General features: G+C 48.1%; 3 protein-coding genes and 1 long non-coding RNA gene across 6 annotated transcripts in view; 3 read left to right on the top strand and 1 right to left on the bottom strand.

The window, feature by feature from the left end:
• nkx2.9 (NK2 transcription factor related, locus 9 (Drosophila)) overlaps positions 1-4,770 on the top strand; it is a 4,896-nt gene extending 126 nt beyond the window's left edge. The window contains exons 1-5 of one of the 3 annotated variants that reach the window (XM_078940915.1): positions 1-376; positions 1,358-1,487; positions 1,842-1,951; positions 3,741-3,865; positions 3,964-4,770. The exon at positions 1-376 is cut by the window's left edge and continues 126 nt beyond it. In XM_078940915.1, coding sequence (XP_078797041.1) covers positions 1,947-1,951; positions 3,741-3,865; positions 3,964-4,532 — 699 coding nt within the window. In that variant the 5' untranslated portion in view covers positions 1-376; positions 1,358-1,487; positions 1,842-1,946 and the 3' untranslated portion in view covers positions 4,533-4,770. The other 2 variants (XM_078940914.1, XM_004082098.5) reach the window with 2 other exon arrangements.
• A 5,882-nt stretch (positions 4,771-10,652) lies between these two features.
• Positions 10,653-12,745, top strand: nkx2.1 (NK2 homeobox 1). Its single transcript, XM_004082054.5, has 2 exons — positions 10,653-11,307; positions 11,616-12,745. The coding sequence occupies exons 1-2, from the start codon at positions 10,941-10,943 to the stop codon at positions 12,287-12,289; spliced, it is 1,041 nt and encodes a 346-aa protein (XP_004082102.1). The 5' UTR covers positions 10,653-10,940; the 3' UTR covers positions 12,290-12,745.
• A 4,239-nt stretch (positions 12,746-16,984) lies between these two features.
• LOC144989148 (uncharacterized) lies at positions 16,985-23,816 on the bottom strand. Its single transcript, XR_013653299.1, has 2 exons — positions 23,680-23,816; positions 16,985-20,511 (listed from the first exon to the last, which is right to left on the bottom strand). It is a non-coding gene; the product is annotated as an uncharacterized LOC144989148 (long non-coding RNA).
• A 10,419-nt stretch (positions 23,817-34,235) lies between these two features.
• mbip (MAP3K12 binding inhibitory protein 1) lies at positions 34,236-42,208 on the top strand. The gene is made up of 9 exons (XM_023951687.2): positions 34,236-34,394; positions 35,238-35,354; positions 35,534-35,695; positions 36,203-36,299; positions 36,644-36,709; positions 36,853-37,014; positions 38,920-39,017; positions 41,085-41,123; positions 41,204-42,208. The coding sequence occupies exons 1-9, from the start codon at positions 34,275-34,277 to the stop codon at positions 41,309-41,311; spliced, it is 969 nt and encodes a 322-aa protein (XP_023807455.1). The 5' UTR covers positions 34,236-34,274; the 3' UTR covers positions 41,312-42,208.
• The last annotated feature ends 28,208 nt before the right edge of the window (positions 42,209-70,416 follow it).

Here is a 70,416-nt window from a genome sequence, read left to right as displayed (position 1 = left end):
GTGGCCACATGCGGATGGTTTTCTTTAGTTTTGTTAAGCCACAGAGCGAGAGAGCGCACTTTGACCGTACTTTAAGGGTCTTATTCTTATGTTTTTGTATTTACATTTTTTGGACAACCTTTTTGGGAGGTAAACATCTGAAAACTGTGGAGGTTCATTTCAGAAGGACGCGTCGACTATATTGTATCTTTCAGAAACAGACGGAGCGTGACGTCACCGTCTGTCTGTCTGTTCTCCTCAGAGTTTGTCTGTAAAGTTCTCCATGGTCTTCCTTTACAGATCTTTGAACTCTTCTGTGGCCTGCTGTCCCGGATCTGCCTCCAGGTTACCATGGAAACCCTGAAGTGGATGCTTGTTTCTGCAGAGCTGCGCTGATGTCAGACCAGAACTAGATCTCAGTTTAAGACGTTTTAAGAAGAAATTTGATTTGATTTGTTCAATTTTGATCTGCCTTTCATGAGTTTTATTGTCTTTTATAATTTAATGCTATTTTATGTTGTTTATCTGCATTTCCTGGACTTTTTTCTCTTTATTCTCTTTTAATTCAGTCAATTTTATTTTACCTCTAAAGCCCCAAATCACAGCATCCGTCATTTTAATGAGCTTCATAACTGAAGGAAACATCAAATCAGAAGGAGGAAGTCTGAGAATTCAACAGGAAAATCTGAACCAAACCGGTCCTTCCTGCCCTTAGACCCCCCCCCCCCCCCCCCCAACAAAAAAAAAAGATTCTGGAGAAAAAGCAGAAACCTCAGGGGTGTCCACATGAAGGAGGGATCCTCCCCCAGGACGGACAGACGATGTTCATTTCATCTCTGTTTCTTCCTGAAGCTCATCTCTATTTTCTTTTCAACTCGGTTTCTGAGTTTTTAACTCTGAGGTTTTTCAATTTCTCACTTTTTTCTGTTTTTTTTTTTTTTTAATTCAGGAAAAACCCAAACTGGGCTAAAGTGAAACCGCGATGATCCAAAAACGAGCATTGCTCCAAATAGGATCCAAAGAATGAATAATCCAACAACTGCGTGTAAAAAACACTTTTTGACGAACAAGTGATAAATGTTTTTTTATTTTAATCAAGTTCTATTCTATTCTATTCTATTCTTCCTGAACACATGAACCCCCCAGAAAAAAACACGAAAACTGCCCTTTTAATCCTTTTTCATCACATGGCTGTGTTTGGTTGTTCTGGGCACGGCCGGGGGGGGGGGGGGGGGGGGGGGGGCTGTGAGACTTTATTTGCGCACCCCCCCCCCCCCATGACAAACTCTGTTCCTGTTGTTTCATATTTCGTGCTTGTTTTGGTTTTCATGCTGATTTTCTCAGAAATCCTCAAATGTTGATCTTCTTCTTCACTCAGATTCACAGACCGAACGGAGCGGACCGGAAGTTAACGTGAAAGCTTCCAGAACCTTTCAGAACCTTTCAGAACCGTCTACCTTCCATTCATTCCTTCCATCAGAGCATCAAACATGTACAACTTCTTCCAGGTAAAACATTTAAGGCTCTAATTTTGATTCTATTTTACGTTGAAACAAACTTTTCTGTCTTATTTGAAGTTTAGTTCATGCAGGAAAACTTTTTTCGATTTTGGAATCAATTAAAAACGCGATTAACTTTGGTTATAAAATGAAATAATGTCGAGAAATTGTTTATTTTACATTTGAATTCTGTTTGTGTTTGAAAACATGAATATATAAGAATGGTGTTTATTTAGAGTTTTAGTTTTGTTAAAAAGAAGCACAACCTTTTTTATGGAGGGGGGGGAATATTAATCTTTATTTAGTGAGTTATTTGTTTGTTTGTTTATTTATTTATTTGTTTATTTCCCACATAAATGACAGACGTTGCTGAGTGGAGCCAGAGTCTGTTTCCTCCCCCCCTGGGACGGAAGGTGAACTGAAGGGAAACACCTGAGGCGGGAGCGCGCACCTGAGGCGGGAGCCCGCATGAGGTACAGCATGCCTCTCGTCTCTCCGCTCCGCTGTGCGCTCGGGTCCTGCCGGGAAAGGCTTTGGGATGATCTGAACAGCAGAGTAAATATTTGCCGGTGGGGGGGGGGCCGCAAAGGACCCTCAGCCGTGGAGGACCCTCCTCTCTGCGGGTGTTAAACAGATTAAGGAGCCGCCGGGTCTTTGTGGAAGGAGAAATTCCCGCTTTCTGGACGCCTTTCGGTGTGTTTTGCTCTCCAGTGGAGTGGGCTCTGCAAACGCGCACTTCAGCAGACCAGCATGTGGTCACGGAGCGTGGAGTGGTCACGGAGCGTGGAGTGGACACCGGCTGTTTCTGGACGTCCCGCAGACACTTTCTGGCTGATTTGGGAAGATTAAGGCGGCAAAAGGAGAAAATGACAAAGTGCAGATTTCTGGCACCGATTTGGAGTTTGCAGCGTCCTGAACCGCGTCAGTCAACTGTCTGAAGATGCCCCACGTCCCGCTGAGCTCCATTCAAAACCATGACAACACGGAACAAGCCGGGATTTATTCTGCGGGGTTAGAGCACATTGTGCCGCTGCGTCAATCATTCATTATTGCGGCACTGAACAAATGCTAAATCTTGACTGGAACAAAGGCTTCCAATGGGTCTTGGACGCAGGGCTACATTTTGCCCCCTTTGTTCCTCTTCTCTGGCTGGTATGTATTTGCCCCCCCCCCCCCCAAACCCTCCTGTCCGACCACCCAGGGCGAAAGCGCAGCTCTCCTCCGCGCGAACAGAGATCGATCAGTTTGAACGTGTTTGGAGGCTGCATTGATCCCACGAGCTGGAAGGTTTGGATTTTCCAAAACGATGTGTGATGAATGCTCGTGACCCGCGCTGCGGGACGGTGATTGATTTAATCAGAAATGATCCATCAATGTCAGGATTCAGGATTAATAACAATCATCAAAAGGTGCAGAAAATGATCGATTTGTTTCCTGTAACCAAACAGAAACATGTTGATGTTAAACAAAACCCTTAGTTTTTAGTTTTTCATTCAAAAACTTGAAAAATGACTTTTGTTTTTAGGTTTCTTTGTTTTCTATTGAAATACTTCTGTAATGTCAAACATTAAAGGCAGGCTGGGCTTCCTGCGCCAGCATTACGCGTTCCCAGCGCGCGCATCCATGAAGCCCTGAGGAGCAGGTGTGATGGTGGAACCTTCATTCGAAAGGAAACGCACGAAGATATAAAGGAAAAACCTTCCAGAAAAGTGTCAACATTGACGGTTTCTCCTCGGGCTTCGTGCGTAAAACGTCCTGGGCGGCGCGCGTTAACGGCGCATCATTAGTTAAACAAACTCGCAGGCATCAGGCTAATTGCTCACTTTGTCTGCAAATATTGGACACGTTGTGTGGACAAGAGGGGGCTGAGGAGGGGGGTTAGGGGAAGGGGGGGTCTGTTGTCAGATACCACCCAAGACGCGATTCAGCTCCAACAATCACCATTATCTGTGTCCCGTTTGACGATACGGAGCGCATCTGTAATGACGACGAGTGTTTCCTCCAATCATTGTGGGGGGGTCACACCTAACCATCATTGGGTGACTGCTCTCCAGCTATTCAGGTGCTGGGGGGGGGGGGGGAGCGAAGTCTTTATAAGCGCGCGCCGTGTTATCTGTTTAAACACTGCGCGTAAAGTGGATCCTCCGCCACTTTGGTTTGTGGTCTCTACATAGATTTACTTTGGGAATTGGATTCTTTCTGGCCCCCCCCTAAAAAAACCGACATGGCAGCCCCCCTCACCAAGTTCAGCTTTTCCGTCAGGAGCATCCTGGACCTGCCTGAGCGGCACGCGGACGCAGCGCCGCCGCGGTCGTCTTCGGTCTTCATGTGCGCCTCCAGCCCGCCTTACGCCGCCTGGACGGACGGAGAACCGGGTCTTTGTTTATGTGAGTTACCCTTTGATGCGCCGACACCATCTCTCTATGATCTTTATGGGAAACGGAGGAAGACGCCCGGATTCTGACCCGGTTCTTTCTGTTTTCAGCTTCAGATGAGGGCAGCCCAGACGCCTCTCCAGACTCAACCAAGCCGGACGACTCCGCTCTGGACTCGGAACCGCAGAGGACCCAGAAGAGCAAGAAGCGCCGCGTTCTGTTCTCCAAAGCTCAAACCCTGGAGCTGGAGCGGCGCTTCCGCCAGCAGCGGTACCTGTCCGGGCCGGAGCGGGAGCAGCTGGCCCGGATGCTCAGCCTGACGCCGACGCAGGTGAAGATCTGGTTCCAGAACCACCGCTACAAGATGAAAAGGGGTCGGGTAGAGGGGGCGCTGCAGGACGCGGACGCAGCGCAGCCCCCCGTCCTGCGCAGGGTCGTTGTTCCGATTCTGGTCCGGGAGGGGAAGCCGTTCCATCCCTGCTTCTTGGACACGGACTCCGTCTGCTCCTCTTCCTCCTCTCCCTCCGCGCAGCCGCTTCCCTTCTCCGTGGCCTTCCCGTCGCTCCCGCGGTCCTCCCCCCTTGTTCTTCCTCCGCGGTTCCAGCAGCACTTCCCGGCCCCCGGGTTCGCTTGGAGGGACTTCTGGAGCGAGTCGGTTCCGTTCGGTCATTTGAAGTAAAGACCTCGGCTCGCGTGGACTCAGATGATTTCTAAATGAACCAAGACATTTTCACTTTAGCAAAACTTTTATATTTTTGCACATTTTTGGTTAAATGTTTCTGTTTTCACTCGAGTTTTTTCATTTTCTTTAGTAAAATTGATTTTCAGTGTTTCTAAACTGCAGCATATAGAAAAGATAAAGCTTGTTTGTAAGGAGATATTTCAATGTGAACAATAAAATGTTTTTTTTTTCTAAATCTGTGCAGTTCTGTTCATGTTTTTATTCTGTTAATACTAAAAGTGTTTTTGAGGATTTTATTTTAAGTTGCAGAAACTGAAATGTGTTTCAGATCCAATAAGAGACTTTTATGATGTTAAATGAATTCATTGTGCGGCTAAAAGCTGAGCAAACATGTCTGTGAGGGAAGGCCTGACTGTGTTCAGCATAAGAAAAGCTGTTGCCTCTTTCAGCTCCTCCTGCAGCCTATCTGCGGCTCCTGCAGCCTGTCTGGGGCTCCTGCAGCCTGTCTGCGGCTCCTGCAGCCTGTCTGCGGCTCCTGCAGCCTGTCTGCAGCTCCTGCAGCCTGTCTGCAGCTCCTGCAGTCTGTCTGCGGCTCCTGCAGCCTGTCTGTGGCTCCTGCAGTCTGTCTGCGGCTCCTGCAGTCTGTCTGCAGCTCCTGCAGCCTGTCTGCAGCTCCTGCAGTCTGTCTGCGGCTCCTGCAGCCTGTCTGCGGCTCCTGCAGCCTGTCTGCAGCTCCTGCAGCCTGTCTGCAGCTCCTGCAGTCTGTCTGCGGCTCCTGCAGCCTGTCTGTGGCTCCTGCAGCCTGTCTGTGGCTCCTGCAGTCTGTCTGCGGCTCCTGCAGCCTGCTCCTGCAGCCTGTCTGCGGCTCCTGCAGCCTGTCTGCGGTTCCTGCAGCCTGTCTGCAGCTCCTGCAGCCTGTCTGCAGCTCCTGCAGTCTGTCTGCGGCTCCTGCAGTCTGTCTGCGGCTCCTGCAGTCTGTCTGCGGCTCCTGCAGCCTGTCTGTGGCTCCTGCAGTCTGTCTGCGGTTCCTGCAGTCTGTCTGCAGCTCCTGCAGCCTGTCTGTGGCTCCTGCAGTCTGTCTGCGGCTCCTGCAGCCTGCTCCTGCAGCCTGTCTGCGGCTCCTGCAGCCTGTCTGCGGTTCCTGCAGCCTGTCTGCAGCTCCTGCAGCCTGTCTGCAGCTCCTGCAGTCTGTCTGCGGCTCCTGCAGTCTGTCTGCGGCTCCTGCAGCCTGTCTGTGGCTCCTGCAGTCTGTCTGCGGCTCCTGCAGCCTGTCTGTGGCTCTTGCAGTCTGTCTGCGGCTCCTGCAGCCTGTCTGCAGCTCCTGCAGTCTGTCTGCGGCTCCTGCAGTCTGTCTGCGGCTCCTGCAGCCTGTCTGTGGCTCCTGCAGCCTGTCTGTGGCTCCTGCAGTCTGTCTGCGGCTCCTGCAGCCTGCTCCTGCAGCCTGTCTGCGGCTCCTGCAGCCTGTCAGCTCCTCCTCGAGTCTGTCTGCAGCTCCTGCTGTTTTGACTGCAGCTCCTGCAGTCTGTCTGCGGCTCCTGCAGCCTGTCTGTGGCTCCTGCAGTCTGTTTGCAGCTCCTGCAGTCTGTCTGCAGCTCCTGCAGCCTGTCTGTGGCTCCTGCAGTCTGTCTGCAGCTCCTGCAGCCTGTCTGTGGCTCCTGCAGTCTGTCTGCAGCTCCTGCAGTCTGTCTGCGGCTCCTGCAGCCTGTCTGCGGCTCCTGCAGCCGGCTCCTGCAGCCTGTCTGCGGCTCCTGCAGCCGGCTCCTGCAGCCTGTCTACGGCTCCTGCAGCCTGTCTGCGGTTCCTGCAGCCTGTCTGCAGCTCCTGCAGCCTGTCTGCAGCTCCTGCAGTCTGTCTGTGGCTCCTGCAGCCTGTCTGCAGCTCCTGCAGTCTGTCTGCGGCTCCTGCAGTCTGTCTGCGGCTCCTGCAGCCTGTCTGCAGCTCCTGCAGTCTGTCTGCAGCTCCTGCAGTCTGTCTGCGGCTCCTGCAGTCTGTCTGTGGCTCCTGCAGCCTGTCTGTGGCTCCTGCAGTCTGTCTGCAGCTCCTGCAGCCTGTCTGTGGCTCCTGCAGCCTGTCTGCAGCTCCTGCAGTCTGTCTGCGGCTCCTGCAGTCTGTCTGTGGCCCCTGCAGCCTGTCTGTGGCTCCTGCAGTCTGTCTGCAGCTCCTGCAGCCTGTCTGCAGCTCCTGCAGCCTGTCTGCAGCTCCTGCAGTCTGTCTGCGGCTCCTGCAGTCTGTCTGTGGCTCCTGCAGCCTGTCTGTGGCTCCTGCAGTCTGTCTGCAGCTCCTGCAGCCTGTCTGTGGCTCCTGCAGCCTGTCTGCGACTCCTGCAGCCTGTCAGCTCCTCCTGGAGTCTGTATGCAGCTCCTGCAGCCTGTCTGCGGTTCCTGCAGTCTGTCTGCAGCTCCTGCAGTCTGTCTGCAGCTCCTGCAGCCTGTCTGCGGCTCCTGCAGTCTGTCTGTGGCTCCTGCAGTTTGTCTGCGGCTCCTGCAGTCTGTCTGCAGCTCCTGCAGCCTGTCTGCGGCTCCTGCAGTCTGTCTGCGGCTCCTGCAGCCTGTCTGTGGCTCCTGCAGCCTGTCTGTGGCTCCTGCAGCCTGTCTGCAGCTACTGCAGTCTGTCTGCGGCTCCTGCAGCCTGTCTGCAGCTTGTTCTTCTGCAGGTGCTGCGTCTTTCGCTGCAGCCATGGCCTGTTGCACTAGACCGTCATAAAAACAATTTTCATTTGGATCTGGGGGCCCCGCCTGGCACCAACGGCCCCTAACCCGATAAATGTGCCTCAGTGTTTAAGTTGCTGTCAGTAGCTGGGGTGGGGTGGGGTGGGGGGTCTTTGCTTTCACGCCCCCTGTAATGTTGTTTGCTCGTCCTGTGACCCTGCAGCCCATCGTCCCTGTCACCTGGCCCTTTGTCACCCTCTCTGGGGCCACCTTATATCACATATGGAGGGGTCTGGCTGAACCGCTCATCTCTCCTTAAACAGGCTTTTTGTGTGTGTGCCCCCCCCCCCCTGAAAGCAACCATTGTAGCTCCCCCAAAAGGAACTGAGACCACATCTTTAGTGTTTCACTTCTGCCATGTTTAATCAGCCCCTGCGACAAATTTACGAGCTTTCACGACACAATGGGGGTTCAGAGCATCTTGGGGGTGTGGGGGCCACAAAGACGCTTTTGGAGGTTGCCATTGGTTTTTTAAGATGGTCAGAGGAATTGTCTGAAAAGGATGGGCTTGTGTCGGGCCGACCAGGCCCACAGTTTCACTGATGGGCCTGACTTCGCCCCCCCAGTATGCTTCATGGGGCGGCGGCGGGGGGGGGGGGGGGGGGGGGGGTCATTTAAAAACAAAATTATTCCCCAGTTTTTGTCCAGTCACAGAAATCCCTGAACCTGAAGTGTTATTATGAACTGCAATGCATTGTGGGAAACAACTGTATCTTAGTAAAGCATCATGCAAATGTTGAGACATAAATAGAACTAATCTGATCCTCATCGTCTTCTGGATTTCTAAATCTTCTCCTGTTTTCTGGATTGGAGCCGTTCTTTGTCTTCCAGGAAAACTCCCGTCTGGCCTCCAGCTCGTTCCAGATGAAGAAACGGAGAGAAGAGGAGGAACCTCTGCATGTTGTGAGGAAGAAGGGAAGTCGCTGCAAACCAAAAGTTTACTTTGACAATTAAAGCTGAAAGTTTCTCTTCCTGGACGTTTTTCTCTGACTTGCAGGCGACTCCTTGCAGATGCTTCAGGTCACGACCTCCTGAGTGACAGACCATCAGACGGTCAGAAATCCATCAGCTGATCAGGAAAACATGACGTCTCTTGAAATCAGCGGCCTGGTTTCTTATTCTCCTTTGATTTTCCTGCATCAGTAACTTTGGTTGACTTTGTTTGAAAAACTTTAGAGACAAAAAAGTCAACTGTCTGAATTTCTGTCTGAATTTCTGATCATTAATGTTGGAATCAGGATTTTCTTCTTTGCATCAAACTAGAACAGACAGAAACACGAGTTTAAACAGAAAAAAAACCTGGTGAAGAAGATTTATGGAAGCTGGATGGAAACGAAGATGAGCACCTTTCGGGGGGGGGGCTCATTACGTCCAGAGTTAAATAAACAAAAAATATACATAGCTCGCATGCCAAGGGTGTGCCCCCCCCCCCCCCCCCCCCCGGTTAACTTTATTTGAAGTTACAGCTGCCGTCTGGAGACGTTGGAGTTACCTGATTTTTCCGCTAGATGGCAGCATTGCACCTGGATCCGCGTAGAAACGGTCGGACTCACCTGTTTGGACTGGAAAGGCCACCAGAGCGCGCGCTGACCTGCTGCTGGACTGATTCCCGCCGCCGTGCCACGGCGTGATGACGTCATCGCGCATGGTACGTAGAACGTAAGGGGTTGGGGGGGGGTGCTTTTGGGTCAAGGAGCTTCGTGTTTTTGAATCAGATGTCCTAATCACACAACCTGTCCTGGGGGGTCAGAGAGAGAAATGTGCCCCCCGCCCCTCCTAGGCTCGTGCGTGATGCATGCTGGGAGAAAAGATTAAGATAAATTCCAAATTTTTAGATAAAAGTGGAATCAAAGAAATGAATCCAAACATCTGTAGTGACTCTCATTTGAAAAAGCTTTATTGGCAGAAAATCAGCATTTTAAGGACAATCAGCGGAAAATGTCTTCCCCCACCCCCACCCCCACCCCCCACTTTATATCAAACAACGCCCGGTTGATAAACACGCGCCTCGCGCGGCCTCGGTCACACGGGCGCCCACGGCCCCTTCAGTCTTCTGAGGAATTAGCCGCAGCATTTCAACTAATTGCTGCTAATTGGCTGTAATAGCCTCGCTGCAGAATGGGGGGGGGGGTTCCCATTTAGTTAAATGTCTTACGAAGTTCTTCAATTAAGGGAGCGCGCGACAGGCTGCGCGTGGCCGCAGAATTCTGCGGTTGTTGCGGCCTAAGTTCTGCCGCGCCGCAGCTGCGGCTGCTGTGCTGTGCGGGGTAAAAACCCGCAGCTGAAGCTGTGCGGTTAGAACGCAGACCGCAGATCTGAGGGTTTGCGGGGGCAGCACCCGCAGCGGCGCGTGTCCACCGGCGGGAACGGATCCCAAACGGTTTCGGGAGTTCTGAGGTCTGAACATTTAAAAAGAAATAATTTTCTTATCCAGACAATTTGTTGGAATAATATTGAAAGGAACATTTGTATTTTTGTCATTCTATAATAGGGAGCTCAAACTAAATTGATGTAAACAGAATAATTTACCTGCCGGGATTAAAACAAAATTCTGAATTAAAATAAAATCAGGTTTCTTTAAAGCTCATGGAGAAAGTGTGGCGCCTTCATCTCTCACGTGAAAATAATACAAATCCTTTCTATTTTGGGAGGTGGAAGCACATTCTGCCTGTAAAATTGGAGCCATCAAGAGCTCCATTCCTGTTCCGCTGCTTCAGCTCAAATGGCTCCTGTGCGTAAAATCTTCCCCATGCCTGGGTTAAACTGTAATGGCTCCTTGAGCATTAAGGCAAGATGCTGCTGAGGGCTACCTGGCGTTGTGCTGCAGGAGAGCAGCTACTTGAACACCACCAACTTCATATGAGAGCCTCTCCTGCTCCAGACTTGATTTCTCCCCCTTTCCTTTTCTAGCAGGTCTCTCACCCGCGAGCGTGCATCCGACATTAGGTGACACGCTGCTGCGCCCAATGATCTCAAAAGGAGGGGAGGAAAAAGTGAGAGGGGGGGGGGTTCATTTACGCATCCACTTAACGCGCGGATGTGTATTTATTTACTTATCAGTATCAGTCATTTTCCTCCCCGCGAGCGCACTTTTGCATGTCTGAGTACGAGCAGGCAGCAACAAACAATCCTGCAATCACGGAGGCCTCTCGTGGCCATTAAAAGTCAGTGGTTCTGCTGAGGAGTGCTCCTCCGACCCTCGAGTCCACACAGGCCTCCTTTCATCAAGAGGCCCTCGTAAACATCACTACAGTTAATAAAGTGCATTGTGGTCACTGCAGCCCCGAGCTGCGGCCGCGGCAGCAACAAGTCAGAAAGTTGGCGCGCGGCTCCGGCCGCGCTCACGCACGCACGCACGCACGCGGCGTATGTTGTTGTCGGTGGGAGGGAGCGCCTGTCTTCTAAGTGAAATTACGCGCAGCCAAAGGAGGTTAGAGCTGTTTGGTATTGTTGCAGAGGCCCCGCCTCTGACGGGAGCCCGAAACCTGGCTGCCAGCTAAAACAAACCCGAGCCAGCGCCGAGCTCCCACTCAATCCAATTAAGGCGGACTTGAGGCGCTCTCCTACGTCTTCATCGAGCAGAGTCGACGTTGAGACAACAGGAACCAGAGGGGCTTTGGCCAAGAAAAAAAAAGGAGAGGAGAGAGAAGGAGAGATTGCCTTGCCTTCTAATTTCTCCCTCTCCAGCCACAGAACAATGTCGATGAGCCCCAAGCAGACGACTCCTTTTTCTGTTTCCGATATCTTGAGTCCCCTTGAGGAGAGCTATAAGAAAGTAAGTATGGACAACAACAACCTGGGGGCGCCTCTCACTTCTTACCGGCAGCCGCAGGTCTCCCAGGCCGCTATGCAGCAGCACCACATGGGCCACAACGGGACCGTGTCGGCGGCTTACCACATGACCGCGGCGGGGGTCTCCCAGCTGTCGCACACCGCCATGGGGGGCTACTGTAACGGCAACCTGGGCAACATGGGCGAGCTGCCCTCCTACCAGGACGGCATGAGGGGCAGCGCCGCGGCCACCGGCTGGTACGGAGCCAACCCGGACCCGCGCTTCTCCACCAGTGAGTATCGAGCGCGCGCGCCAAATCTGGGATTTACGCAGAGATTGGAGCCTCGTTTCAGAGCAACTAAAGCGCGCGAGGGTTTCATGAAATGATGTCAACATCTGGATAAAACATGGAATTAAAACAGGACTTTTTTTTATCTAAAATTTCTAAATCATGATTTTTAAATTAAAGAAAATGACACATTACTGTTGCTCGTTTCGCGTTTGAGTCCAAAACTTTTAAAACATTTTTATTCATCAACAAAGAAATTTAGTTTTTGCTTCTTCCTGCGTAAAATCTGACCGCGCTTCTCATCTTCTCAGTTTCCCGCTTCATGGGCTCGTCGTCGGGCATGAACATGGGCAGCATGGGGAGCCTCGGGTCCCTGGCAGATGTGGGGAAAGGCATGAGCTCCCTGTCCAGCACCCCGAGGCGGAAGCGGCGCGTGCTGTTCTCCCAGGCGCAGGTGTACGAGCTGGAACGGCGCTTCAAGCAGCAGAAGTACCTGTCTGCGCCGGAGAGGGAACACCTGGCAAGCATGATCCACCTCACCCCGACCCAGGTGAAAATCTGGTTCCAGAACCACCGCTACAAGATGAAGAGGCAGGCGAAGGACAAGGCGTCGCAGCAGCACCTGCAGCAGGACGGCGGCTCCTGCCAGCAGCAGCAGCAGCAGCAGCAGTCCCCGCGGAGGGTGGCCGTGCCGGTGCTGGTGAAGGACGGGAAGCCGTGCCAGGGCAGCGGCCACACGCCCACGTCCTCCGCGCAGACGCACCACCAGCAAGGAGGCAACGTCATGATCATGTCCAGCGGCGCGTCCGGCCTCGGGCACCAGAGCCAGCAGGTGGGAAGCACGGGTCACTCCCCGGACTTGGCGTCGTCCAGTCCGCCGTCCATGCAGAGCCAGGTGGCCGGCCTCTCCCACCTCAACTCCCCCGGCGCGGAGTACGGCTCGGCCCTGCAGTGTTCCGCGCTGCTGTACGGCAGGACGTGGTGACAGGAGGCGCCGGCTGCGACCCCCGAACACGCAAAGTTTTTCTCTTTTTAAAGATTATTGTAAAAATGTCAACAGAAAAGCCGCCATTTTTCAAAGACCACGCGTGGAAAAAGTTTTCCCAGAAACTGCGGATGTGAAAATGTTGGGAATTATTTATGTAAATTATATTCAGAGAAAAAGAGGAAAAAGCCGGGCGCATGAACACGAGTGGACTGCTGCACCCCCCTCCCCACGGACACGAACCCACGACACGACTCTGATTTATCCTAGAAATTCATGTAAGAGTAGAGTAGCGTGTATATTTCTGTCCGAGGTTTGGATTTTAGATCTTTGTTGTACAGATGTTTTGGAGGTTTTTGCTCGTTTGTTGTCGTTTCTGGTATTTGTACGTTTTTTTCTTTGTAACTTAAAAAGAAATTTGAAAAATAGTCCTATAAATAAATTATGGAAAAAACAGGTAAAGTTTCTGACACATGTTAATGAGGGCGCTTTAAATCATGAAGCGATACACAAATATTTATCCTCATTACTTAAAAAGTATTTTTACGTCATAAATCCAGCCGTCGGCGGATCAAAGCGGCTCTTATTGTGAAAGTGCCTCTTATCTGCGCGTTTTCACTCCGTGACAGATCGCCCCGCTTATCGCGGAGGCCGCGGCGCGCAAACATTTGCGCCCCGCAGGTAAACTCGCCCTTTTTGACTTCCTTTCGCGCGCGCGCGCGTCCTCTCCGCGTGAGTCACTCAGGTGAGGTTTGTCAGCATCAGTCGGAGCACAAAGGCGCCTTATCGGGGAAAATCTGAAAGCAAACAAATTCCTCTCCAGTGACGGCGCAGCTGATCAATAATCAATCCACAAATTTGTGTTGGAACAACAAAAACACACAAACAGTTGCTGCACATTTTCGTATTTTCTGATGCGCCTTTTGAAATTGACCGCAATAAAGACCCGTAATCTCTGTCTTTTCTGCGGGTTATTACCGCGCAGCCTATAATAACCATTAGACTCTATTCTCCCGCGCGGCGCGGCCGTATCTTCGACGGTAAACAACGTGGTTGCTAAGCGACGGAGGAAATAGAAGAATAAATGGTCTGTTTAGGATTCTCGGCTTCATCATTTCTGAGTCTGAAAAACAACGAAGGCAGTTTGACCCGAACGTGATTGAACTGAGCGGGAACGGACGGCATCCGGGAGGAGCCAAAACTCTGCTTTGGATTATTTCTGATTTTTCTGAGCGGCTGGTTCTGACGGAAACGTTCCGGGTCATGTGATCCGTGGGCTCTGAGGCCTGCGGATCCACCGAATCTGGAAAGTTCTGGAAGGAAGTGGTTTTCTGGAGAAATGTTTTATCTTTTCTGTTGAAGGAATAAGACGTCCCGGCGGCCTCCGAGGCCTCCGAGACCCCCCCCCCCCCCCCCCCCCCCCGGCATCGGATCTCCCATTAGGTGTTTAGCCGCGCGGGTTTTGTTGGCGCGGACATTTGCATGTCTTTGGCGCAGTGTGTGGTCTTTGTGTGCAGCTTGTAGCTGTTGAGGATGACTTGTTGGGAGCGTGCGCGCTCTCATCGCGCTCCTTTGTTGAACTCCCCAAGTCCTCCTAGCTTTATGGTGGGCTGTCTCCATGAACCCCAAGCAATTAGTCTCTAATCTCAAGGCAATCACACTGGAGTTAGTGACCAGCGGCGGGAGTTTGCGGCTCCTCCGCGAGCGCAGCTGCTGCAGACGGAACTTTCATTTCGGCGCAGCTCTGATAAATGTCGATTGATTTGCTGCGAGATGTGAGAAACAAGTTTATGTCTGGCTTTGGATACACATTTGTTTTTTTTAAAAAGTATCCAATTATGTGGTAAAAGCTTTTATTACTATTATTTACAGTGTAAACAAAGGTGCAAATAACGGAAAACATGTAAAGACTTGCTTTGATTGACAGCATCACACATGGTCCGAAATGTTTCTGCGTCATTTTGCAGCCTTTTGTGCGGACGCGCGGAGCTGTCCGCGGTGCTGAACAGCAGCATAAAGACCGAACCTCTTCACCTGAACGTTGTTTTCCTCATAATAACTTCGCCTCGAACGGGACGCACTTTCATCTGAAACATTTCTGCGGGTCCGAGCTTCCCGCGCGCGTCTCAAAAAGCACAATTACGCGGCAACTGCAATCACCTCCTTTGGTAAATGTTATTGTGAGCCGGCAGCGAAAATCTTTAATTGTCCCACATTTATCTGGTTTTTCAAGTCATTGTGCAAAGAGCGCAAACGAGGGTCATTTGTGAGCTGGAATACTTTGCATGCAAAGCGGAGACGATGCTGTAATACTTGACCTTTCAGCATAATTGTTGCAGGCATGAAATGCGGCATTCAGGGCTCCCTGAGTGCGTCTTTTCCCTCCCCCTTTACATCTTGGGTGTTCATTTGGTTTTGTTTCTTTAGGGAGAACATTTTGCCAGAGCTAGCAGCAATTTAACTTCATTTTAATAACTATAAAAGGCACAATTACTGTGAGGTGTTTACGATTTTTTTCCGTATTGCTTTTGCAGCTTTTGCTTTTTTTTTCAAACCCCGGAAATGTTCAAAGCTGACATGAACTGAAGGTTGAAGACTTCCCAGACCTGAACAATATTTTAAAATGTCAATTATTAGAATAAATATTCATCTGGAAATGTTTTTTCGCTCATTTTTGGCTGAATTTCCCCCCGAATTCAAAACATTTTCCTGATTTTAAAACCAGAAATCTCAACCTTTAAATGAGAAAAAGAATTAAACATTTCTGAAAATCATTAAAAAAACAGATTTGATGTGGACGTTTTTTTTAAATGTATTCATTTCAAAAAAAGTTCATTTATTTATTGAGAAAAATAAAGAGGGTTTAATAGTTTATTATCTGGAAACCACAGATATGAATATGTAAGAAAAAAACAGTATAAATTTGAGAAAGAATAAATAAAGATATAAAAATATTAAATTATAAAAAACGCCTTATTATTAACCCTTATTTAAATACAATTTTTAGAGACAAAAAAATTCAAATGGATTCTAGAAAAAGTCAAAATTATAAACTCATCCTCACTTTACTAAACTGAATTTTATCCTAATAATACAAAAGGTTTTCCTCAGATTCTTTTAGACGAAGAGTTTTTTTAAAGCCTCATCATCTGCGTAGAACTTTATATTCATGATGACTTTGGAGAGAAAAAATCTACATTTTAGAATTTGATTTTTCTTCAATTAGCATTAAAATGTTAAATTTAATAAAGTCAAATTAAAAGAAAAAGAAGTGTTTCAGTTTACTATAACAACGTGATGTTTGTGCAGACAAAAAGAAATTCCCCCTAAAACCAAACAGAAACAGAAAAGTTCAAAGGAAACGCAGCTGCAACAATAATGACGACATTTTTAGACTCGCTGTTTGTGAAATTTAAATCCACAGAAGCTTGTTTAGTTAAGACTGAAGCTTTAAGAAGCATCTGTGCACATTTAGAGATGAACTTCAGCAGATCTGCAACAAAAAAAAGAACAAACGACTGGATGTTCTGGAAATGCAACACATTCAGCAAATATTCATTCAGGAAAATGTAAAACAGGAAGTAATGCACAAAAAACCCAAAGAAAGTGGATTATTTAATAAAAGAGGTACAAATATGATCTATTGTCACTTTAAATAAGAAAGTCACAATCAAACATACAGAAAAACAGCATTTTATTAAACATTTAGTTTCTACATATTTTTCTATGAAGCAACTGTCATCAAGTTTTTATTTAACAAAATGATCCGACATTCTAAACAGAGAGACCACTACTATTTTATTGTGATTTATTTATTTTCATAAATATTTACACATAGAAGAGGCAGATTTAAATCTCTTTCAGATTAAAATAAAAGCGTTGATTGCAGTTTCTTCCTTTTACCACTAGATTTATTTTTTCTGTTTCCCCCTGAGTCTTCAATGACTCACCTTCGTCACCACGTGACTCACCTTCGTCACCACGTGACTCACCTTCGTCACCACGTGACCTGATCAAAGAGGAATCTTCGGACAAGTCCCGATTTGTTAAACACGTTTCTGCCATTTTTTTACATTAATTTGATTATGGAATAGTTGTAGATTTTTAAAAAACATTCTATAAGACATTTAATCTTTCATCATCTTTACATATTTGATTTAGAAATTAATTAATAAATAAATTAAATATTTAATTTAGAAACTTAGACAGATTTTCATTGTAAACAGATTCATTCACTTTGACTGTTTGAAGCAGAATTTTCACAAATTCTAACAAAACATTTGCTCTCATTTTCTTTTATGAATTCATAAGAAACGGATCAGATGAAAGAATCTGATCGTTAGGGAGACACGAATGAGATCCAGGAATATTCTCAGATTTACATTTGTGTGTTTGTGTTGACATCTTTCATTTGCTTCTGTCTGACGTAAAAATATCAAAACTTTATTTTATGAAGTGAAACATTTCAACAAAACTGAAAACTGCTTTAGAAACTGAGAGCTGCAACAGCTAAAGCAGGTTTGTGTGTGTGTGTCTGTCTGTGTGTGTGTGTGTCTGTCTGTGTGTGTGTGTGTGTGTGCTCACTTGTGTTTGCATTACAAGTCTAATTAATACGTTTGTTTACATTCATTTTTGTGACTTTAATTTTATTTTTAGACATTATTTCTTTTTTACTTAAAGATAAAAAAATTCAGATTTTGTCATTTTTTTAAAGGTATTTTTGTTGTTGGTGTGTAGTACTATGTGAAGTACTTGTTACCCGTTGGTGTAGTTTCTGAATTTATTTCAGTTTAGAAAATGTGGGAAACCTGTGGGCGGAGCCAACAGCTGCTCAGAGACCATCACGCCTGACAAGCGGCAGAAGTTTGACAGTTTTGCTGTTGAACTTTTCACACGTGAAACATTTTTACTTCGTGTTAGAAAAGAGAAACTTTGTGAAATACATTTACCACCTTAAATACACTTCAGAGAAAGGTTCTGCATCAGCATCGGGTCACCAGACTGAACCTCAGTCCAGACTGACCAGAACTCTCCAGAACCTTCATGCAGAGATGGATCTGCTGCTCTGATGGAGGACATTCAGCCCCACACCATCACACTGCCACCTCCATGCCCGACTCTGAAAGTCTGAGTCCAGATGTTCTTGTGTCTGATCAGAACATCAGTCCAGATGTTCCTGTTCCTCAGCAGCGTCTCTCATGGATCCATGTTTGTCCTAAAGTCTATTTCTGACTGTTGGGTCGTGACCTTTGACCTGAACTGAGTCCAGTGAGCTCTGGCCGTCTGGACGAGTCCTCCTCCAGTTCTTGGACCCTCTTTGGTTCTTGTGAAGGTTCTCCTCTGTCCAGTGTTCTCCTTGAGAGGATGATGATCTTTCAGACTCAAACATGGCAGAAACATCCTGGTCATGAATTTCTTCAGATAAAAAGTTTCTGAGATCCTTCATTTCATGTAAAATCTTCTGATAAAGTGATGTTGTGAGTCATCAGGTCTAACCAGGATCAGGTCTGACAGAGGAACTGAACTCACTTTTCCACAAAAAAAGAGGCAAAACTCATTTACAGTTCAAGAACCGTTCAGTTTTATGCATAAAAGTCATTTTTCTGAATGTTTTAAACACGCAGAACAACAGCAGAAGAGGATTTAGGACTCATTGAGATTCTCGTTGTCAGTTTATGTTTTTCAAAAGGAATTTTGTTTTATTTTCAACCGTCTTCTGCTCACGGGTCCAAAACCAAATTAAAGGGTCTATATCAACTTTTTGAGTGTTTTCTAATTCATTCTTCACTATAAACAACCCAAAGTGGTATTTTGATCCTTTCATGCATTTCTGAGTGTTCCTCTATAAAGCTGCTCTCTGAGCACCAGCCCCTCCCACCCACAAAAACGAGTGGGTCCTCACATTGTGACATCACAAAGTGAGAACTCTAAAAAGACAAAAGTTGACCCAACTTAAATGAGTCACTTCAATTGGTAACACTTAATTGAATGAAATTTATTAAACTTTATTTTTTACATTTATCCAAGTCAAATTAATGTGTTGATCTAACTTACATTTTTTTGTTTATACAACTCAAATCAACACATTTATCTAACTGACTATCAGACATTTTTCCTACTCAATACCATGTATTTCTGGCATCGGTTTTTATTTATTCATTTATTTTTACTATGATTTTACATACGTTAAAGTTCAGGCCAACAGGCTTTGTAACTTCCATATCAGAGACATGAATGACCCAGCAACGTTTAACACTACACTGAGCTCTGTCATTAACCCTTGTTCTATCCTAGGCACTTTAACGTTGGGAGTTGGGTCACCTAGACCCACTAGACAGAGCTCTGAACCTTTCTTCTTCAATGATTTGTGATCTTCACTGGTGTCCATGGATTACAGGAAATCTTTCCACCTTTATCCACCTTTGTCATGGTAGGGAGAACACGTCAATGGAAGGGGGGGGGGGGGGGGGGTCTAGCACAAGGGTTATAACAGGACATACAGCATCTTTCTGCACATGGGGGGTGGTCATCATCCTCTCCCTCCCTCTATGGTCCAGAAAAAAATAACCATAACAGGTTCAAAGACTAAAAACAGAGTAAAACAACAAAACACACAGACAAAAACTCACTTAACCCTCAATCTGCCCAGACAGGCAAACAAAATGATATCCCACAATTCCTTGCGCTGGCTTACGTTATGACGTCATGACGCATTGACAGCTTCACATCAAAGTTACACCAACTTAATTGAATTAAGTTGATTAAAAGTAAAATAACTGTCAGACACTCACTGTTATTTTTAAGTTGAATGAACTCAAAAAACGATTTCTTTTCACCAAACTAAAAAAATTCAGTTAGAGAGAGTTCATCTTTCCAACTACAGACCAAACTCTCTTTTTAGAGTGAGGAACCGCCCCTTCCAGGAAGAGTCTGCTCTACCAGCCCCGCCCCCAGGTTAGCAGACACGCCCACTTTCTCTGTGGAGCTAGCAGTGATTGGCTAAACGTTTTCCTTTCATATGAACAATATAACATCCTTCTTTGGAAAAGTTCAGATGTTTGTTTTTGCCGACGCTAGGATGATGTCATGAAATGGGCGGCACCCACAAGGAGAGAAAGGCGGAGCCTCAGTCGTTTTAAATGAGCTGTGAAAGTAACTAAAAAAGTGGTTCTTTTGTGCCAAAGGTAAAAAATGGGCATGTATGATAAAGGCTAAGCATGATAAAGGCCCCTTAAAAACAACTATCTGATGGTTCCCAAAAACTAACCATCAGTCTTAATCCACTGAAGTTCAACATATTTTAGTCTTTACTTTGATTTTTCTAAATGACTTAAATCACTTTTGAAATTGTGAAATTGATGACGTCATATCTGCCGTTTAAATAAAAAGTAGTGAGCTTGGTGTCCAAATTGCTTTTCAAATTCAGGCTACATAGTTTTTTTAGTGGTGAGGGGTTTGGGCGGGAATTCAGAAGGTCAAAATCTAATTGAAATGAGCGTTTTGTGACAATTATTTATGATCCAGTGTCCTCTGAAGATAAAAACATTGACGGTTCATTAAAAAATACATTTAAATACATTTTTTGGCCAAAATTGTTCAGACGCAATGCATTGTGGTCTATATTCTCCGATCTAGTGAGCATTGATGCACACAAGTTTTTCTCAGAGAATTCTGGGAAATTTCTAGGGCTCTGGATTGTGGAATTGTAGATTCAGACACACTAGAACATGAAGAACGCGCTGTAGAGTGAAGAGGGAGGGAATTCAGACACAACCTGAGTTTGCATTTGTAGAAGTTTAGAGTCAACAATCCAGAAAGTAAAACCTTCCTTTGGGTTTCTGTCAAATCTTTTCTCACATGGCGAATGAAACCAGATATTTGTTTTGTTCCTTAGTTCATATTTTCTCTTTATTCCTTTCAAAGGCGGTCTGCATTTCTGCAGGAATCTTGATCAGAATTCGTTCTTTTAAGCCAAAATGCCTCAGCGGGTCAGCAGTGTGAGGAAATGTGCGCTCGGCCTTCTCCTGCTAAACGAGCCAATTAGGCGAGGCCGGGCTGCAGCAGAGGTGTCATGTCTGTGGACAGAAGCAGCAGGAGGCCTTTGGAGAGCAGCAAGCCGTCACTAACACTGTTAACCGCTCACCAAGCAGCCGCTGCTGCTCACTCTGTGGCCCTGCTGCATCTCACAGCTCCAGCATCACACAAAAGAGAAGGAAGGGATTCTAGAGAGGAGAAGGGAAAGAGAGAGAGAAACTTTGTTGAAGCTTTTGCTCCCGTAAACAACATTTTAAAGACCAAACTTCAGATGTAGCCGTTTTCCATCGTCAGAGTTTAGGTCTTTGCATGAATAATAACCTTCCCCTGGAGGAAAGTTGAACGTTAAATCCGACAGCGGGTCCATTCTGCAGAGCCGAGCGGCTGCCTCTCCCAACGCCGAGGGAAGAAATGCATTGAATGTTGCTACACAATAAGCAATCAGGAGCCAAAGGCAGACATTTGACAGCTTAATGAGTTCAGGCTGCAATCACTTTCAGAAAGGGCCTGGTCCGTTTGCAGGCGGTCTGAGTGAGAAAAGGCTCGGCTCGTCCATTTAACTCACAGCAGCCACGCACATAACTGCAGGTTCACGCAAACACGGGTGGAGGTGGATGTAAATAGGCCTGGATATTAGGACCTGTTGAGACGTGCGTGTTTTGTTCAGCAGCCGGGAGGGGGGGTGATATTTGCTCCCCTAATGAAATATGTCTTTACGAGGTATTCATGTGACACAAAAGGGGCGACAGTCAAAAATTGCCCCACCGCTGTTCAGTAATTATATAGTTTGCCCTGGCAGCGCCTTCAGGCAGGTGGCTGGTCCATCATGCAAATGGCTCGGCTGCGTTGACGTAATTAGCCTCTGTGAGCGGCTTCAATTAACAATTAGCTAACATGCAATTCTGCTCACAACTCGCTAGTTCTCCCTTTTGGGGCCAATTGTCCCTGTGTGTAACTCCGGGGGCTGAATTGCTCGGTAGGTTGAAGCCTATGGGACTTTTTGGGGTCAATTTGCGGCCTAAATGGACAGAAATCAACAGAGGAGGCTCAAAGGGGGCCTATCGCAAGGTTTGGGGGGGCGAGGGGCCGGCGGGCTTCTCAGCTCTGAGGCCACAGTTGTTGCTGGTAAAACGGCAGTGAATCAGCCTCAGGGTGGGGGTGCTGCAGGGGGGGGGGGTAATGCTGGGCTTCAGTCCAAAAGGTTTTGCTTTTCTAACCTCTTCACTGATCCCCCTGCAGGCCAATCACGGCCCACCCACCCTCACATTATCCCAGCCGCCCTGCGCCATGACACGGGAACAAAGTCGACATTAGGCCGCATTAAAGCGGACAGCAGTAATCAGGACGCCGTTATCCGTTAATGACGGCAAACACATGCGCGGCGATGCGCGCCGGAGTCATCAATAGGAGGCGGACAAAAGGAATCAGAGACGGAGAAATGCAAATCCCAGCCAGGCCGCTGCCTTTGTTTTCATTGATGATGCGTTCATTCAACTCATTTGTGTTCTGAACACAACAGTTGTGTTGTTTTTACAGCACCAACGCACAAAACTGGAGGCTTTGACCTGAACTGGAACACAGGGCGACCCGGTTCATCTGTTTGGTCCGGATCTGTCTGAGCGGGTTTTCACAGACACCAGAAACCACCTTTACCCTGCAGCAGCAGCAGCAGAAGTAACAGCAGCAGCATGAAGCAGCAGCAGCAGCAGTAACAGCAACAGAACAGTAGCAGCAGCAGCATGAAGCAGCAGCAGCAGCAGTAACAGCAGCATAACAGTAGCAGCAGCAGCATGAAGCAGCAGCAGCAGTAACAGCAGCAGCAGCAGCAGTAACAGCAGCAGCAACAGCAGTAACAACAGCAGCATGAAGCAGCAGCAGCAGCAGTAACAGCAGCAGAACAGTAGCAGCAGCAGCATGAAGCAGCAGCAGCAGTAACAACAGGAGCAGCAGCAGCATCAAGAAGCAGCAGTAACAGCAACAGCTTGAAGCAGGAGCAGCAGCAGTAACAGCAGCATAACAGTAGCAGCAGCAGCATGAAGCAGCAGCAGCAGTAACAACAGCAGCAGCAGCAGCAGTAACAGCAGCAGTAACAACAGCAGCAGCAACAGTAACAACAGCAGCAGAACAGTAGCAGCAGCAGCATGAAGCAGCAGCAGCAGTAACAGCAGCAGTAACAACAGCAGCAGCAGCAGCAGCAGTAACAGCAGCAGCAACAGCAGTAACAACAGCAGCATGAAGCAGCAGCAGCAGCAGTAACAGCAGCAGAAGCAGCAGTAACAACAGCAGCAGCAGCAGCAGCAGTAACAACAGAAGCAGCAACAGTAACAACAGGAGCAGCAGCAGTAACAGCGGCAGCAACAACAGCAGTAACAGCAGCAGAAGCAGCAGTAACAACAGCAGCAGCAGCAGCAGCAGTAACAACAGCAGCATGAAGCAGCAGCAGCAGCAGTAACAGCAGCAGAAGCAGCAGTAACAACAGCAGCAGCAGCAGCAGCAATAACAACAGCGGCAGCAACAGTAACAACAGGAGCAGCAGCAGCATCAAGAAGCAGCAGTAACAACAGCAGCAGCAGCAGCAGTAACAACAGCAGCAGCAGCAGCAGCAGTAACAACAGCAGCAACAGCAGTAACAACAGCAGCATGAAGCAGCAGCAGCAGCAGTAACAGCAGCAGAAGCAGCAGTAACAACAGCAGCAGCAGCAGCAGCAGTAACAACAGCGGCAGCAACAGTAACAACAGGAGCAGCAGCAGTAACAACAACAGCAGCAGCCGCAGCAGCAGTAACAGCAGCAGTAACAACAGCAGAAGCAGCAGCAGCAGTAACAGCAGCAGTAACAACAGCAGCAGCAGCAGCAGTAACAACAGCAGCAGCCGCAGCAGCAGTAACAACAGCAGCAGCAGCAGCAGTAACAACAGCAGTAACAACAGCAGCAGCAGCAGCAGCAGTAACAGCAGCCGTAACAACAGCAGCAGCAGCAGCAGTAACAACAGCAGCAGCCGCAGCAGCAGTAACAACAGCAGCAGCAGCAACAGCAGCAGAACAGTAGCAGCAGCAGCAGCATGAAGCAGCAGCAGTAACAGCAGCAGTAACAACAGCAGCAGCAGCAGCAGTAACAGCAGCAGTAACAACAGCAGAAGCAGCAGCAGCTATCTCATCCCTTTTTACACAGTCAGAGGTGCTTTTACCAAGGGCCCACATCCTCTCGTGGTTGCTATAGCATCTTCAAGCACCATTGTGCGCGCGCCCAGCCCCCACATGGACCCACACTGCACACTTGTCATAAATTATCCTCAAGTGAGAGAACTAAAACCCGAAGCGGGCCAGAGCGGGACAAGGCCACTTTACCGAATCTCACCTCATAAAAACTTGAAGCTTTCCAGGACTTGACCCCCGGAGCTCTGCGTCTGGGTCTGCCGGCGCGCGGACCGAACCCCGCCAGCACGCTTGGCCCGCAGCTCCCGCGCGCCTCTCATCCGCCTGCTCATCACTGATGTTATGCAATCGCGTTTGCAGCAGACAAATGTGTAGGCGGCTGGATGGATGGCGCGCAGGGCGTCCTCCTCATCCGCGCACTGAAGTGCAAACACATGGGCCTTGAAACACAAGTGAGAGGAGGGTTGAATTGTTGATTAATTAAACAACCCCCCTCCCCAAGAAAATCCCCCCAAAAGCACATGTTCACAAAGCCGAACTACCAAGTTTAGTGGTGAACGAGTGGAAATCTGAATCAGCCTCTTTACTCTATGAGCCCCATCTTTGCCAAATTGAATGCAGATTGAAAATAATTTTTCTGCTCTTGACTCGAGCAATTCAGCGCTCTGAATTGGTTTCGCTGCTGTCAGGTTGCCACACAAATTTAAATAAAAGCATTAATGTCGTGAGCAAGTGCTGCGGATTGTTGCGCCGCTGGATTTTCAAGGATTCAGTCTGCAGAAGGAGACAGAAAACCGCAAATAGACTCTGCGCGGGGAAAAAAACACTCAACCACCTCTGATGGATGGACTTTCAGTTTATGAAGCTCTCACCTGGATGAAAATCTGGTTTTTAGTTTATTAACCTGCTGAAACAAGCAGAGAGATGTTTGGGTAAAACCTGGAACCAGCTCTGCTGCGCTGGAGGTTTCCCGCCGCATGCAGGACCACAGCCCGCTGTGTTTTGGCAGGAAATCAATACGGAGCAAAATCTGTTCTAATCATCTGTACATTTACCATCACAATCAACAATCAAAGCCAAGACCTGAATCTTTATTTGTAGCCTGAACGAACAATTTTCCCCCCCGTGAATGGAAAGCTAAATTAGAAGCCTCGGTTCCTGTTAGCAGCTCCTAATGACTCTGATTTGTGAACTGCTAAATGAGGTTATGTAAATTGATCCTGAATGTAGGCAGGGGCCCCCAGGTGACAGGTGCAGCTGAAGGTGGGGGCTGGGCGGCTGCATGGAGACAGGAGGGGGGGCTTTTCTCACAGGGAGGAGGAGGAGGTTTTTCTGCATCAGAGAAAAAAACTCTTCAAATTCGACTTTGGCATCAGAACGGTGCAGGTTTGGTGAAGCGTTCCTAAAGGACAGACTCAACCTCAAACCTGCAGGTTTAAACATTTCACAGGAAGATTCAACATCCTGAGATCTTTATAAAACATGGGAGGAAATGGGACAGGATCCTGCAGAAGTCTTTCCGTTCCCACATTTCCTGAAGCCTTTCATGCATGAACACTGCAGATCTCAGGATCTCATGACCTGACGGCGTTTCTCTGATCACCTCCGGATCTTCAGGCTGTTTCAGACGTGCAGCTGAAGCTTCAGTGAGAAGGTTCAGGACATTTCTGTCCCTCATCTTCCCCCACCTCAAAGACACCCCAAGACCATCACTGGATGGAGGACATTTGCATCTGCTCCACCTTCTGGAGCGGCAGACCAGCAAGAACTGGAATTCTCCATCAGGAGTTGGAACTGAAGAAGATCCTCAGTATATCAGAGGAATGTGGTCTCCATGAACCTTTAAAGTCCAGCTAAACAGAGGAACCGAATTCTCAGGACCTGAATCCTGAGAAACTGAATCCTGAGAAACTGAATTCAGAAAAACTGAATCCGGAGGAACAGAATCCCGAGGAACTGAATCCAGATAAACTGAATCCTGAGAAACTGAATCCAGAGGAACTGAATCCAGAGGAACTGAATCCTGAGGAACTGAATCCAGAGGAACTGAATGCAGAGGAACTGAATCCAGAGGAACTAAATCCAGAGGAACTAAATCCAGAGGAACTGAGTCCAGAGGAACTGAGTCCAGAGGAACTGAATGCAGAGGAACTAAATCCAGAGGAACTGAATCCAGAGGAACTAAATCCAGAGGAACTGAGTCCAGAGGAACTAAATCCAGAGGAACTGAATCCAGAGGAACTGAATCCAGATAAACTGAATCCTGAGGAACTGAATCCAGATAAACTGAATCCAGAGGAACTGAATCCAGAGGAACTGAATCCAGAGGAACTGAATCCAGATTAACTGAATCCTGAGGAACTGAATCCAGATAAACTGGATCTTGAGGAACTGAATACAGAGGAACTGAATCCTGAGAAACTGAATCCTGAGAAACTGAATCCAGAGGAACTGAATGCAGAGGAACTAAATCCAGAGGAACTGAATCCAGATTAACTGAATCCTGAGGAACTGAATCCAGATAAACTGGATCTTGAGGAACTGAATCCAGAGGAACTGAATCCTGAGAAACTGAATCCTGAGGAACTGAATCCAGAGGAACTGAATGCAGAGGAACTAAATCCAGAGGAACTGAATCCAGAGGAACTAAATCCAGAGGAACTGAGTCCAGAGGAACTAAATCCAGAGGAACTGAATCCAGAGGAACTGAATCCAGATAAACTGAATCCTGAGGAACTGAATCCAGATAAACTGAATCCAGAGGAACTGAATCCAGAGGAACTGAATCCAGAGGAACTGAATCCAGATTAACTGAATCCAGATAAACTGGATCATGAGGAACTGAATCCAGAGGAACTGAATCCTGAGAAACTGAATCCTGAGAAACTGAATCCAGAGGAACTGAATCCAGAGGAACTGAATCCAGAGGAACTGAATCCAGAGAAACTGAATCCAGAGGAACTGAATCCAGAGAAACTGAATCCTGAGGAACCAAATCCAGAGGAACTGAGTCCAGACAAACTGATTCCAGAAGAACTGAATTCAGAGGAACTGAAGAGGAACTTTAGATTAGGGCTTCTGGATCAAATGTTGACATTTATGCGACTTGCAGTTCTGGGATCCAAACCAAACTGTTCCAACTGTTTAACCAAATCCAGGAGAAAGTGAGTTGCTGTGTCTGTTCTGCACGTTTAAATAAGTCAAACATGTTTGTTGTGATAAATGTAATATATTTAATAATGTTTAACGACAGTGAAAGACAACTGAACAGTTTTTCTTCACTGTTATTTTCCTATTAGCAAATTTCAAAAAGGATTTTTCAGAGTTTTTAGTTTTTTTTTTTTTGCAGTTTTGTGAAACCCAAATAAAAACTCAAAGCGAGACCCAAACATCCAGGTTTGAATGGAGTCGTGGGGAAAGTGAATCGCTGTTTCTCCTCCATTTATGTCAGATTTCTGAGCGTTTTTAGTTCAGAAGGTTTCCAACAAACCCGTGAAAATGGTGTCCACTGATGATGGAGGACATTTATAGAGAAAATTGATCCTAAAATTACATTTCTGAGCATTTATTTATTCAAATTGTTGTGAATCAGGAGCAGACAAAAACATACAGTTTGAAAATGAAAAAGCTGCTGGGCGGGGCCACATGTTCCCAGCTCCGCCCCCATTCTGATCCATGAACGTCTTTGTTTTCTTTGTCTGAGTTAGAATCTGTATCAGAACCAAACGGCTGGATGGCCCTGATCAAGATTTTCACTACACCAATGTCAGGTAGGGGTGTGAGGGGCTGCTAGCTAGAATGTAAACAGGGAGCTGTCTGTAAAGTTAAAGTCCCACTATCTGTCACACACCTAGGTGTGGGAAATTTGTTCTCTGCATTTGACCCTTCCCCCGGGGGGGGGACAGTAAGCTGCAGACTCAGCCGCGGTTAGTAACCATTTGGTGGATTAATCCCCCCAATCCAACCCCTTAGTGCTGAGTGTCAAGCAGGGAGGCATTGGGTCCAATTTTAGAGTCTTTGGTACTCGGCCTTCCAGTCACAGGGCGGACACTCTACCACAAGGCCACTGAAATGGCCTTGTGGCCAGGTAGCTGTAGAGGCAGCTGTGTGTGTGTGTGTGGGGGGGGGGGGTGTTGCTCCACGAGAACAGCCCCCCCCCCCCCCCCCAACTCAGAGGTGAATTTCTACTGAACTCCTGCCGCTCTGCAGAGACTATGTCCTAGAAAACAACATGGGTTTTGGGATTTGGGCTAAAAACGGCTTCATTGAAATGAAAAGACCACCAGGAACATTTTACAATAGATCAGAGGAGGATCAGAGTGGACTGTTAATGTCTTAACGACAGCTTTCTGGGGTTATGTGAGGTCATAAAAGGGTCCAAAACGTGTTTGGGTGAGTTTATCATTACGGTGAAAACAGCTTCAATGAAGGCTTTTCCTGCAGTTTCAATTCTTTTTCTGCTTTTCCAGATTTGATGAGTTGGAATGCATCTCGGTGCAGCACCATAGAGGCGTTTCACACGGAAACCTGATCAAATGTTGTTCCCGCCTCCCTCGAAGACTGCAGTGTTTATTTTCAAGCTCGATCTTCAAGAGCCTCCGTGAAAACGCCACTGCTCGTCTTCTGCACCACAACACGGCTCTGGCTTGTAATTACACCTCAGAAATCTCTCCTGTCTGCCGGTGCTTATGGGTGCTGCTGGCACACAGCCATGATTCAGACGGGTCTCCGTGGTTCTGAAATGGGATCTGAAGGAAACCATCAACATACAGCCTCTCAGGGAAAGACTGCTGAGTGATTGAAGCTCTGACTCACTGCACTTCACGCCTCCATTTGGGCTCTGCAGAGTGCCGCCTCAGCTGCAGAGGACTGACGGCTGCTTACTTACTCCTCAGCCAAAGTCTGACAGCTGACCACCGAGCAACGCACACCGACGCCGTTAAGACCGTCATTCCTGCTGTTTATCGAGGGATTCCTCCATCCTCCTGATTGGAGAGAAGGAGGAGGAGGATTACCTTCTTCAGGACATTAAAAAAGCAGTGAAATGTCATTAAAAGCATTTAACCCTTGTGCTATTCTAGGCACTTTAACGTTGGGAGGTGGGTCATCTAGACCCACTAGACAGAGCTCTGAACCTTTTTTCTGCAATGATTTGTGATCTTCACTGGTGTCCATGGATTACATGAAATCTTTCCACCTTTATCCACCTTTGTCATGGTAGGGAGAACACCTCAATGGAAGGGGGGGTCGTAGGATAGCACAAGGGATATATCATCAGAATCCTGATGTTTTAAATATAATAACAACAGATTAAAAGGGTCAAACATGATCAAATCCAGTTTACAGCAATTTAAGTCAAAAGGATCAAAAAGAATAGAGTCTTATGTGTTTCAATCATCCAAAAATGCCAAAAAAAACAGATTTTTTTTAAAGAATCTTGTGTTTCATTTATGAAGTTCATGCTCTCAGGTTTCTGGACAAAACGTATCCTTTTTTCCTGCAGATAACATTGAAATGTGGAAAAAGAAGATTTTCATTCATTTTTAAAGAATTCACAAAAAAAGAAAATCCGAGTTTAGAAACTTTTCTTCTGGAGATGAATCCTCCAGAATGACCCTGATGTGAACAGTAAAGCTGCATGGTTTTGAGCCGTCGCACACCAGCCGTTCACCGCGGTCTCATGGAGTCGCATTTGTTGCTTTGTGTGCACCCCCGAGCTGCTTCATGCATGTGAGCCTGTATTTAACTGAATGAGTAGTTGCACGAGAAGGGCTTAAGTGCTGGAGACCTGGATCTTTCCCTGCTGATTGGAAATGTAGCAGCAGCTTCAGTAAAAGCAGGTTAATCATTTTATGAGGATGCTTAGCGCCTTGTTCATATCATTAATTCTCTTTGCAGCCAGAAGTGCTTTAAATCACTAACCTGCCAGCCAAAGTCAATGGCTTTTTGTGAGGTCTCCATTCCAGCATGCAGAGGAAGGCTTTTCTGACCTCATTACCTCCCAAACGTTTAGTAACGGAGGCTTTTCTGCTGGCTTTGGTCATGTTTGGTTCATGTTGGACTGACTTTCAGTCATGCAGACCCTTAAACTCTCTGGAGCTCATGTGGACACTGCAGCTCCTCTGTCAGATGGATGACTGCTGTTCCTGACGGATCTTCAGCAGCTTGAGGATTAGTTATACAGCAAAAACATCTTCCCCTCTGAACTTTCCTCCAACTCCTTGAACCTTTTGTGTGGACCTAATCCTTATTGATCGCATGGATGATGGTCGTGACATAGACCTTCAGGCCATAGTGGGTGTTTCTGTTTTGCCGTCATGGCTTCATTTGTATTTCAAAGATGGTTCAGGGATGTTTTCCTCGCTGAGGAAACCTTCTGATGCTTTGGGACCTAATTTTAAAGGTTGGTGCGTTTTCTCCCTCAGTGTGAGCGAGGACGTTCGGAGGAGGACATTACAGACTCATGGGAGGAGGAGGAAGACATTCTGTTGTGGAATGATGTTCTTTAGGTCTGACCACATGAAGTTCTGCCTCTGCTCCCACCATTTCCATGCTCTCCTGTGCTTTCCACTTCACACCTGTCATCATGTAGAAAATACCTTTTTGCCGCTTTACATTTTTTGCTCTCCTGACTGAGACAAAAAAAAAAAATCCTGCAAATAGACCGAAGAAATGGAAAATGAAGCAGTTCTTCAAAAAAGGTCAGCCTTTCTTAGATGGAGCTGATCTTCTGTAGGCTGTTAGCTGGGTCTGTGTTATTTTCACTGACATAGGAAGGTGGAAACCCAAAGCCTGAAGCCTCCCAGCGGTAAGCCAACGCTCTGACACCAGAGGCACTTTTAGCAACCAGCATTGGTCATGAAATGTGCAGAATGTGAGGCCAGAAGGTTCACACATAGGCCCTTTATTATGAAAACGTCACAAGGACAAAGACTTGTTTCCCAGATCTCCACTTGTGTGAGGACTGGTTTTTATCTCGGGCATCATTCAGACTTAAAAGGACTTCTGAGTGAGTTAGAGAGCCAGACAGAATCAAAACATAAAAATCATCCTAAAATTAACTCATCAACCTTCATAGTTTCTGCTCTATGGCTAAAGCAGCACGGTGAGGTCATCTGTGTTCAGCTTTGACTTAAGTTTTCATACTGCGCGTGTCTCACACATCATTCATTCATAACTAGCAGATCTGTGCTGTTTATGACAAACAAATACGCAGATTTACTGTTTTTTTCAGCAGAGTCCTGGACCTATAAATAACACTTTTCAATTTAATTTGGCAAATCCAGAGTCTTGCTCTCAAAGCTGTCCTCTCAAGCTAATTCTGTTTGTAAAAAAAAAACAACTGCATCCACTGCAACCATGCACAAACACTTCCGGGAACACAAAGAGACGTGCTCTCTACTCAAGCATCTGTAGAAAACAAAACGTTGTGGTGTTTCTCCTCCAAAACCGTATAGAACTCACACTCAACCATCTGTTCTGCACGCGTCACCATCCTCCTGTGTCCTGCTGGCTCGTTCAGAACCCCCCACCCCAGAAAAATGCACTGAATCAAAGTGAACTTACTTTGAAGGAGAGACACTTTGGAACAATGTGTTCAGTAAGCGTATAGACTTATAGCAATGTAGTGGAATCTGTGGCTCAACGTACAATGTTTTCAAAGAAGCAATGCTGCAGTCGATAAAATTCCATCTAGAGCAGGGGGGGGGGGCAGACTTGGTGGACATGGCGTCCAGACTTATTACAAAAGGGGCGGATTTAGTGAGGTGAAAATGAGCGAGGGCCAGCTTTCTTCAAACTCATATAATATCATTAAATGTAAATGAGAAATTTAATGAACATTTTATTTCAACTTTTTATTTCTTCAAATAAATACCTCTGAATTCATTTTTACCCAAATTACTGTGGATTTTGTATTGAAGCCCAGAAGAAATTGACAATTGATTTTACGAAAGGAGCCTGCGGGCTGGTGGAGATTTGAACGTGGGTCGCATTTAGCCCACGGGCCGGACTTTGGACATGCCTGATCTAAAGAGTCACACACAACAAAACTTTGACATTTTTGTAACAAATAAATCTGTATAATTGTTAACATTAGACTTTTCTGAAAGTCAGAGACTCCTTTTCTTAAAGCCTGTGCTAAAGGGAGGTCTGCATGTTTGCTCCTGTCTGGGAGGGGGGTTTCCATGCAGGGACTCCTCTGTTCCTCCCAGAGTGTAGCTGCTTTCCTTTAACCCAAAGCAGCTCAGATTAGTGGAAGTTGCTGCTTTTGAAAATGAAGGTAAATATCTGGTAAAAATGTTTGAAAGCTGTTTAAAAACAGTAGAATGAAGAATCGTCACTCAGGAGATTTGCTTCTTTGTTTCTCGTTAAACGAGTGAATTGAACTATGCATTCCACTGTGACCACTTCTTTTCCAGTTTGTTCAACAGCACTGGCTCCAAACAATTAGCTGATCAGTTGGAAGCTCGGTCCCGAGTCCAGAAGACAGTACATTTACATTTACATACAGTACATTTAATTACCCTTCTCTAAATGAGATGAGACAAAAGCTTCCCACTGCAGTCCACTTGTGCGTCTGCATTGTGCTCCCCGTTTGCCCTGACCCTTCTGTCTGGCCTTTTACTCCGTCTCCGGCTCTGTCAACATCATCTGCAGAGCTTTTCACTTTCCTGCAGGTGGCTGATGTGGCTGAGGCGGCGAGAGGCGGCGAGAGGCGGCGAGAGGCGGCGACAGCCCCACGGCGGCTTCACTCTCACTGCAGCTCTGCTTCCTTCAGCATTTTCAAACCCTCGTTCCCTGAAGGGGGGAAAGGGAAAACACAGAAAATACCAAACCTTTCATTAAACACTAATGTGTCTGCTTTTCCTAGAGAAAATGTTTAGGTCTTAAAGACATTAAAACTAGACACAGATGCACCTGAAAACATTTAAATACATTATTATTTAATTGTTTTGATGCTTCTTAAACTTTATTCCTTGTGAGGCAGTTTCCCTTTGTCCTTTGCTGTTTCTCACTGATTATAAAATACTACATTTTATAGAAATGTCAGTTCCTAGAAGGTCTTTTTACATGCTCGTTTCCTTTTTTGTTGTTTTATGTCTTGATTTTTCTTTTCTTTTTTCATGTTTGCTTGTTGTGTTTTTGCACGTCTCCAGTGTTAATGTGTGATTTTCACAGCTCCTCTTCAGGCTTTTATCGGGTTGCACACAGAAAGCTCTGCTGCACGTGCACTCATGTAGTGTCCAGTGCAGCTCCTGCTCATTTTAATAAGAAGCTTTTTAAAATGAGCAGGAGCTTTTCGGAGCTCCTTGCTGTGTGGGAACATTTAGGATCCACTCAGCATGTCAAACCATGTCAAGTGCTACAGTTCCTTTCCTGTTTTTAGGGGGAAAATATCACCTCAGTGATGAATTAAAGTAAAAAAGCTTGTCTTCAGACTCCTTCCTAAAATGATTAACCCTTCTACAGGGCATTATTGAATTTTGAGTGCTTGTGCCGTCTCTCTGCCTGCAATTGTTCTTTCTCCGTTGTTGCCTTCATTATTCTTGCTCCTCATTATATGAAAAGAAGGGAAAAATGTCTGAATAGAGAAGGGAGATTTTCCCACAGTCTCTCAACTCGGAAAAGTACGCTATTGTGGCCAGGTTCCCATCCTAATGCCCCGCTGCACAGTCCTGCCAGAGGGACAATGTTCTTGCAACACAGTGACCGTTCTTTCACCTGTTTGAAAAGAAGCTCAATGAGAATATCATTCAATTCTGATGCACTTTTTTGTTGCTCCAGTTCTGCAGAAGCTTAAAAGCCTCATTTCTGATTTAAAGCAAACCTTAGTTGATTTGAGCTTCATTTACCTATAAAATGCTCCAGTTAACAAATTCTCATCTGTGATTTTGGTTTTGCCCAGAAATATATAAGATTAGCATGAACATTGATTTAGTCTCTGCTAGCGAATTAAAAAACAAATATCTAGTCCAACTGTTTTTAAACAATAAAATAAAAAAGAGTAATCATTTGGTTAAGATTCTTTTTGTCAACATATGGTCTCACCCAAAGGCAGCATTTAAATAAAAGTAGTGTTACTTCAAAGATGTATTTAAGCAGAAGTGGGTCATTTCTTCCAACCAATTCTTGAGTTATTCATGTTGGGGTATATTTTTGGGTTACTTTTTGAGGCAATTCTAATTTTGGGGGTTATAATGGTTTCATTTTAATCCAATTTATGTTTTGTTTTTTTTCATTACAAAAATCATTTAAAAAAAACGTTAAAAGTTAGTCCCTTTTTGACCTTGGGGTTGGGTTAAAAATAACCCAATTTGGGTTTTTACACTTATGGTGTTTTTAGTGTGTAGAGTTGAAAAATAACTGCTTAGAAAACGACTTAACTAATAATTATTATATATAATTCTTATATGTTTGACCAAATGATCAAAACTTAAAAAATTAAACAAAATGACACAGATGATTAGATAATTTGTTAAATAAAATAATTAAGAAGGGTCTTGAAAACACACACCTTTACATTTAGCCTACAGTGCAACATAAAAGAGGATAAACAGAAATAAATGATAAAAAAAGGAAAATATATTTAAAAAATACAATTTTAGCTGAATGTGATTTATTTATACTACTACTACTACTAATATTATTATTATTAATATTGTTATTATTATTAATTCATCATCTATTGTTATTCCTTACAAATGTGAGTTTGACGCATGCGTCCTGTGAATAACGGCGTCTGCGCCTGTGCAAACCCCCTTCAACCAATCAACGCACAGCATTCGTTGAACTGCAATGGCGGACCCAGCGGCGCTACTTGGAGGCGTTGCTCCTCCCCGCGCGCCCGTTAAGATGTCCAGCTGCGGGGACTGCGTGGTGATGATGCTGAAGCTGCTTTCAGACTTTCACAAACAGGTCGGTTCGGTTGGTTTCCGCCTGTTCGCTGCGAACGCGCGCGGCTCCTCTCCCTCCGTTTTGTCTGCTAGCTAGGTGCTAATGTTTTTAGCCGCGTGGGCACTTAGCATAAACCCTGAGCCTACCGTGACCGTCCCTTATTATTTACTGACTTTGTTTGGGACTAAATGTTTCTCCAAACTGTCCAACCTTGTGTTTTTTGTTGTAGTTAAGTGTTTTAAATTAATTTCTTAGATTTGTCACTGTGCTTTTCTAGATATATTTCTGGACTCATTTACCTTTTGATATAAATATTGTACTTTATCATATATCTCGCTCACTCACGCATTTAATACATAATAAAACGGCTTGCATATGTCCGCGCGCAGACATATACACCTGCAAACAGGTACAGGTGAAGAAAAGCCTTTCTGATTTAGAGCAAAAAAATCCCTGTGGAGAGAAAATAAAATGATCCAAAATCTATTTTTTGTCCAATCTTTATTGACAAGAACAACAGCTGCACTGACATGGTGATTTAACAGTACAAACAAGAGTAAATGGAGGCAGATGTAGGTGCTATGAATGGCTTCTATTCCATCACAAACCTATAGCGATGATCCCATAAAAGCCTGTAGGATCAAACTACACAGCTGAATGTAATAGATGTTATTTATACCTGTGGATGAACATACATTTATCTGCATAGATACGACCTAAATGATACGATTATATTTAGTTTACAATGTCACAAGTTCATCAGAATAAAGTAAACATCAGTCAATTATGAGCTGAATGATTATAGAATTGTGCATTGCAGGTTGAACACGTATGTCATTTAGTTATCTATATGTTTTTTTGCAGCTGAACTTGGGTGATGCTGCTTTGAGGATGGAAGTCAACCTTGATGCTGTGAAACCTCCGTTTCCCTCAGCTGCTCGGGTCCACGCCGGTTTGCAGGATCACATCGCTAAATTACAGGTGAGGGAGCAGAGGCAGCTCTTATTTTGGTGGAGTTACGTCATTTTGCCTTTTTGCTAAAAGCACAAACTCCATTCTTGTCGTCATTATCTGGAGCAGCGGAAGGCGGGTTTTAAATCAGTTGGATGATGTTCTGCTCGGTCGATGGTGCAACATTTCCCCTTTCTGTGTCCGCTCAGTTGGTCTCAGACGACCTGAAGTCGCTCGTGGACAGTTCTGCAAACAGCGACGCGTCAGCTGAAGCTGTCAGAGCGCCGGCGGAAGCGGCGCACGGGCGCCGAAGCTCAGAGGACACGACAGCTGCTGACGTCACGGTTCAGATCAAAGCTGGAAAATCAGAGGTTGGTTCTTCTCAGCTGTTCTGCCAGTGACATTTCCGAGGCTCTTCACACTCTGCCAAGCAAATGAATAATCATAAGTAATTGCTGCTGAGGACGTGCACATGACGTGAGGCACATGCCTGATGGAGACCTGATAGGCCGGGTTCGGCGGAGAATGAGGGGTCCTCTAGTGCGGCGGTTGGGTTGAGCGGACCGCATAGCTGGAGGGTTTTGAGAGAGGGCCAGGTCCTTGATGGATCATGAAGTGGATGCTCATTACCCTGAGATTGCATGTAGATGAAGGACAAGAGGCCCCGTTCTGTTGTGCATTTATTCTGGGAGCCAACCAAACCGCATTCAGATTCTGTCCTGTCACGATGGCAGCCTGAAAGAATTCCTTTCATTTCACAGAAACAAATGTAATGTTTGCTTCACTAAACTATCATGACGTAAGCTGCATCATCATCATCATCATCATCAAGCTGCTGTCTGATAATCTGTGTTGTGTCTTTATTATTGTTGCCCCAGATTGAGCGAAGAATATCTGCATTTATGGAGCGCAAGCAGATGGAGATCAATGAAAACAATGTGCGCGAGTTTTGCAACGTGATCGACTGCAATCAGGGTGAGAACGGGAGAGAGGCTGGAGGGGGGGGCAGGCTGGAGGGGGGAGCTGCACATAGATTGCCAATGTTTGGGAGAGAGCTGATTTCCACAGGCGAGAGGTCAGGCTGAACTGCTCCAAGAGTGGGGTTGAAGTAGCTAACACACCCGGCCTCAAAACACAAGCCGCTCCGCTCGCAGTGGCGTGAGACGGAGGAGCTTTTTGAAATTCAAAGCCTGTGAGAGGCGAATGGAAATCAGGAGGAGCTGTGCTTGGAGTGGGATATAGATAGAAACAAATTCAAATGCTGTTTAATTATACCTCAGAATCCTCCACTTATTTTTCTGCCGTCTGGTTCTCCGCAGAGAACAGCTGCGCCAGAACGGATGCGGTTTTCACCCCGTACCCGGGCTTCAAAAGCCACGTCAAAGGTGAGCTGATGTGGAGCTTCTGCTCTCACAGGTAACCTGTACCTGTACCTGTACAAAAACAGACAGAAGGTCAGTTATGAATGAAACAAGCACTGTGCTTAACCTGGACTCACTCCTCTTCCTCTGTTCTGGGGGCGGGGCAGTTTCTCGTGTTGTGAACACTTATGGTCCCCAGACCGGTGGTGCTGGGGGGGGGGCCGGAGAGGCTGGGGAGCAGCCGAGGGGGGGGACGACCCGAGACTGTGGAAATGCAGCCATAGAGGAGCGACTTCGGAACGTTGAGACTCACCTGAGACTCCCTGCAGGTGAGAGAAAAGCCAGAGAGGATGTTTGCATTGATTTAAGAAAATGTGTGGTTTTTTTATGAACACAATAATATGAAGTCGTGACTGAGGAGCCAAACTTTTACAGTGGAGCTGTTACCACCGGCGGGGGGTCAAACTCAGCCCGTCTCTGCTCCCTGCGATAAGCACCGGAGCCTTTTTACAACAATAAAACCGCCGCGACTCCAGCTTCTTGTAGCGCCCTGACATGTCGAGGAGAAACGTCAGCATTTGAGATCTAGTGGCTCTAAAATCGGCCCAGCCGTTCGATTCAACAGGATCTGGCTGCAGAAAACACGATGGCGTCTAGACGTCATCAGCTGGAAGCAAAACGTCATTCAGGCTGGCGCTCCTGACATTTACGCTTTTAAGCTTTAATAAAGGTTTTGCAGTTTCAGATACTGTTATTAGGTTCAGTTTTGAAAGAACTATCAGGATTTCTGCCTCATTTTAAACTCCTCTTGCTCACTAAAACTTTATTTTATACAGGAGACGTATCAGTTGCGGCTCATTGTAATTATCTAAAAAACGTTTTCAGTGTCAATTTAGAAACTGAACGGCTGGTTGTGTCTGAATTCCCTCCATACTCACTCTATAGAACCTTCTCCATGTTCTAGTTTGTCTGAATCTACAATTCCACAATCCTGAAAATCTCCCAGACGTCTCCAAGATAAACCAGTGTGCATCCATGCTCACTAGATCTGTGAATATAGACCACAATGCATTGCGTTTGGACAATTATTACCCAAAAAATGTATTTTTTAAACAAACCATCAATGTTTTTATCTTAAGAAGACAGTGGATCATAAATAATCGTCCCAAAACGCTCATGTCAATTAGATTTTGACTTTGTGAAAACGATGACGTCGTTTTAAATAATAAAGTAGTGGGCGTGGCGTCTGAATAGCTTTTGAAATCCAGCACACTACGTAGAAACACCATCTAGTTTTTAGTAGTTAGGGCGGGAATTCGGACACAGCCTCCGTGTTCCTCCGTTTATGTTTGATAAAATAGTTACATTACAGAACATTCATTTAAAAATGCTCTGTGTTGAAGCGGCGCTGCTGAATAAATGCCGCTGTGACATCACTGAGTAAAGCAGCGTCTGACTTAAAGAGAAACTTCCATATTTATCCCTTTTGTTGCTTTTTTGTTCCTAATATTCTGGTTTATTTTTGCTATGATTTATACATCTAGTAGGTTTGTACTTTCTAGATGGTTAGATTAGTAAATTATTAATAAAAAGATCATCCTTGTTAAGGGGGGTTTGCATTAAATGAGTGGAAACATGATCAACTTCAACAAAAGGAGACAATATGAGCCAGTTATCTTCCAATCTAGTGGAAAGGCTGCATTAGAAAGCTTGACCGTTTATTTAGGTAAAAATACTTATGACACACACACACACACACACACAAACACACACAATAAAAAAGCAAGATGTTTGTTTCTTATCTGTTTCATTCAATGTTTTCCTTCATTCTTTGACAAGTTAGAGTTTTCTGATGATTCTTCATCTGATTTATTCTTAAAAATGAAGAATAAATCAAATAATCGCAAAAAAACAAACGTCTGTTTCTGCTTTTCCGTCTTTGGCGCCATCTTGTCCCCTCCCGTTTGATTGACATGCGTGTCTGTCCCATCCTGGACTCTGAAACGATCTGCTGGCAGAAATTAAAGCTCAGATGGAAAATAAACTTGAATTTAAAGTCTAACTTCTGGTTTGACCGTTTTACACTAACGAGGCCTTCGTCTGTGACTAACCTCCATGTTTTTGATGTTGACTTTGCTCCTGGGGTCGTGGCGTTGGTCTTAACCCACCGCTGCGTCTGCATGTGAAGCTGTTTGTGTCTGCAGTGACGTTTCTGCTGGTTTTTGTTCCTGCAGCGGGGCCGGTGCCTCTCAGCGTCTTCCACAGGCTGAAGAAGCTGGAGGATCGGATCCTGGAGCTGGAGGGGCTGTCACCCGAGTACTTTCAGTCCACGGTGAGACGCTGTCACCTCCACGTCACACCAAACACAGTCAGATGGAAGGCTGAGGTGGTCCTTGGGATCAATAGTGTGTGTCAGGAGCTTTTCTGTCCAGACTGGGACTTTGAGTCTTAGAGGCAGAGATTTAGCCTCTGCAGGACGTGAGCGGTAACTTCCAGCTTCCAGCTGCTGATCTGACGGCAGAAACGTCTTGGTGTGAAGAAACGCTTGGAGCCAAAAATAACCCTAAATGTGTGCAGATGGCAACAAAGACATCTCACCTTGGCGCCGCGTGATGTGCTTGTTTCACGTCTGCGTTTGACTGCGTCTGAGGACAGACGTCTCTCCGTGTCGCACGGTTGGCGGCGCTTTAACGTGTCATCTGCTGATTCTATGATCAAAGTGTGACTGTGATTTTCACCTCCCACCTGCCGCTTTAAAGCAGCTTAGTCCCTGATGCTCACATGCTGCTGCTGCTGCTGCTGCTGTTACTGCTGCTGCTGCTGCTGCTGCTGTTACTGTTACTGCTGCTGCTGTTACTGCTGCTGCTGTTACTGCTGCCGCCGCTGCTCAGGAGCCCCCGGGACTTCAGTTTCTTTGTTTCATAAACTCTCCTAATCTGGATCTGCTGCTTTCAGCATGAAGTCCTCCTTTCTGCATCACAAATGTTTGAAGCTCTCTCATCCAGGACTCTGCACGCTCGCCCTTCATGCACCACTTCCTGTGTGAATCAGAGAGCCGCCTCCTTAAGCTTTGTGGCTCCAGGCGGCCTCACGCCACTGCTCACGCTGGCGCTCAAATCTGTCTTTCTCTGCACATTCTGGCAGTGTTGAACCCACATCATCATACTACCTCCTCCGACTCAGACACAGAGGCAGGATCCGGTTCTCCGTCTTTACTCTCATACAGCAAGGAGCAGATTTTAGGAGCTTCAGTGGCGTCACAACAGGAAGTGAGGTCACATTAAAGTCATCTATCTGACCAGACTAAATTGCTCCGTTCATCTTATTCTTTGACTTATTTGTTTTAATAGTTACATTTTTGACAACAGCAACTAGAAACAACAGAAGCAGCATCAGGTGGATCCTTTAACAGAATAGTTCTGGTTCAGGTTGTAGAAAATTCCTTAAATAAACGTCAAACATTCTGCTGGCTGCAGGAGGCCGTTCCTCCTCGCTGCAAACAATCACACTACAGGATTTACTCTGGAGTCCTCCAACCAGAGACCGAGGATCCACATGAAGACTTAGTCCCAGGATCAGAGGAAACTTCAGTAACTCTCTTTTTCTCTGATTGTGTTTCATTTTTGTGTAGACGCTGAAATATTCATGTAAAACCTTCCATGACGTCTTTTCTCAGAGCGGTTTGGAGCTTCTCTCCTGTTTCTGAGCTGACGTTGAGCTGAAACCAGAATCTTGATCCAGAATGAAAGGCGTCTTCTTTAAAACAGCGGCAGCGGCGGCTCGGGTCGCGGCAGCAGGTCACGTCTGTGTTCGACCTGCTGCAGATCGTCAGGCGGCCGCTCCTCATCTCGCCGTCTGAAGGAGCCGGTCCGCGGCGCTGCTGTCTGAGTGTGCTTGAGATGCAGCGCGTCTCTCGGCGGCGGCATCCTCGGCGGCGGCATCCTCGGCGGCGGCATCCTCGGCACAGCGTGCTGCCGCTGAAAGAGCGCTGCTCTCCATCTGCTTGTGACGGGCTGCATGTTTGTGAGCGGAGTGTCTGAACAAAACACCGAGACTCTTTGTGCTGTCTGGACCCAGCCAAGCCTTTGGTCTGGAGGGTTCTGGTGGATTCTGTCTGGAGAAAAAAGCTTTATTCTTATTTTCCTTTGGCTGCCAAGGACACCCCCCCCCCCCCCCCCCCCCCCGTGTTTACTGCCTTTATGGTCAAATCAATTCCACTGGGAATAAAATACAGAAAACTTCTACATGAAAACAGTTTTTCTCTCCATCTCCATCTTCAGATTGGTCAAATTATACATCTTCTTCAGTGAGAATCGATCGGTTCTTTGTGGTTTTGATTCTGAAGAGTTCTGCTTTAACCGGACCAACAAAAGAGTCTAATGCAGCTTTTTTTCTGCAGAATCACCTGCACAAGCGACCAAAACCGTCCTTCACTCAGGTGAGTGCCTCCCTCCTCTTCCTCGGTGCTGGCGGGTGCAGACGCGTGTCTTCATGTTTCTCTGTGCCCCCCCCCCACAGGCCTGCAGCCTGACGGAGCTGGATGAGAGGATCAGCGCCGTCAGAACCGCACTGATGAAGAAGGCGACTCAATTCGGGCCTGGATTTGGGAGCGACTGTGGGCTGTGATTCACTCTCCCAAAGCCAAACAATGGCTTAGCTAATGCCTCACCTGTGGTGTCATCAGCTCACCTTTCATTAGCAGCATTCTCAGCATCCCTCACTTCAAATCAGGGCTGTTCCCAAAACGCTCCGGAGCCCAAGGAACAAAAGACGCAGCAAATGGGATCAAACAATGAGCACAGCTTCCAACCTGACATTATACTCAGCAGCCGGGTCTACGTCCTGCTACCTCTGATGGGCGTGCACGTATGTGCATGTTCCCATGTGCGTGTGTGCCTTCATGTTTATGGGTTTGTGCAATTTGTGTGTATGTGTGCATATGTGTGTGTTCCTATGTGCACACACATCTGTTGCTATGTGCATTTATGTGCATGTGTGCACACGTGTGTGATTTCATGTGCACACATGCACATGTATGTCTGTGTGTGTGTTTATGTGCGCAAGTGTGCAGATGTGTACGTGCACAAACGCATGCATGTGTGTTTATGTGCACACAGGTCTTGTGTGCACAAAAACACGAGTGTGTGTGTGTGTTTATGTGTGATTGTGTGTGTGTGTTTATGTGCACACAGCTCATTTGTGTAATGCTTAATTAAACAAATGAGCTGATTTCTGCACGTCTGTTGGGGAAATGGGCGGAACCAGGAGAACGGCGTCGAGCGGGACGCCGCTCCGCTCGGCGCTGAGCGGGACGCCGCTCCGCTCGGCGCTGTGACCGTCCTGCTGCTGAGATGGTTTTCAGGTTCCTGTTCTAGAAAGGCTGATCTACGTTCCTTTGGGTCTTCTGCTGGAATGAAAGCTGTCAGAAGAATTCTGTTTGGACTTTTGGCTTTTTCTTCTAAAAGTTGATTAAACATGAATGTGTTTGATGAAAATAAAATGGGACAAGTTTCAAATCCTGAACCCGTTTTGCTCTTTGAAGCTGTTCACTTCCTTGGTTCTTCTGCCAGTTCTGATGGACTGCAGGGAAGCGCACAGAAGTCCAAAATGTGGTTCCGCTGAAACCCGTTGAAGGGATTTAGTTCCTTTGAGCCGCCAGACGAGCAGCAGCCTCTGAGACGGTTCTGGTTCTGGTGGTCTGCTGTCAAACTGAGCAGGAAATGTCATTTTCCAGCGTCGGTTCAGGAGAAGCTGGACTTCCTCATGTGTGGCATTACTGTAACTCCCCTTCCTTTTCTTGGCCGGGGCTCTTTGTACTTCCTGTCAGGATTTATTTCAGAGTTGATTGATGGAGTGACCTGAATGCAGCGCGGAATGGTGCATTGTGGGTCCTATTTGGCAGATATTTCAGTCTCCAGACAGAAAGTGGGACGTTTCTTTTCACCCCTCCTTTCAGGTGTGCCCTGCCTGTTGGGGTCCATCTCTCGCTTATAGACCGGAGCGCCCCCCCTCCGCCTCCCCGGGGGAACAAGGGGCAACAATGCTGCTGGGAAAGGGGGCACTTGAGCTGTGGATGCAGGGAGGGCGGGTTGGTTCTCATTGTTCCTGGGGGGCTTTTGTCTCAGGCTCCGTTCTCTTATGAGGGTTAATGAGAACAAATTGCTCGGAGTGGAACAAATGGATCATGGAGTCGGACAAAAGCTTGGATTTGGTGAGCTGCTTTTGCAGAGATCCACCAATCATCTGCCCATTTATCTGAAGGAAGCTCTTATTATCTTCATCCTGGCGGTTTTATTAGCCTCCTCGTCCTAATGATGCTGCTGGAAGCAGCAGATCCTCCTCTGGACCTTCCAGTCACTCAGCGTGGATCCACGTCCATGTCACTCACACCTGCTCGCCGTCTCCAAATGTTCTGGGAACCTCTGTGAGAAAAGAGCCGCTCCTGTGTTCTGTGGGTCCGGTTTGGTTTTTGTTGGGTTCATATCCATTCATATCTCACAAACTCTTAATGGGCTCCAGGCTCTCCAGAAAAAAGCTCTTTCCTGTGACTAGTCAGCTCCAGTCTTTATTCATCCGTGGCTCCGTGTCAAAAAAGACTGTTGCTCGTTTGTGTCCCGAACAATGAGGAACAAGGCTGAATCTGTGGCTGGGAACAAAAGGCAGAAAACAGGCTTTTCACTCTGCAGAACATTAGATTCTGACACATTTTGCCATGGCAGTTTTTTCTCCACATCCTGAGTGCTTCGGCTCTGGTCTCATAAAGAGACCACCTGTTGGCAACAAGCTCGTTCTTCATTACTGACAGGCCTATTATCGCAGGATGAGGAGAGCCACAGGCCAACTTCTTCAGGTTAACCTCTGCGGCGCTGTGGATTAGCGGAGGAGAAGCAAATGCTGCTCAGGACGCGCGTCTGTGGATGAAGGAGCGCGCGGCCGCGCACTCCTGTTAGAATAATGTATATGTTTGCAGGGGGGGGGGGGGGGGGGGGGGGGGCAACAATCAAGCTGTAGGGTTGGACGTGTTAAGCACAGGGAGGCTGGCGGGTTATTTTCTGCTCTGATTGGAGCGTTTCTGCAGGAAGGTTCTCGCGCTGCTGCCTGCAGCTCGCGCCATCACTGAAACCCCTTACAGGAAGTTGTTCACAAACAAGAAGAGGAGCGGCGCGCGCGCACCTGTCCGCCTCCCCCCAGCACGCAGACAGCACGAGAGGATCCCCCTGCAGCCCCCAGGCTCCAACAAGAGGCAGTCAGCTGCGCGCGCGGCGCCCGGCGCGCGGCTCTGCAGTTAAATGTTCCGCGCTTTTGCCAGGAGGGAGCAGCGGGAGCTGAATTCAGGCAATTACAATCAAGTCAGGGCAGAATTGGTGCGTGGGCCTGGCAGCACCTGAGCTGGATGCTGATGAGACACTTAGCCCGGAGCCCGCGCGCATTGGCCCAGGCGCCGCGCGCAGCGCCGCCTCCCCTCCCTTCCAAAGTAGCAGACCCCCTACCGGACGCTTCCACTTCCCCTCACCTCATTTGCCCCCCCCCCCCCCCCCCCGCCCTCACACTGCAATCCTCCTGATTTGTGAAGGCGGCGTGGAGGACTGCACTCAATCACTCTTCATTCATCCGCACCGGACGGGAACAGACGGGGATCCGGTCCACCTGAAGACACGCCGGACCGTTTTCGTCCGTCTGCGCAGACGCAGGTGGCTGAGAGCAGCGGCGCGTCCCCGCCGGCGCGCTATGGCAACAGGAAGGGCGCGTGGTGGAAACGGAGGGGCGGTTATCGGGTGCGTCTGACCACAGAGTACGGAGGCATCACAACAACGACGACGACCCTCTCAGCTGTTTCCGGGGAAGAGTCCCCGCCCACTCAGGCGCCACATTTAGCTGAAGTGTCCTCGGGCTCGTGAGGGGCAGCTGATGCTGAACCTGCACGCGGGAGCACACCTTCACCTGCAGGCTGCCGCGCGCCGCTTTGTTCTCCTGCAGCTCTGCTCCTCACCCCCCATCACTGTGCGCACATGGCCGTGCTCGTCAGGTGGACACAGTATTTGACAGACCCGACGAGAAAGGTGAACCCCACCCCCATCACTCATCCTTTGATCTTTTTCCACGGCCTGGGGAGGGGGGGGGGCGCTATTCCATTTCGGTGGAGACAAATCAAATAGATTGAACTGATCCTGTTCTGTTCCTGCGGCATCACGGCGGGCTGACACCGGCGGCGGGAAGGCAATCATAGCAGCCCCCGCGCCGACACAAACACTCCATCTGCACAGAGACGAGGAAATCACCTGTCTGCGCTGCGCGCGCGCGGACGGATGGACCCTGGGAGTGGCGGACCATGCACCCCTGCGTCCACATAAACACTGCCCCCCCCATCACAACAACACACACAGACAGCAGTCTCTTAAAAAGTTTCTGTTCAACGTTTCAACTCGAAACCATTTCTGATGCTTTTATTTTGTGTGCGGAAGCTGTGAGGAATCTTCCTCTGACTTCCTGTTCCATGACCTCAATGAGAAACTTTTCCCTCAGTGACTTTCAGAACAAATTCCCCAACATTTTCTCTGGAAAATAACTCAGTTGCATAAAAAATCCTGTTTAGTTTCTCAAAGCCAGACTAGTATTTCTCTTGAATTTGACTGATAGAACAGTGTTTGATGCTCAAGCTGCTGGAACTTGAATGTATTTAATGCATTATGAATCACGCCAACGTTCTTCTTTATTTCTAACGGTTCTCCGTTGGTTGGAGGTCTTTTGTGTTCTTTGGCTCCCCGCCGCTGCGTCACATAAACATAACATTCAGTCCTCGTGTCGTAATTAGACAGAAATGTTTCTTGCAGAGCGGATTTCCAGCTGAGTTCCCTCCGTCTGAGAGCTGCATCACATCTGAAATGAGCCCATCTAAATGAAAGTCTCACTTCTTTCACTTTAAACATTTGTTTCATGATCTGCTGGGATCAAACGTGCGTCCACGTCATGTAAAGTCCCACTCTGAGCATCGGCTGCTCTCATTTCAAAATGTTTTTTTACATCATTTTAAGCCAAAAACTGGGACATCGTTTTAGCTGACCAGCAGGAGTTCATCAGAAATTCACCTCTGAGTTGTGGCACAAAGTAAGCCCGCCTCCACTTCCCATCACCTATTTTTTTACATTCTCTCGCTCTAGCTTACAGCCCCTCACTCCCCCCAAACTAACCAGGCAACAAAATGCATCAGAAAGGGGCGGGGCCACGGAACTCGTGGCCCCGCCCCTTTCTGATGCATCCTCCCCCTGAAAATTTTCCATGTCACAAATACAGTAGTTTCCATCTGCTCCTTATTTACAAAATTTGAGTAAAGAAATACTCAGAAATGCAGTTTTTAGTTTATTTTCATCATAAACATCCTCCAGAAAAAAGGCTGCAACAGCAAAAAACACTATTTTCATGGGGGTAAAAACCCCCATGAGGTAAAAACCCCCCATGAGGTAGAAACCTCATGGAGGTTTCTACCTCCAGCATCTGATTTTCTTTTTTAGATTCCAGATTTAAACCAGTTTGGATGGAGATGCCATCAGGGGTCAAAGCACTCAGATGAAAGCCAACCTGTTAGTATTCAGCGTGTCGCCCCGGTCCCTCTGCGGCCCCTACCTGGGGATCAAACGCACTTCTCTGTGAGCGCGTCCTGAACCCCCCCCCCCCTGCTATTAGCAAACAGAAGAGAGCCCAGCTGACACCGCTCTTCAGATGTGCCATGTAGACAGAGGCCTGTGATTACAGCACAATCCTGAGGAGGTGCTGCCCCCCCCCCCCCCCCCCCCACAGGAGAAAAACTCCCCCCCCCCCTGAAATGGATGTTAATCTGTGGTACAGCGGCTCCCTGGAAGACCTCATTGACACACATGCAGCCGTCAGAGGGCCATGAATAATCAATAGGACCACGTTTTCCCGAACAGTTTCTCCAGAGCGGCTCATTTCTCGGGGCCATTATGGCACCAGATTACAATCTGTGCTGGAGCAGGAAGATTGGTGTTGGAGGGGGTGTTTTCTCATTTTTTTTGTTTTCTCTGGGTGGGTGTTTTCATCTGTATGGATGGAGAAGCTCCTGCTGAATGTGACACAGAGGAGCATGAGGCTGTCTAGTGCCTTCACATGAAAACCAATGAAGGTAAAAAAAAAAGAAGGGCTGGGGCTGGGGGGGGGGGTTAGTTTGTTGTGAGAGTGGCAGAGGCTCAAGTGGGTCTTCCAACAGCAAATTAGCAAACCCTCATTGCAAACACACTCATATCTACGTGCTGCAGAACAGGGATGCACAAACGCATCCAGATTTTTTTTTTGCAGCTGCTTTTCCGGAAACGCCCCTCCCGCCGTCACTGCTGACCCCCGCACGTGCGCTAATGTGCACGCACAAAGACACCAAACTTCCATTTTATCTGCGGGGGCAGAAATCAATCCCACATCTCTTTAGTTAATCTGCAATGAGTCTCTACAGATCCTGACACTAATAAGGTATTGAGCAGGTGAGGCCAAGGGGCTGAGGAGGAGAACAGAGGAGAGCAGAGGAGAACGGGGAGTCTGGGGCCGACTGGCACCGTTCCAGTCCAATTATAGGACTTGTGTGTGGCAGAGCAGCAGCAGAAATAGAGGGAGGCATGGAGAAAGAGTGGAATGGAAGGGGAAGAGGGGGGAACGGCAGAAAAAAATCGATCCCATCTGTGGTATGATGGTTAATTAAAGCAGCTCTTGAGCAGCCCAAGGATGAGAGGCTTGGCTGGGCTCCTGGAGGCACAGCTCTGATTACTCACACAGAATGGATGGTTTTTTAGCAGAGAAAGGAGGAGGCCAAGAGCTGCCTGGTGGGGCGCAGAGACAACCTCAAGAAGGAGGGACATGTGCACGCTGCACACAGAAAACCCAGGACTCCTGCTAACAGCTCCTTAAAAGCACAAACGCTTCCTAAACCGGAGCAACGTGGAAAAAATATACACGACCCCCCCCCCCCCCCCCCCCCCCCCCCCCCCAAATGAAAGGAACTCGCCTTCGGCCCATCTGGTTGCACAAAACCCAGAAAAGGTACAAATCTAACCCAATTCCTACTTTCATTACATTTTCAATCCCTTTGCCCCCCCCCCCCCCCCCCACACACACACACCATACTACCCCCCACCCCCCTCAATGACATCCAAGACTGATGACAGGGACAAGGGACGGCAGGAGCTCTCTGGTGTGACCCCACCCCCCCATGGTGAGATTAGGAACTGCATGAGTGGCGGAGGGCTTGAAGCTGCTCTTCAGCAGGTAAACATGAAGATTTCCAGCATTTCTGTCCGCTGATGAACAAACTGCAGCTGGAGAGGAGGAGCGACGAGGAGACGCAAATGGAGGACAAGGAGCCGCTTTTCCACCATATTTATAAAGTTGGAGCTGACATATAATCAGACTCTCCAGGTAAGAGTGGGTTGTGACAAACGTCCAAATTCCAGGTGGATGAATTATGTATACAGCAGTGATTTTATGGCTGCAGAGAAGGGAAGCGGGGGCTGATTGAGGCGCTCGCTGCATCTTCAGCGCCTCACGCTGCAGACGTCTGGGGTCAGGGAACGCCGCTAATTGGTGTCGGGCCAAACGCTTGCCAGCTAAATGAGAAAATTACACGTTGAGGGAGGAATCAGCTGCGTTTGTCAGGACGCCTTTCTGCAGCCGCCTCCAGGAGTCGGATGGAAGGGGGGGTTAGGAGAGGAGCAGTGAAGATCCGCTGCTCCACAGCCTCTCCATCCGTCTGGAGCTGCAGCCAGGAGACTTCCTGTAACTTCTGCTCTGACGGACTCCTTCACCTGCATGTGAGGCCGACAGGTGAACTGAAAGGATGTGAACACCTTTTCCCTCTCAGTGAGCCTCACAGCAAAGAAGACACTCCCTACATCTGAGATCTGTCTGTCGTTTGCTGAGAATCAGGTTTATCGAAGAGATAAAACAATTATTGGTCGAGCTGAAAAACCAACAGGAGGAGAACCACAGAGAGGAGGAGAACAAAAGACAGGAGGAGAACCACAGAGAGGAGGAGAACCAAAGAGAGGAGAAGAACCAGAGACAGGAGGAGAACCACAGAGAGGAAGAGAACCACAGAGATGAGGAGAACCATAGAAAGGAGGAGAACCAGAGACAGGAGGAGAACCACAGAGAGGAGGAGAACCACAGAGAGGAGAAGAGCCACAGACAGGAGGAGTACCAGAGATATGAGGAGAACCAGAGAGAGGAGGAGAACAAAAGACAAGAGGAGAAACCACAGAGATGAGGAGAACCATAGAGATGAGGAGAACCAGAGACAGGAGGAGAACCACAGAGAACAGGAGAACCAGAGATATGAGGAGAACCACAGAGAGGAGGAGAACAAAAAACAAGAGGAGAACCACAGAGATGAGGAGAACCATAGAGAGGAGGAGAACCAGAGACAGGAGGAGAACCACAGAGAGGAGGAGAACCAAACAAAGGAAGATAACCAGGGAGAGGCGGAGAACCAAAGAGAGGAGGAGAACCACAGAGAGGAGGAGAACCAAAGAGAGGAGAAGAACCAGAGACAGGAGGAGAACCACAGAGAGGAAGAGAACCACAGAGATGAGGAGAACAAAAGACAAGAGGAGAACCACAGAGATGAGGAGAACCATAGAGAGTAGGAGAACCAGAGAAAGGAGGAGTACCAGAGATATGAGGAGAACCACAGAGAGGAGGAGAACAAAAGACAAGAGGAGAAACCACAGAGATGAGGAGAACCATAGAGAGGAGAAGAACCAGAGACAGGAGGAGAACCACAGAGAACAGGAGAACCAGAGAGAGGAGGAGAACCAAACAAAGGAGGATAACGACAGAGAGGAGGAGAACCAAAGAGAGGAGAAGAACCAGAGACAGGAGGAGTACCAGAGATATGAGGAGAACCAGAGAGAGGAGGAGAACAAAAGACAAGAGGAGAAACCACAGAGATGAGGAGAACCATAGAGATGAGGAGAACCAGAGACAGGAGGAGAACCACAGAGAACAGGAGAACCAGAGATATGAGGAGAACCACAGAGAGGAGGAGAACAAAAAACAAGAGGAGAACCACAGAGATGAGGAGAACCATAGAGAGGAGGAGAACCAGAGACAGGAGGAGAACCACAGAGAGGAGGAGAACCAAACAAAGGAAGATAACCAGGGAGAGGCGGAGAACCAAAGAGAGGAGGAGAACCACAGAGAGGAGGAGAACCAAAGAGAGGAGAAGAACCAGAGACAGGAGGAGAACCACAGAGAGGAAGAGAACCACAGAGATGAGGAGAACAAAAGACAAGAGGAGAACCACAGAGATGAGGAGAACCATAGAGAGTAGGAGAACCAGAGAAAGGAGGAGTACCAGAGATATGAGGAGAACCACAGAGAGGAGGAGAACAAAAGACAAGAGGAGAAACCACAGAGATGAGGAGAACCATAGAGAGGAGAAGAACCAGAGACAGGAGGAGAACCACAGAGAACAGGAGAACCAGAGAGAGGAGGAGAACCAAACAAAGGAGGATAACGACAGAGAGGAAGAGAACCAAAGAGAGGAGAAGAACCAGAGACAGGAGGAGAACCACAGAGAACAGAAGAACCAAAGAGAGGAGAAGAACCAGAGACAGGAGGAGTACCAGAGATATGAGGAGAACCACAGAGAGGAGGAGAACAAAAGACAAGAGGAGAAACCACAGAGATGAGGAGAACCAGAGACAGGAGGAGAACCACAGAGAACAGGAGAACCAGAGAGAGGAGGAGAACCAAACAAAGGAGGATAACCACAGAGAGGAGGAGAACCAGAGACAGGAGGAGTACCAGAGATATGAGGAGAACCACAGAGAGGAGGAGAACCAGAGACAGGATGAGAACCACAGAGAACAGGAGAACCAAAGAGAGGAGAAGAACCAGAGACAGGAGGAGAACCACAGAGAGGAGGAGAACCAAACAAAGGAGGATAACCAGGGAGAGGCGGAGAACCAAAGAGAGGAGGAGAACCACAGAGAGGAGGAGAACCAAAGAGAGGAGAAGAACCAGAGACAGGAGGAGTACCAGAGAGAGGAAGAGAACCACAGAGAGGAAGAAAACCAAAGAGAGGAGAAGAACCAGAGACAGGAGGAGTACCAGAGAGAGGAGGAGAACCACAGAGAGGAGGAGAACAAAAGACAAGAGGAGAACCACAGAGATGAGGAGAACCATAGAGAGTAGGAGAACCAGAGACAGGAGGAGAACCACAGAGAGGAAGAGAACCAAACAAAGGACGATAACAAGGGAGAGGCGGAGAACCAAAGAGAGGAGGAGAACCACAGAGAGGAGGAGAACCACAGAGAGGCGGAGAACCAAAGAGAGGAGGAGTACCAAAGAGAGGAGGAGTACCAGAGATATGAAGAGAACCACAGAGAGGAGGAGAACAAAAGACAAGAGGAGAACCACAGAGATGAGGAGAACCATAGAGAGGAGAAGAACCAGAGACAGGAGGAGAACCACAGAGAACAGGAGAACCAGAGAGAGGAGGAGAACCAAACAAAGGAGGATAACGACAGAGAGGAGGAGAACCAAAGAGAGGAGAAGAACCAGAGACAGGAGGAGTACCAGAGATATGAGGAGAACCACAGAGAGGAGGAGAACAAAATACAAGAGGAGAAACCACAGAGATGAGGAGAACCATAGAGATGAGGAGAACCAGAGACAGGAGGAGAACCACAGAGAACAGGAGAACCAGAGAGAGGAGGAGAACCACAGAGAGGAGGAGAACAAAAAACAAGAGGAGAACCACAGAGATGAGGAGAACCATTGAGAGGAGGAGAACCAGAGACAGGAGGAGAACCACAGAGAGGAGGAGAACCAAACAAAGGAGGATAACCAGGGAGAGGCGGAGAACCAAAGAGAGGAGGAGAACCACAGAGAGGAGGAGAACCAAAGAGAGGAGAAGAACCAGAGACAGGAGGAGAACCACAGAGAGGAAGAGAACCACAGAGATGAGGACAACCAAATAACGGAGGAGAACCAAAGAGAGGAGAAGAACCAGAGACAGGAGGAGAACCACAGAGAGGAAGAGAACCACAGAGATGAGGAGAACAAAAGACAAGAGGAGAACCACAGAGATGAGGAGAACCATAGAGAGTAGGAGAACCAGAGAAAGGAGGAGTACCAGAGATATGAGGAGAACCACAGAGAGGAGGAGAACAAAAGACAAGAGGAGAAACCACAGAGATGAGGAGAACCATAGAGAGGAGAAGAACCAGAGACAGGAGGAGAACCACAGAGAACAGGAGAACCAGAGAGAGGAGGAGAACCAAACAAAGGAGGATAACGACAGAGAGGAGGAGAACCAAAGAGAGGAGAAGAACCAGAGACAGGAGGAGTACCAGAGATATGAGGAGAACCAGAGAGAGGAGGAGAACAAAAGACAAGAGGAGAAACCACAGAGATGAGGAGAACCATAGAGATGAGGAGAACCAGAGACAGGAGGAGAACCACAGAGAACAGGAGAACCAGAGATATGAGGAGAACCACAGAGAGGAGGAGAACAAAAAACAAGAGGAGAACCACAGAGATGAGGAGAACCATAGAGAGGAGGAGAACCAGAGACAGGAGGAGAACCACAGAGAGGAGGAGAACCAAACAAAGGAAGATAACCAGGGAGAGGCGGAGAACCAAAGAGAGGAGGAGAACCACAGAGAGGAGGAGAACCAAATAGAGGAGAAGAACCAGAGACAGGAGGAGAACCACAGAGAGGAAGAGAACCACAGAGATGAGGAGAACAAAAGACAAGAGGAGAACCACAGAGATGAGGAGAACCATAGAGAGTAGGAGAACCAGAGAAAGGAGGAGTACCAGAGATATGAGGAGAACCACAGAGAGGAGGAGAACAAAAGACAAGAGGAGAAACCACAGAGATGAGGAGAACCATAGAGAGGAGAAGAACCAGAGACAGGAGGAGAACCACAGAGAACAGGAGAACCAGAGAGAGGAGGAGAACCAAACAAAGGAGGATAACGACAGAGAGGAAGAGAACCAAAGAGAGGAGAAGAACCAGAGACAGGAGGAGAACCACAGAGAACAGAAGAACCAAAGAGAGGAGAAGAACCAGAGACAGGAGGAGTACCAGAGATATGAGGAGAACCACAGAGAGGAGGAGAACAAAAGACAAGAGGAGAAACCACAGAGATGAGGAGAACCAGAGACAGGAGGAGAACCACAGAGAACAGGAGAACCAGAGAGAGGAGGAGAACCAAACAAAGGAGGATAACCACAGAGAGGAGGAGAACCAGAGACAGGAGGAGTACCAGAGATATGAGGAGAACCACAGAGAGGAGGAGAACCAGAGACAGGATGAGAACCACAGAGAACAGGAGAACCAAAGAGAGGAGAAGAACCAGAGACAGGAGGAGAACCACAGAGAGGAGGAGAACCAAACAAAGGAGGATAACCAGGGAGAGGCGGAGAACCAAAGAGAGGAGGAGAACCACAGAGAGGAGGAGAACCAAAGAGAGGAGAAGAACCAGAGACAGGAGGAGTACCAGAGAGAGGAAGAGAACCACAGAGAGGAAGAAAACCAAAGAGAGGAGAAGAACCAGAGACAGGAGGAGTACCAGAGAGAGGAGGAGAACCACAGAGAGGAGGAGAACAAAAGACAAGAGGAGAACCACAGAGATGAGGAGAACCATAGAGAGTAGGAGAACCAGAGACAGGAGGAGAACCACAGAGAGGAAGAGAACCAAACAAAGGACGATAACAAGGGAGAGGCGGAGAACCAAAGAGAGGAGGAGAACCACAGAGAGGAGGAGAACCACAGAGAGGCGGAGAACCAAAGAGAGGAGGAGTACCAAAGAGAGGAGGAGTACCAGAGATATGAAGAGAACCACAGAGAGGAGGAGAACAAAAGACAAGAGGAGAACCACAGAGATGAGGAGAACCATAGAGAGGAGAAGAACCAGAGACAGGAGGAGAACCACAGAGAACAGGAGAACCAGAGAGAGGAGGAGAACCAAACAAAGGAGGATAACGACAGAGAGGAGGAGAACCAAAGAGAGGAGAAGAACCAGAGACAGGAGGAGTACCAGAGATATGAGGAGAACCACAGAGAGGAGGAGAACAAAATACAAGAGGAGAAACCACAGAGATGAGGAGAACCATAGAGATGAGGAGAACCAGAGACAGGAGGAGAACCACAGAGAACAGGAGAACCAGAGAGAGGAGGAGAACCACAGAGAGGAGGAGAACAAAAAACAAGAGGAGAACCACAGAGATGAGGAGAACCATTGAGAGGAGGAGAACCAGAGACAGGAGGAGAACCACAGAGAGGAGGAGAACCAAACAAAGGAGGATAACCAGGGAGAGGCGGAGAACCAAAGAGAGGAGGAGAACCACAGAGAGGAGGAGAACCAAAGAGAGGAGAAGAACCAGAGACAGGAGGAGAACCACAGAGAGGAAGAGAACCACAGAGATGAGGACAACCAAATAACGGAGGAGAACCAAAGAGAGGAGAAGAACCAGAGACAGGAGGAGTACCAGAGATATGAGGAGAACCACAGAGAGGAGGAGAACAAAAGACAAGAGGAGAAACCACAGAGATGAGGAGAACCATAGAGAGGAGGAGAACCAGAGACAGGAGGAGAACCAAAGAGAACAGGAGAACCAGAGAGAGGAGGAGAACCAAACAAAGGAGGATAACCACAGAGAGGAGGAGAACAAAATAGAGGAGAAGAACCAGAGACAGGAGGAGTACCAGAGATATGAGGAGAACCACAGAGAGGAGGAGAACAAAAGACAAGAGGAGAAACAACAGAGATGAGGAGAACCATAGAGAGGAGGAGAACCAGAGACAGGAGGAGAACCACAGAGAACAGAAGAACCAAAGAGAGGAGAAGAACCAGAGACAGGAGGAGTTCCAGAGATATGAGGAGAACCACAGAGAGGAGGAGAACAAAAGACAAGAGGAGAAACCACAGAGATGAGGAGAACCATAGAGAGGAGGAGAACCAGAGACAGGAGGAGAACCACAGAGAACAGGAGAACCAGAGAGAGGAAGAGAACCAAACAAAGGAGGATAACCACAGAGAGGAGGAGAACCAGAGACAGGAGGAGTACCAGAGATATGAGGAGAACCACAGAGAGGAGGAGAACAAAAGACAAGAGGAGAAACCACAGAGATGAGGAGAACCATAGAGAGGAGGAGAACCAGAGACAGGATGAGAACCACAGAGAACAGGAGAACCAAAGAGAGGAGAAGAACCAGAGACAGGAAGAGAACCACAGAGAGGAGGAGAACACAACAAAGGAGGATAACCAGGGAGAGGCGGAGAACCAAAGAGAGGAGGAGAACCACAGAGAGGAGGAGAACCAAAGAGAGGAGAAGAACCAGAGACAGGAGGAGTACCAGAGAGAGGAGGAGAACCACAGAGAGGAAGAAAACCAAAGAGAGGAGAAGAACCAGAGACAGGAGGAGTACCAGAGAGAGGAGGAGAACCACAGAGAGGAGGAGAACAAAAGACAAGAGGAGAACCACAGAGATGAGGAGAACCATAGAGAGTAGGAGAACCAGAGACAGGAGGAGAACCACAGAGAGGAAGAGAACCAAACAAAGGACGATAACAAGGGAGAGGCGGAGAACCAAAGAGAGGAGGAGAACCACAGAGAGGAGGAGAACCACAGAGAGGCGGAGAACCAAAGAGAGGAGGAGTACCAGAGAGAGGAGGAGTACCAGAGATATGAAGAGAACCACAGAGAGGAGGAGAACAAAAGACAAGAGGAGAACCACAGAGATGAGGAGAACCATAGAGAGGAGGAGAACCAGAGACAGGAGGAGAACCACAGAGAGGAGGAGAACCACAGAGAGGAGGAGAACCACAGAGAGGCGGAGAACCAAAGAGAGGAGAAGAACCAGAGACAGGAGGAGTACCAGAGATATGAGGAGAACCACAGAGAGGAGGAGAACAAAAGACAAGAGGAGAAACCACAGAGATGAGGAGAACCATAGAGAGGAGGAGAACCAGAGACAGGAGGAGAACCACAGAGAACAGGAGAACCAAAGAGAGGAGAAGAACCAGAGACAGGAGGAGTACCAGAGATATGAGGAGAACCACAGAGAGGAGGAGAACAAAATACAAGAGGAGAAACCACAGAGATGAGGAGAACCATAGAGATGAGGAGAACCAGAGACAGGAGGAGAACCACAGAGAACAGGAGAACCAGAGAGAGGAGGAGAACCACAGAGAGGAGGAGAACAAAAAACAAGAGGAGAACCACAGAGATGAGGAGAACCATTGAGAGGAGGAGAACCAGAGACAGGAGGAGAACCACAGAGAGGAGGAGAACCAAACAAAGGAGGATAACCAGGGAGAGGCGGAGAACCAAAGAGAGGAGGAGAACCACAGAGAGGAGGAGAACCAAAGAGAGGAGAAGAACCAGAGACAGGAGGAGAACCACAGAGAGGAAGAGAACCACAGAGATGAGGACAACCAAATAACGGAGGAGAACCAAAGAGAGGAGAAGAACCAGAGACAGGAGGAGTACCAGAGATATGAGGAGAACCACAGAGAGGAGGAGAACAAAAGACAAGAGGAGAAACCACAGAGATGAGGAGAACCATAGAGAGGAGGAGAACCAGAGACAGGAGGAGAACCAAAGAGAACAGGAGAACCAGAGAGAGGAGGAGAACCAAACAAAGGAGGATAACCACAGAGAGGAGGAGAACAAAATAGAGGAGAAGAACCAGAGACAGGAGGAGTACCAGAGATATGAGGAGAACCACAGAGAGGAGGAGAACAAAAGACAAGAGGAGAAACAACAGAGATGAGGAGAACCATAGAGAGGAGGAGAACCAGAGACAGGAGGAGAACCACAGAGAACAGAAGAACCAAAGAGAGGAGAAGAACCAGAGACAGGAGGAGTTCCAGAGATATGAGGAGAACCACAGAGAGGAGGAGAACAAAAGACAAGAGGAGAAACCACAGAGATGAGGAGAACCATAGAGAGGAGGAGAACCAGAGACAGGAGGAGAACCACAGAGAACAGGAGAACCAGAGAGAGGAAGAGAACCAAACAAAGGAGGATAACCACAGAGAGGAGGAGAACCAGAGACAGGAGGAGTACCAGAGATATGAGGAGAACCACAGAGAGGAGGAGAACAAAAGACAAGAGGAGAAACCACAGAGATGAGGAGAACCATAGAGAGGAGGAGAACCAGAGACAGGATGAGAACCACAGAGAACAGGAGAACCAAAGAGAGGAGAAGAACCAGAGACAGGAGGAGAACCACAGAGAGGAGGAGAACACAACAAAGGAGGATAACCAGGGAGAGGCGGAGAACCAAAGAGAGGAGGAGAACCACAGAGAGGAGGAGAACCAAAGAGAGGAGAAGAACCAGAGACAGGAGGAGTACCAGAGAGAGGAGGAGAACCACAGAGAGGAAGAAAACCAAAGAGAGGAGAAGAACCAGAGACAGGAGGAGTACCAGAGAGAGGAGGAGAACCACAGAGAGGAGGAGAACAAAAGACAAGAGGAGAACCACAGAGATGAGGAGAACCATAGAGAGTAGGAGAACCAGAGACAGGAGGAGAACCACAGAGAGGAAGAGAACCAAACAAAGGACGATAACAAGGGAGAGGCGGAGAACCAAAGAGAGGAGGAGAACCACAGAGAGGAGGAGAACCACAGAGAGGCGGAGAACCAAAGAGAGGAGGAGTACCAGAGAGAGGAGGAGTACCAGAGATATGAAGAGAACCACAGAGAGGAGGAGAACAAAAGACAAGAGGAGAACCACAGAGATGAGGAGAACCATAGAGAGGAGGAGAACCAGAGACAGGAGGAGAACCACAGAGAGGAGGAGAACCACAGAGAGGAGGAGAACCACAGAGAGGCGGAGAACCAAAGAGAGGAGAAGAACCAGAGACAGGAGGAGTACCAGAGATATGAGGAGAACCACAGAGAGGAGGAGAACAAAAGACAAGAGGAGAAACCACAGAGATGAGGAGAACCATAGAGAGGAGGAGAACCAGAGACAGGAGGAGAACCACAGAGAACAGGAGAACCAAAGAGAGGAGAAGAACCAGAGACAGGAGGAGTACCAGAGATATGAGGAGAACCACAGAGAGGAGGAGAACAAAAGACAAGAGGAGAAACCACAGAGATGAGGAGAACCATAGAGAGGAGGAGAACCAGAGACAGGAGGAGAACCACAGAGAACAGGAGAACCAGAGAGAGGAGGAGAACCAAACAAAGGAGGATAACAACAGAGAGGAGGAGAACCAAAGAGAGGAGAAGAACCAGAGACAGGAGGAGTACCAGAGATATGAGGAGAACCACAGAGAGGAGGAGAACAAAAGACAAGAGGAGAAACCACAGAGATGAGGAGAACCATAGAGAGGAGGAGAACCACAGAGAACAGGAGAACCAAAGAGAGGAGAAGAACCAGAGACAGGAGGAGAACCACAGAGAGGAGGAGAACCAAACAAAGGAGGATAACCAGGGAGAGGCGGAGAACCAAAAAGAGGAGGAGTACCACAGAGAGGAGGAGAACAAAAGACAAGAGGAGAACCACAGAGATGAGGAGAACCATAGAGAGCAGGAGAACCAGAGACAGGAAGAGAACCACAGAGAGGAAGAGAACCACAGAGAGGAGGAGAACCACAGAGAGGAGGAGAACCACAAAGAGGAAAAGAACCACAGAGAGGAGGAGAACCACAAATAGTAGGAGAACCAGAGAGAGGAGGAGAACCAGAGAGAGGAGGAGAACCACAGAGAGGAGGAGAACGAGAGAGAGGAGGAGAACCAGAGAGAGGAAGAGAACCACAGAGAGGAGGAGAACCACAGAGAGGAGGAGAACCAGAGAGAGGAGGAGAACCAATGACAGGAGGAGAACCAATGACAGGAGGAGAACCAATGACAGGAGGAGAACCAGAGAGCGGAAGAGAACCACAGAGAGGAATAGAACCACAGAGAGGAGGAGAACCAATGAGAGGAGGAGAACCAGAGAGAGGAGGAGAACCAATGAGAGGAGGAGAACCAGAGAGAGGAGGAGAACCACAGAGAGGAGGAGAACCAGAGAGCGGAGGAGAACCACAGAGAGGAATAGAACCACAGAGAGGAGGAGAACCACAGAGAGGAGGAGAACCACAGAGAGGAGAAGAACCACAGAGAGGAGGAGAACCAATGAGAGGAGGAAAACCAATGAGAGGAGGAGAACCAGAGAGAGGAGGAGAACCAGAGAGAGGAATAGAACCACAGAGAGGAATAGAACCACAGAGAGGAGGAGAACCAATGAGAGGAGGAGAACCAATGAGAGGAGGAGAACCAGAGAGAGGAGGAGAACCACAGAGAGGAGGAGAACCAATGAGAGGAGGAGAACCAGAGAGAGGAGGAGAACCAAAGAGAGGAGAAGAACCAGAGACAGGAGGAGTACCAGAGATATGAGGAGAACCACAGAGAGGAGGAGAACAAAAAACAAGAGGAGAAACCACAGAGATGAGGAGAACCATAGAGAGGAGGAGAACCACAGAGAACAGGAGAACCAAAGAGAGGAGAAGAACCAGAGACAGGAGGAGAACCACAGAGAGGAGGAGAACCAAACAAAGGAGGATAACCAGGGAGAGGCGGAGAACCAAAAAGAGGAGGAGAACCACAGAGAGGAGGAGAACCAAAGAGAGGAGAAGAACCAGAGACAGGAGGAGTACCAGAGAGAGGAAGAGAACCACAGAGAGGAAGAAAACCAAAGAGAGGTGAAGAACCAGAGACAGGAGGAGTACCAGAGAGAGGAGGAGAACCACAGAGAGGAGGAGAACAAAAGACAAGAGGAGAACCACAGAGATGAGGAGAACCATAGAGAGGCGGAGAACCAAAGAGAGGAGGAGAACCACAGAGAGGAGGAGAACCACAGAGAGGCGGAGAACCAAAGAGAGGAGGAGTACCAGAGAGAGGAGGAGTACCAGAGATATGAAGAGAACCACAGAGAGGAGGAGAACAAAAGACAAGAGGAGAACCACAGAGATGAGGAGAACCATAGAGTGGAGGAGAACCAGAGACAGGAGGAGAACCACAGAGAGGAAGAGAACCAAAGAGAGGAGGAGAACCACAGAGACGAGGAGAACCACAGAGAGGAGGAGAACAAAAGACAAGAGGAGAACCACAGAGATGAGGAGAACCATAGAGAGGAGGAGAACCAGAGACAGGAGGAGAACCACAGAGAGGCGGAGAACCAAAGAGAGGAGGAGTACCAGAGAGAGGAGGAGTACCACAGAGAGGAGGAGAACAAAAGACAAGAGGAGAACCACAGAGATGAGGAGAACCATAGAGAGGAGGAGAACCAGAGACAGGAAGAGAACCACAGAGAGGAAGAGAACCACAGAGAGGAGGAGAACCACAGAGAGGAGAAGAGCCACAGACAGAAGGACAACCAAATAACGGAGGAGAACCAAGGAGAGGAGGAGATCCACAGAGAGGAGGAGAACCAGAGAGAGGAGGAGAACCACAGAGAGGAAAAGAACCACAGAGAGGAGGAGAACCACAAATAGGAGGAGAACCAGAGAGAGGAGGAGAACGAGAGAGAGGAGGATAACCACAGAGAGGAAGAGAACCACAGAGAGGAGGAGAACCACAGAGAGGAGGAGAACCACAAAGAGGAAAAGAACCACAGAGAGGAGGAGAACCACAAATAGTAGGAGAACCAGAGAGAGGAGGAGAACCAGAGAGAGGAGGAGAACCACAGAGAGGAGGAGAACGAGAGAGAGGAGGAGAACCAGAGAGAGGAAGAGAACCACAGAGAGGAGGAGAACCAGAGAGAGGAGGAGAACCAATGAGAGGAGGAGAACCAATGACAGGAGGAGAACCAATGACAGGAGGAGAACCAGAGAGCGGAGGAGAACCACAGAGAGGAATAGAACCACAGAGAGGAGGAGAACCAATGAGAGGAGGAGAACCAGAGAGAGGAGGAGAACCAATGAGAGGAGGAGAACCAGAGAGAGGAGGAGAACCACAGAGAGGAGGAGAACCAGAGAGAGGAGAAGAACCAATGAGAGGAGGAGAACCACAGAGAGAAGAACCAATGAGAGGAGGAGAACCACAGAGAGGAGGAGAACCACAGAGAGGAGAAGAACCAGAGAGAGGAGGAGAACCAATGAGAGGAGGAAAACCAATGAGAGGAGGAGAACCAGAGAGAGGAGGAGAACCACAGAGAGGAATAGAACCACAGAGAGGAATAGAACCACAGAGAGGAGGAGAACCAATGAGAGGAGGAGAACCAATGAGAGGAGGAGAACCAGAGAGAGGAGGAGAACCACAGAGAGGAGGAGAACCAATGAGAGGAGGAGAACCAGAGAGAGAAGAACCAATGAGAGGAGGAGAACCAATGAGAGGAGGAGAACCAGAGAGAGGAGGAGAACCAGAGAGAGGAGGAGAACCAATGAGAGGAGGAGAATCACAGAGAGGAATAGAACCACAGAGAGGAAGAGAACCAATGAGAGGAGGAGAACCAATGAGAGGAGGAGAACCAGAGAGAGGAGGAGAACCACAGAGAGGAGGAGAACCACAGAGAGGAATAGAACCACAGAGAGGAGGAGAACCACAGAGAGGAGGAGAACCAATGAGAGGAGGAGAACCAATGAGAGGAGGAGAACCAGAGAGAGGAGGAGAACCAATGAGAGGAGGAGAACCAATGAGAGGAGGAGAACCAATGAGAGGAGGAGAACCACAGAGAGGAATAGAACCAGAGAGAGGAGGAGAACCAGAGAGAGGAAGAGAACCAATGAGAGGAGGAGAACCACAGAGAGGAGGAGAACCTCAGAGAGGAGGAGAACCAATGAGAGGAGGAGAACCAGAGAGAGGAAGAGAACCACAGAGAGGAGGAGAACCACAGAGAGGAGGAGAACCACAGAGAGGAATAGAACCACAGAGAGGAGGAGAACCACAGAGAGGAATAGAACCACAGAGAGGAGGAGAACCGAACACCCACAGCTTGAATCTGGAGACGTTGGATTTGTCTGCTGGGTGGCAGTCAGAGGTCGTTTCAGACAGTAGCGCCCCCTGAGGAGCAGCTGTTGGAACTGCAAACCGTCCTCTTTGAGGAGGTCCATTTCTGCCTCCGGCTCTACTGTGGCTGAAACCAAACCAGCTGACAGGGGGGATTTAATAACATTTCAACTCGTTCAGAGGGAGGAGCCTCAGAGCAGATGACATCACAGATGTTTAGATTATTCCACCTTCTGACCAGAACATTCACCTCCTGCAATTTGGAGAAAATGATCTGAATCCGGGTTGTGATTCCGCTAGTCTTCCCTTCCTCTCAAAAGCGGACGTCCTGTTTTTACGCTCCAGGAGGATTTTTAGGAAAGCGAAGGAAGAACTTCTCCACAGCAGCTCAGCTTTCAGAAGATGAGACTGAAGACTCCAAGTATCTCTGCAGCTTCCTGCTCTTCAGCTCCAAAACTCTTCTTCTGTTTTCTCATCATGAACTTTGCATCCATGACAGAGTTCATGTGGAAGACCCCAAGGGCTTCTTCTGTGCCGTGCGCGCGTAGAGCCGTGCACGCACTATTCAGGTCCTGAGCAAATGTTTCACCTCCAAAGGTGGCGTTCCTCTGACACACCCAACAAACAGAGCCTCAGACCAAAGCCTTCATTTACCTTCCTTTTGTTCTTCTCCTCCCTTTGGCGGCCGGCTCTGCTAATCTAAAGTCAACACCGTTACCTGTTTGCTGGAACCGCCCACAGAAACCAGGCCGCAGCCGGCTTTGTCTGAAGAGGTTTGTGCTGTGATGGTGTGGTCAGTCTGGGACTTTGATGGGATGTTCTTTTGGAGAACTGACCTCCATCGTGTTGAAATTTGGGGAGAAAAACCTCATAAGACGTCTTTTTTTTTTTTTTTAAAGAAGAAATTTAGTTGCATTTTTATGTCTTTATTTCAGGATAATCAGTGGTTTGTCAACTTTCCTAAACCTTCTCCTCTATAACCCTTGTGCTATCCTATGACCCCCCCCCTTCCATTGACGTGTTCTCCCCACCATGACAAAGGTGCCTATATAGCACAAGGGTTAAAGAAGAATTAATTGTTTTTCATTTTAAACTGTATTTTTCAGACCCAAAGGTGCTTTAAGTGAAACCAGACAGTAGAATAAATTAAACCTCATTGGTACGAGCTCCCCTGAGAGGCTCCGGACTCGAATGATTTGTTGATGGGATTTGACCCTCAGGGCCACCGTACTTTGTTGTTTAAAAAAATCTCTCATTGTCTTTAAGTGCTGAAGGTCGTGTGTTCCAGAAAATGTAGAAAAAGCCTCAACATCTGCAGATGATGGGAAAGAATCAACATTTCTGCTGCGATGACACAACAGCGCACCGACAACAAGCGTCCACCTGTGCGCAGATTGGACTCAGGCCTTCTTCTCCGTTTGTTTGCAGAGCAGCTGTGAATCTGCAGGTTGATGATTACCCCCAGAGGGAAGGCAAAGGTGTCGTTTGTGTTTCCCTGCTGGTCTTCCTGCATGTCTGTCTGTGACTAAAGCCTGAAAACGTCACTAGCAGGAACAGCTCTGCTCTTCTGGGAGGCGTTGAGTTCCCTAAAATTATCTAACTTGGTGCTAGGGACCTTTTTTTTGGGGGGGGGGGGGCAGAGCCATTACAGCCCGACCTGCTTGAGTAATGGCAGCAGCGCATTAGGGGAGGGGCGTGTGTGATGTGTGAGTCAACATGAGAGGCCGCAGGCTGACCCCGCGGTGGATTACACACTCTGATTTAAGAGCATCTCTGCGTATGCACCCCCCCCCCCCCCCCGGTGGAGAAGAGCGAGCTGCCCCCCCCCCTCCATCTTCTGCAGGATCAGATCGGGGGTGCCTTCCAGAAAGAGAGGGAGAGACATCAGAGCCCCCGCCGTGGTGAGTAAATACAGCCTAATGGCCTCTGATTAATTCTGCATTGCTCTCATCGGGCCGTAAAAAGAGATGTAATGACCCCCCCCCCCCTCAGAGTCTTTCTCAATGTCTCCCTCATTTGCTCAGCTTTTGATTGTGAATTAAAAGGGATTGCAAAAGCTCTGCTGTTGGTTGGCCCCCTGATTGCCATATCTGATTAAGAAATGTCAGTGTGCATGTTTCCCGAGCCCGGCTCTCTTCTCGCCGTGGTCGCCGTAACATTCACACATCCGGCGGGAGCACAATAGCCGGTTCCAACCTCAGAAAACTTGCTCTAATCAAACACATTCTTCCGTCTCCCTTCTCTTTTTTCAGCCCTTTTTTCTGCCTTTTCAAGGCCGGCTGCGTTTTTGTATCAGCTGTGATGCGCAGCAACAAGGGGAAAATCACAGACAATTAAAGAGCATTGACAAAGGCAGGTAGAGAAGAGACTGAAGATGGGAACAAGTGATGGAGAGACGGCGCCTTCTCTGAGGGGGGGTCTGAGCCGCCGCTCTGATATCAGTGGGACACGTTTCCTGACGGAAACTCGGAGGAGAACCTCTGGAAGCCGAAAAGAAACGAACAGAAAATCCCACGACAGAACTTCCTGCTGCTGCTGATGCATAACGTCTGACCACGTTTGATTCCCGTGCTTTAAACGTCCTTACATCCTTTGACTTCAGAGTTGATGCACATTTAAAAACAGAAGCAGGTCAGTTCACCAAGTTACCTGTAGGGTTCAGCTTGGCTGAAGGCTTTGCTCATCGCACGCCGCAGCACGCCGCAGCACGCCGCAGCACGCCGCAGCACACCCCAGCACGCCACTGCACGCCGCAGCACGCCAATGCACGCCGCAGCACGACGCAGCATTCACACAGGGATGGTGTCATGGCGTTGGTTTTAGTCGGTCACCAATGAAACGGCTCCAAGAGAACACGGCTCCCAGAAATGACCTAGCTTTTGTCGTTCACGCCAAAGAGCCGGCTCCTTTCTGGGAGCCTGTTCTTTTCATTTTCTGCATACTTTTATATAGTTGACAAAAAATTAAAGAAAGCAACAAAACAACCGAAAGAGCTGTTTGGGAGCTAAAAGATCCGGTTCTTTTTAGTGAGCCGATCCAAAAGAAGAGCCGGAATTCCATTCACTGGTTAGGTTCTAATTAGTGATGCACAACAATGAGCTTTTATGACTGATAATGTCCTGCTTCTTGTTTCTGATCTCCAAAATCAACCAATGATTCTTCTTGTTTTAAATACCCGAGAAGAAATAATTTGTTAGTGAAAATCTGATCTCTATAGCTCAAAGGTCACTTGCCAATAGTTACCGTTTCAGGAGCCTTTGTCAATCAAAGTCCCTGTCGCTGTCTGGTTGCATCTTTTTTATATTTATTATTCACTATAGTGACGCCTCAGTCTGCTGCTCCTCCCAACCCTCCGGCGGTCTCTGGTCTTCATCAGGTTGTCCCTCTGTGACCTCTGTGACCTCTGTGACCTCCTCGCCCCCTCAGCTTTGACGGGTTTGGCCAAACCTGCTGCACATCTGTCCACCTCACGGTGAATCCGTGTCCATACCTGCGTGCATGTCGATGTCAGTGAATTCTGCACAAGTGCATGCATGTGTGTGTGCGTGTGCATGCACGTGTGTGCTTATGTGTGTGTGTGTGTGTGTGCATGCAGGTGTGTGTGTGAATGCGTGTGTCGATGCATGTGTGTGTGCGTGTGAGTGCACGTGTGTGTGCTTATGTGTGTGTGTGTGCATGCAGGTGTGTGTCTGCATGTGTGCGTGTGTGTGCATGCATGTGTGTGTGCATATGTGTGTGTGTCTGTGTGCATATGGTGCATATGTGTGTGTGTGTGTGAATGCGTGTGTGTGTGTGTGCATGTGTGTGCATGCGTGTGTGTGTGTGCATGCAGGTGTGTGTGAGTGCGTGTGCATGCATGTGTGTGTGTGTGTGTGCATATGTGTGTGTGTGTGCATGCAGGTGTGTCTGTAAATGCGTGTGTGTGTGCACGTGTGTGTGCATGCATGTGTGATAATGACCCGTCTCCATCAGCACACAGAACACGAGGCCCCTGCAGGCAGGAGAACCTTCACGCCTGTCACAGGGTCAGATCAAGTGTTTGCAGAGAACTAAATCCTCAGAAAACCAGATCCAACCAAGGACAGCGTTCCCGTTTTGTCGAGGAGAACAAATAAACGAGGGGGGCGAGGGAAAATGGGTGGGAGAAAAGGTGAAGGCGGCCGTGGGACAGAAATGGGTGGATGTCCTGAAATGAAAAGTTCTGCTGCTCAGAATGGAGTGGCGGGCTTCATGCCTGAGGCCGAGCAGAGGGCAGCTCCTCTCCCCTTCAGCTCCCTTTGTTGCATCCCAGAAGGTTATCTCAGAGGAGGAGAGGCTCATTGTCCTGAGCTGGTAGGATGTGACTGTACGTCCTCCCCCCTCAGCTGAACACACGGGGGTAATGCTAAAAAAGGAGCAAAGGAAGAGGTGAGAGTGACGTCTGCACAGAGCAGAAAGGCTGCTAATAAGGGGACGGCACAAGGAGAAAGGGTTCTGCTGTGCTCCTTTTGCACGGTGGCCCCCTTCGCATTATATTCTTGACTCCCCTTTAGGGGGGCCTAATGATGCTCTCCAAGGAAGGCAGAGAAGGAGCGAGACGGGGGGGCCGACGGCGCCATAAAGAGCCCCAGAAGACGCAGAGGAGCCAGCCAAGGAAGCGACCGGAGAATGAGGAGCCAGAAGGAGCTCCTTTCCTCAAGACTCTTCATGCGCCCATCTTCCTCTCACTTTAACCTCTCTCCTCTTCTACCGCCTCACCTCTCCACCTCCTCCCATCCCTCCACTGCTCCCTCCTCCGTCTTCTGCAGGCAGGTTGGTAATTGTCGGAGTCTCACATTAGTTTGAGAAGATCAGAATGTGGATTCAGCAGGAAGCGGCCTGCAGCTGCAGCCGACAGCAGCAGCATCCCAGGAATTTCCCCTCGTTGTGAATTTTATTAGCAATTTCCAAAACAAACCTCTCTCCCCCTCTGCCCCCCCCCCTGTTATCCAAGAATGTCAGAGTATCCATAAACAAAATCAGAGGGTACAGTAAGGTCTCTAATCAAGGCAATCAGGGCTGTTTTCAGAGGTGTGCAGCGCCGCAGCAGCAGAGCTGGGCTCATCTTTGTGCTTTAATTACTTGCTTCTGCATTTTGATGGAGGGGGGTAATGGGGGTGATTGTGCCTTATCACCTATCTCTGAGGATAAAAGACTACCCAATTACTTTGTTTGGATGCTAATGATTGCGTTTCATTAGTAGCCGCTCTTAGCCCTCCTCACCCAATAAATGAATGAATATGCAGTAATTTCAATTATTGGAATTATGAAAATTGCTTTTAAAAAGACGACCCGGGTATCATCAGCTTTCCACTGTGACATAATGCCATTTTAATTTCTATAATAGTTTTAATTGTCAGTGTCCCCGCCGCGCATTAATCATTTAATTATATTGTCTCTTTCTGCAGCAAACACCTACACCCCCCAACACCCATCCGCTTTCCCGCCCCAGCTTTGAAATCACAATCAGCACTATCATCTTCAGAGTGATGAGGCGCGGCGCCGGTGAACTTCAGCCAAACTTGCGCAGGCTTTTGTTGGAGGCAGTCACGGCGAGCAGGATGCCATGTGACCTTCAGCTGACGGTTTTCTCCGGCTGGAAAGTTCATGTCCATCTGATATTCTGGGAGACTTCACGTTTCCAAAGCAGCCGATCATGATGCAGACTGACGTGATGCAGACTGACAAGATGGGGGGCGACAGTGGCTCAGGTGGTTGAGCGGGTCGTCCAATGATCGAAGGGTTGGCGGTTCGATCCCCGCTCCCACCAGCCAAAATGTCGTTGTGTCCTTGGGCAAGACACTTCACCCTCCTTGCCTCCAGTGTGGCTCCACTGGTGTGTCAATGTGCATGAATGATCCCGGTGATGGTCTGAGGGGCCGTAGGCGCGAACTGGCAGCCACGCCTCTGTCAGTCTGCCCCAGGGCAGCTGTGGCTACAACCATAGCTTACCATCACCAAGTATGAATGAGGAGTGAATGAATAATGGACACAATGTAAGCGCTTTGGGTGTCTTGAAAAGCGCAGATAAATCCAATCCATTATTATTATTATGCAGACTGACGAGATGCAGACTGACGAGATGCAGACCGACGAGATGCAGACCGACGAGATGCAGACCGACGAGATGCAGTCCGACGAGATGCAGACCGACGAGATGCAGACTGACGAGATGCAGACCGACAAGATGAAGACAGACAATATGCAGACCCACGTGATGCAGACCGACGAGATGCACACTGACGAGATGCAGACTGACGAGATGCAGACTTACGAGATGCAGACCGACAAGATGAAGACAGACAATATGCAGACCCACGTGATGCAGACCGACGAGATGCACACTGACGAGATGCAGACCGACGTGATGCAGACCCACGAGATGCAGACCCACGTGATGCAGACCGACGAGATGCACACTGACGAGATGCAGACCGACGTGATGCAGACCCACGAGATGCAGACCCACGTGATGCAGACCCACGTGATGCAGACCCACGTGATGCAGACCCACGTGATGCAGACTGAAGTGATGCAGACCCACGTGATGCAGACCGACGTGATGCAGACCGAAGTGATGCAGACCCACGTGATGCAGACCGACGTGATGCAGACTGAAGTGATGCAGACCCACGTGATGCAGACTGACGTGATGCAGACTGACGTGATGCAGACCCACGTGATGCAGACCCACGTGATGCAGACTGACGTGATGCAGACTAACGTGATGCAGACCCACATGATGCAGACCGACGTGATGGAGACTGACGTGATGCAGACCCACGTGATGCAGACCCACGTGATGCAGACCCACGTGATGCAGACCCACGTGATGCAGACCCACGTGATGCAGACCCACGTGATGCAGACCCACGTGATGCAGACCCACGTGATGCAGACTGAAGTGATGCAGACCCACGTGATGCAGACCGAGGTGATGCAGACTGAAGTGATGCAGACCCACGTGATGCAGACCGACGTGATGCAGACTGAAGTGATGCAGACCCACGTGATGCAGACTGAAGTGATGCAGACCCACGTGATGCAGACCCACGTGATGCAGACTGACGTGATGCAGACCCACGTGATGCAGACCCACGTGATGCAGACTGACGTGATGCAGACTGACGTGATGCAGACTGACGTGATGCAGACTGACGTGATGCAGACTAACGTGATGCAGACCCACGTGATGCAGACTGACGTGATGCAGACTGACGTGATGGAGACTGACGTGATGCAGACTGACGTGATGCAGACCCACGTGATGCAGACCGACGTGATGCAGACCGACGTGATGCAGACCCACGTGATGCAGACCGACGTGATGCAGACTGACGTGATGCAGACTAACGTGATGCAGACCCACGTGATGCAGACTGACGTGATGCAGACTGACGTGATGGAGACTGACGTGATGCAGACTGACGTGATGCAGACTGACGTGATGCAGACTAACGTGATGCAGACTGACATGATGCAGACCCACAAGATGCAGACCCACGTGATGCAGACTGACATGATGCAGACTGACGTGATGCAGACTGACGTGATGCAGACCCACGTGATGCAGACCGACGTGATGCAGACTGACGTGATGCAGACCCACGTGATGCAGACCCACATGACTGAACCTCACTCCCTGCTGAATCTTTTGAAAGGTCCTTTTTTTTATCCGCCATGTCCACCTGCCTGAGGCCTGCAGCAGCATCTGACAGGAGCTTAGTGGACAAAAGTCTCATTTAAACTATATTTCATGTTTTTTGTGGGCTGACTATAAAAGTCACATCATTTTATGTCAATTTTGAACGAATTTATAGTTCAGTTTGTGTAAATTTCCTTAAAGAAACTGAAACTTGTGACCAAAAGAGACGCGTCCTCCATTGAAATCAAGCGTTCAGGAGCTCCTTCAGCAGCCGCTGAAGTGTCTTTGTGCTCATGATTTATTCCAAATGCCCAGCATTTTTCTGCAGGGGGGGGGCTTAGAGCACAGGGACACAGAAAGCCCCCGCAGGGTGTGATGGTGTTTTCTGGTCTTTGGTCTGTGGAATAGGTCAGAACTTTGAGGAAGATCTGAACCATGAGAAAAAAGGCGAGCAGAACCTTTTGAAGGGAGAAGCAGACGCTTCTGCTGCTGAACCTTCTGATGGATTCCTTACTGGACCGGATGTTTGTTCGCTTTTGTATAAACGTCTTTCAGTTTATGGAAGTCGACACTGAAACATCGGCAGAAGGCCGTGCAGGTTCCTCTGAGGATTTAGACGGTAAACAGCTGGATTCCTAGAACCCTGATGCAGCTTTTCTTCACGTTCATTGTCTCCTAGAGAAGCTGTGAGACGTTTTTTCTCACTTCTTCTCCAAACTTTTTGTATTGTTTCTATTTTATTCACTTTAATAAACAACAACTCATAAATATTTCAAGGAAGGAGTCCTTGAAAAAACGTTAACGTCGGTTACGTTTTTCCTCTTCAAACTTTTGAGGATCATCACGTTTATTTATTTTTACCGTCTTGATCAGTAAATCTGTTCTTTTGGGGGATTAAGTTACAATCGGAATGAAATGAAATGAAGCAATTTGACTTTATGTTGTTTGTCTTTGCTTTGAATAGTTTTTTGATTGACATCCAGATATTTTCTCAGGTCAGTTTCTCTGGGATTGAAGACCTGAAGCTGACTAAACCGCCGGCAGAACCAGGCAGTTCTAGCAGCTGCTCATGTGGGGGCGCTGTCGTCCGGAGTCATCTCTGACCTGGAAGGAA

The sequence above is a fragment of the Oryzias latipes genome, chromosome 22, assembly GCF_053564925.1.
Source record: "Oryzias latipes strain Hd-rR chromosome 22, Olatipes_Hd-rR_3.1".
Classification (NCBI taxonomy): domain Eukaryota; kingdom Metazoa; phylum Chordata; class Actinopteri; order Beloniformes; family Adrianichthyidae; genus Oryzias; species Oryzias latipes.
The sequence above is the reverse complement of the archived record's forward strand: the minus strand, read 5'-3'. Positions and strand labels throughout refer to the sequence as shown.

What these genes read in the sequence shown, in the direction of transcription:
- nkx2.1 (XM_004082054.5), top strand. Translation starts at nt 10,941, where the DNA reads ATGTCGATGAGCCCCAAGCAGACGACTCCTTTTTCTGTTTCCGATATC. An exon ending in GGACCCGCGCTTCTCCACCA is followed by an intron (nt 11,308 to 11,615) that starts GTGAGTATCGAG and finishes TCATCTTCTCAG; the next exon opens with TTTCCCGCTTCATGGGCTCG.
- mbip (XM_023951687.2), top strand. Translation starts at nt 34,275, where the DNA reads ATGGCGGACCCAGCGGCGCTACTTGGAGGCGTTGCTCCTCCCCGCGCG. An exon ending in CTTCAAAAGCCACGTCAAAG is followed by an intron (nt 36,710 to 36,852) that starts GTGAGCTGATGT and finishes GGGGCGGGGCAG; the next exon opens with TTTCTCGTGTTGTGAACACT. An exon ending in CAAAACCGTCCTTCACTCAG is followed by an intron (nt 41,124 to 41,203) that starts GTGAGTGCCTCC and finishes CCCCCCCCACAG; the next exon opens with GCCTGCAGCCTGACGGAGCT.